Genomic DNA, 53,282 nt, shown 5'->3' on the forward strand with positions numbered 1-53,282 from the left:
AACCTGACTAACACACCCATAGCCCACTTCTTTCCGCACAGGGCAGGGGGAAACGCCAGGAAGGCCAGACTTTCTTTCGGTTATTTTCCTAAAGACAGTAAACCTGCTGGGTGTGGCGGCACACTGTAGGAATCCTGGCTCCTCCTGGGTAGCAGTAGGAGGACAGGGGAAGAGTTCGAGGTCCTCTCCACCACATAGGAAGTTCAGTGCGAGCCTAAATCTCAGCGACCCTGTCTCAACAGAAGAGGGGGAGACTCCAACACACTGTTGAAGTTCTCTGAAATTCGTCAATAAATATCACGTGAAGAAATCGTTAGATGCATAATAAATTTGAGCTAGAAGGGACGTGGCCTTTCTTCATAAAAAGCTCTCCATCCAGAATAATGACCTGCTGTCCTGTTGTCATTTTGCCTGCCAGCTCCAAAGAAAACAGAACTTGACCCGCAGTTGTGGGAGGTTATGCTAATGCCGAGTAACTGATATTAAACCAAAATGCCCTCAAAAGGAAATGAAAAATAAACAAGCTTTCTAAACTGAAATATCCTGCCACTGGGTTGGTATTTTGAGCAGTCTGCAAACAGGAAAATAAATCATGCACTGTCAGTAAAAGATGCCTCATGCGCTCTTCTCTCCCCTTCCCCCTCTTTGAAAAAGGGTCTCTCTGTCTAGCCCCGGCTGTCCTGAAACTCACTCCATAGACCAGGCTGGACCTGAACTCACAGAAATCTGTCTATCTCTGCTCCCTGCATGCGGGGATAAAAGGCATGCGACACCACATCCAGTTGCTCGTTTGTTTCTCAAAACATGGGGCTTGGTTTAAGGAGTTCTGCTGTTGCTAGTAACCTGTTTTATACTGTTTCCCTGGGAGATGGCTCAGGGGTTAAGAGCCCTTGTACCAGGCTTTTTCTGTTGTCACCAACCTGCTCCCAAATCAGGATACAGAGACTTTAGTTATGAACGCTTCAGCCTTAGCTTATGCTCGTTTCTAGTTAGGTTTTTTTTCCTTTAATTGAAATTAATCTGTTTCTCTTCATCTATATTTTGCCTTGGGGCTTTTAAGCTTCTTTCTGTACGCTCTGCTTTCCTGCTTCCTCCAGTGTTTGTCAGGCTGGCTGCTGTCTGACTTCTGGCCCCAGGCCTGTCCCTCTCTTTCTCCCTCATTCTCTTCTCTCTCCTTCTCTTCTCTTCTGCCCGTCAGCCCTGCCTATCCCTCTCCTGCCTAGCTATTGGCCATTCAGCTTTTTATCAGACCAATCAGATGCCTTAGGCAGGCAAGGTGAAACAAATACAAGACATGTTTAAATAATCAAAAGCATTCTTACATCCTTAAACAGATACAACATAAATAAAAGTAACACATCTTTACATCATTAACAAAGGCAGAAGAAACTAATGTAACACCTCTTTCTCCAGTTAAAATAATATTGCAAAGCAAGCCCTGACTCCTCTTCCAGAGAACCCCGGTTTGACACCCTGCACCCACATGGTGTCTCACAACTGTCCCTGTAACTCCAGTTTCAGAGGAGATGATAGTCTTTATGGGCACTGCATGGACATGGTCCACTCAAGCAAACCACCCATACTCATAAAATAGAAATAAATACTTCAAAACAAATTTCAAAAAAAGAACTAAGGAATTTTAAAGTATTATTTTAGGAATATGCATATTGTCACATTAAGTATTTTGAGGTTGTTTTTTGTTTTTCTTTGGGGGAGGGGATAAGAGGTGGAAGGATTAGGCTAGTAAAACAGATACTAAGCCTAACAACCTAAATTCAATCCCCAGAACGTACAGGGTGAAAAAAAACCTGAAGTTCTGACCTTCACATGAGTGCCAGGGCATCCTTGGGCCCAGTGCATATGTCTCTACAGAAACACATAAGGAAATAAATAAAGGTAATAAAATATTTAGTCATCCTGTTTTTGGTTTTTTCCCCCATACTCATTTTTTTTTCCATTTCTTCTGCTCTTGGGGCTTGGGTAGAACTCTGTTGTTTTGTTATATCAAGTAAACTTCTTCCATCAATTAGAAAAATAAACTATACCTAGTTAGAAAATTCTAAAATGCTCAGTATACATTCACTCTGAAAGCATTTCTCTAATCTAGTCATTTCTGTCCAATAAAAAACATAGTGGGGGCCAGGAAGTGATGGTGTACACCTTGAATCCCAGCACTCAGGAGGCAGAGGCAGGCGGATCTCTGTGAGTTCGAGGCCAACCTGGTCTACAAAGCAGATGCCAGGACCGGCAGGACTGTTACACAGAGAAACCATAGCTTGAAAACACACACACACACAAAACCATAATGACAAGGTGCAGCAGTGGTACCACACTTCTTTAATCTCAGCACTTGGAAGGCAGCGGCAGGGGGATGAATCTCTGAGTTCAAGGCCAACCTTGTCTAAAGAGGGAGTTCCAGGACAGCAGGGCTACACAGAGAAACCCTATATACAGGGGGGAAAAAATATAAAAAATCATATGAACCAGGAATAGGCACACAGCTGTAATCCCCACACTCAGGAGACTGGAGAAGAAGGTTCATGATTTCCAGGTTGGCCTTAGATACACTGTAAGGCCCTCATTCAAACAAACAAACAGATACAATAAATAGAAGAAACTTTTTGGCTGAGGATGTGGCTCACGTGTCAGACCCTTGCTAAGCACAGGCACAAAGCCTTGGGTTCGGTAACACAAGTCTGAAATCTTAACACTCAGGAGGGGGAGGCAGGAGGGTCCCAAGCTCAAGGCCCTCCTCAGCTACATAGATAATTCAAGGCCAGCTTGGGCTGTGTGGGACCCTGAGCTCTATGCATATAACTCTTTCCAATCCCTCTCCTACCAGCCCCCCCCCCAGTCCTCCCCACTCACTCCTTTCAGATAAACAAGCTCTTTCCTACCTCAGGACCTCTGCATGCGCTTTTTTTTTATTATTATTATTTTTTTGTGACACCTCCTTCTCATCTTTCAGATGTCAACTTGAAAATTCTCCCATCTGGGTAACCCTGTCCTTCTTAGCCTTCTTAGTAAAATTCCCCTTCCCCCTACACCCATTTCTGTCCCATAATTTATTTATATCATATTTAGTTATTTGCCTTTTTTATATGTGAAAAATTGTATTGAAACTTTGATGTGGATTACATTGAATCTGTTAGTTATTTGCCTTTTAAAGGCTGTCTCCTCCACTGGGTTGTAAACTCCAAGTTAACACGTACTCTCTAGTGAACTGGAGGGGCGACGCTGGAGAGTGAGCGCCTGTATCACACCCTGAGATGCTCAGGTGGAAAGGACCGCGCAGGTGTGGAACTAGGCGAGCTGACTCAAAAGAGCTTGTCCGGTTTTGCCTCTCAGAAGAGGATACAATTCCCAACACGTCCACAAGGTGGCAGAGGAGAGGTTAGGACCCCCGCAACTAACACTGCAGAAAAGCAACAAGGCCTCTAAAACTTTCCCATTTTGGAAGCAGCCAGGCTCCCAGGGAATCACTGGTCATAGAAAGGGGTGGTGCTCCGGTGCCCAAGGTTATTTCTCTACTACTAAGTTAATGTGCTACTCGAAGTCTTTTTTATTTTTTATTTTCCTTCATTTCTGGGGCCAAATCCAAGGCCTTGAGTGTGGAAGAGACATGCTCCACCCCTGAGCCCCACCTCAGCCCCTCACTTGAAGGCCTTCATCAGACTCCGAGGGCCAGGAGAAGTCAATTATCCATCTGACAACAGCTACGAACACAAAAAGGTGCCACCCAAGCTTGGAGGAACACACTTGTAATCCCAACACTCATAAGGCTAAGCAGAAGGATTGAGAATTACAGAGCAGCTGAAAGCAAGTCCCTGTCTCTAAAAAAAATAACTAGATGGATGGAAGACAGACAGACAGACAGATAACTACCACCTGCCACCCATAATCTTATGGCATTCAGATAACTAATGTTGTCATTCCGTGTTTCCCTTTTTCTTTTGGAAGTGGTTCTAAGTGAACATAGATAGTTAAGGACCTTTGACAAGCCAACGCTATGGAGTGCTCTGCCTCCTCCTACTACATGGTGTTTTAACAGCAATGGAGACCTAAATTCCAAGAACTAAAAACATTTCTGAGACACAGAAAATCTATTTGGGTTTTTGTTTCTGTTTGTTTTAGTACAAAAAGATCCTGAATCTATCCCAACCAAGAGACTTAATTGTCCACTTTGTATAGGCCCAGAGTCAGCCTCGTAAATCCTTTTTTGTTGTTTTTGGTTTTGTCTTTTGTTGCTGCTGTTGTTGTTCTTTTCTCTTCTCTTCTCTTTTCTTTTATGTAACAGCTCTGGCTGCCGCTAGAACTCGCTCTGTAGACCAGGCTGGCCTCGAACTCACAGAGAGCCACCTGCCTCAGCCTCCCAAGTGCTGGGATTAAAGACGTGTACCATCACTGCCGGGTGCACATTATGCTTTTTAATTGGACAGAAGCTACTAGATTACAGAAAATGCTTTCAGAATGGATGTCTACTGAACATTTCAGAAATGTCTAGCTAGGTATAAATTCTTTTTTTCCAATTGATGGGTGAAGTTTGATAAAATAAAACATCGGTGATGCACCCCACCACAAAGAGCAGCGTTCCTTGGTGTCACAAGCCATGGTGGCAGGATGGCGGGATGCATGCTCGTATTTAAAACCAGGTTTGCAGTGAAGCCCGTGGAAGCACAGACAGAAAGGCTTTGAATGAATTCCACGTTTGGTTCTGAATTTGGGGATTGGTTGTCGTGCATTCAGGAACCTTCTGCTCTCACCGAATCTTCCGCCACCCAACATTCGGCTAACACCACAGCTCCCACTAGAAGAGCTAAGGTCTGGACCAGCTGACTCCCTTTGAGCAGGGGGACCATAGCAGATGTGACACAAACAGGGCCTGCGCTGTCTTTGTGAAGGTGGCCATTGGAGGCGACCTACCCAGGTCCGTCAACCTGCCCAAACCCGCCAAGCCTGGCAGTGGATCTAAGTTATTAATAAGGCCTTGTCAGAATGGCCATTCAAAAACAAATGAACGCCTCTGTGTAGGCAGGGAGGTCTAATGGCTGCAACTGTGGCCTTTGGACCTCATCCTCAAACCTGCGATAGTTAGGTGTGGTGTCTGCCTATAATTCCAGCAATTAGGAAATAGAATTAGGCAGGAGAGTCACAAGCTTCAGGCCAGGTGGGGGTACACATGCTGTGACCTTATGTCTCTCTCGATCTCTCTCTCTCTCTCTCTCTCTCTCTCTCTCTCTCTCTCTCTCACACACACACACACACACACACACACACACACAGGGGTGGGGTATAACTGTCCTTCTTTTGTTTTTTTGTTTTTTAAACTTTTAATGATGTAAACAAAAATATACCTAAAAGCGAAGCTTCTGGAAAAACCATTTGTTCTTCCCTGTCTTGTATCATTCCTCAAATTTGACCTTGGCTTCCCACCTTGCCTTGCGTTTTAGGGCTGGGTCCCTAAAGACATCCTTGTTGACAACAGTTTTGTCCAGGGGGATGTCCACAGAGTACCTTGTGGGCATCAGGTGGTTGTAGTTATAAACCTTCACAAAGGACTTGATCTTGGATCTCTTAGCGACTTTCTTCTTGCCCATGGCAGCCGTCACTTTTCGGGGATAGCGGTCAATTCCAGCCACCAGGGCATGGCTGTAAGGGCGGTCTGAGGTGCCATCATCAATGTTCTTCACGATGACGGCTTTGCGTCTCGAGTAGCGTCCAGCCAGGATGAGTACCACTTTCCCGGGTTTCATGAACTTGCCCATTTCGACAGCAAGCAGCCGGTTCCCAGCAGAAAGGAAAGGCATAACTGTCCTCCTTATTCTCACATCCTGCTCTGTGTGAAGCCACTCTATATGTTTTTGCATACACGCCCATTCTCAGACCCAGGCCAGAAAGTCGCACCCCAAGCCAGGGGTGTCAGTGCAGGCTGTGTTTGTAATCCTAGCCCTTGGGAGGAGGAACCAGGAAGATCAAGAGGTCGAGGTCATCCTTGGCTACACAGGCAGTTTAGGAAGTTCAAAGTCATCATCGACAACACAACAGAGCCTGTCTATAAAAACAGAAGCGGGATAGAGGGGGAGAGCGGGGGGGTGGGGAGACCCAAGTCTGTGAAACAGTTTTCAAAGGACCAAAGATGCTGAGGTTAGTCACGAGTATCAGGATGCAGACCTTTCCACGCTGTTTCTGAGGAGAGACTGCGGCCCCTTTTTAATGAGATTGCTTGCCCCACTCACGCATCCTTCTGGGCTTCCCTTCCCTTCCCTTCCCTCAGGGTTTTGCACAAGTTCACCCTTCCCTTCCTGTGTGGAGCTGCAGAACAATGGTGAGATTTTTGGCCTTGGACAGAGGCCTCCTGAGTGCTTCCACAAATGGACTTTAATTTCTCTTCTGGGTCCAGGGACGCTGGCCTCAATTTGTGTCTGCCTAGCAGGTGAGGAGGATAGCCAAGGTCAGCAACGGTTATGGTGGCCAGAGGCAGCCTACTGTCCAACCTAAACAGGAAGGAGAGGCACGCGGGCAGAGGGGCGGGAATGTACGATGTTGACAGGAGGGGACAAGGAGGTGCACTGTGAGGGCTAAGGTCCTATTCAGGATCAGCGCCCGGCCTGGGACTGGAAGACACAGCATTCACTCTGGGAAACATAACAGTCTTATGTCCATCAGGTTGACAAAACGTCCACCATCAGGGACCCCCAGCAGCGCTTCCCCAGCCTCTGAGGAGTTCTGATGCAGCAGAGAAAAAGAAAAGAGGAAGATTAAAGCACACCTGGGTCAGGCATGCTGACAGAGCTGTCATCTCAGCAGTCGAGAAACTGAGACACATTGGGCTGTGGTGGCAAGTGCCGTTAATCCCAGAGGCAGGCGGATCTCTGTGAGTTCAAGGCCAGCCTAGTCTACAAGAGCTAGTTCTAGGGCAGGCTCCAAAGATACAGAGAAACCCTTTCTCAAAAAAAAAAAAAAAAAAAGCTGAGATGGTAGGATTGAGAGAGTTCAAGGTTAACCTGAGCTTCATAGCAATAACTTGTTTAAATTAATTAGTGAATCAACAAATCCTTAGGGGTAATCAGCAACTGTAAAAAGACAAAAAAATGGATAAATTATAAGTATCTTCTGAGAGGTAAGAGAACATTTTTACTCAAAATCAAGAGGAACAAAATGCTGGGAAAAAGAAAAATTTGATAAAAAAAAAAAAAATTCCAAGCAAGGTGTGATAGTCCATGCCATAGTCCCAGCTGCCTCAGCAGCTGAGGCAGGAGGATTGCTTGAGACCAACCTGAGCAACATGGTGAGAGACCCTATCTCAAAAACTGGGAGAGAGGGGGAAAAAAAGAAAGGAAAGAAAATTCAGGAAATTAAAGAAGCGGGCTGGTGAAATGGCTTAGCAGGCAAGAGCCTCGGGCTTGACTTCAGCCTCCAGACCTATGTGGGAAGAGCCAAGTCCGAAAGCATAGCCCATGTCCTATCGGCAGTGGCTGCAGCATGCATGGACACACACACAAAAAAAACAATAACAACAGCGATAATAATAATAAACTAAAGGTTTTTTAATACACAGTCAGAAAAATAACTTAATTAAAAAGATTTAAGGGAAAAACTGAAGACGTATCTTTAAAACAAATCAAGAATGACAGGGAGGCTTAAGAAAACAAGAAAAAAATGTTTAAAAGAGGAAGCGTTTGCCCAAATGAGTTGCAAACCGTGCCCACATGAAAAGCTCCACAGGGAAGTTCATAGAGGTTTTATTCATCATGGCCCAAACCTGGCAGCCATCACGATGCCCTTCCAAAGACAACAGGACAGATAATCCGGAGAGAACAAAACAAAGAAAGAACAGGGAATTTTAAGAGTAAGTGGAAGAAAGTGGGTTGAAGCCAGGGGACCTGGTATGTGGGGTGCCACCATCCACTTGGACACCCAGAGCTGTGGCAGTCCCTGCTCCCCACCACCCACCCTGTCACCTGGATGCGTGCTCCTTACCCCACAGCATTCTCCCTCTAAGAGCATATTTTTGCCAGATGTTCAAACTATAGCCCAGCCTGGAAATTTCCTACCGGTGATGAGCTGTCTCCAGAGAACCCGCCCACTTCTTCTCAGGGAAACTGAATCCATGCTCTGTCCCTGAGACACTCAGCTTAAATCCCCCTGGTAACCTTCACATAGAAGGAAATAGGTTTTCTGCCACCCCTGCACCCTTCCCCCGCTTCCCCCACCCCCATAATAAGTTTCTCCACTGATGTAGTAAGCCAGATCGAGCCAAACTGAAAAAGTATAACAAGTATATTGAGCAAAGCAACTCTCTGGTGGGTTCACTGGTCTCAGGGAATGAGGCCAGAGAAGTAACACACAGGGGCTAAAGCAGTAACGTTTTATAGATTGTAGGCGAGGGGCAATGATGTGCCTGCCACAAGCAGGGTTTGTGCCCAAGTGTGGTCAATAACTGAGAGTTTAGGCAGGGACGGCTTTAACTTTAACATAGTAAAATTACATATAACAAAACAGGTATCAAGTAAGAATTATAGTTACAATATTTAGATCTACTTTATCTTTTATCATAACTAAGGAAAACTATAACTATAAATTTTTCAACTCCATCAAAGATTCCAGAAGGATATAATATGACCAAAGTAAACAGGAAATGCATTGTAAGCAACTTCCAAAACTCTAGAATTGACAGAGACATCTCGCTGCCTGGACAGTCACCCAAAGTTTTCTGTACCATTGGGGCATCCATCTTCAGCCTACAGGCCCATAGTATCTAGCAGACTTTTTCATGAAGCAGGAAATTTTAAAAATAGGTCTGCCTATATTGGCAGTTTGCCAGTCTCCCCCCCCCCTTTTTTTTTTTTTTGTATCCTGTAGAATGTCTCGCAGACTCTTTTATGAAGCAGGAACCCCGAAGGATCATCTCACCTTTTGGCAAGTTTAGCAGTCATTTTTTTTTTTATGGATCCTGTATGTCCAGTTTATCTAACAAACTCCATAAGGAGCCTCTTTGATGCCCATCCTTTTCTTGAAGTAGATTGGTGCTGCCAGGAGCAGATGTGTCTCACTGTCATGAGACACAAATTAAGTGTTTTTAAAACATGTAAATGCCATATTCTGAAGGTCTCTGGAAGATTTGAAAAATACCTATCTAACTGAAATATATCTCTTATATCTAGAAAACCTAACTAACATGACTACAATCTTGACTATTATAGATGACTATCTATTAACCTATATTTCTTAATTATATATTGCATCTTTAAATGAACTGCACAAACACAATACCTTAGACAAGACCAGAAATATACATATAACAAGATTGACCTTAAATTTGTATCAATAAGCCAAGATCTATACCAATGCAAATTATTCATTAATGGTAATCACAGCACATAGAGGGGACTCTCACATCATATATATACATAGAAATGTATAAATACAATCTGCTGAGACAATCTAGTGTCACTACTCTGCAGGTGTTTTGGGGGCTGACCACTTGACACTGGATAGTCAAGGCTTATCCCTGGGCGTGACAGGATCTCCCTCTCTCAGTAGTCACTGATTGTAGCTTTTCACCTAGGGGTGCAGTCTCATGAGACACACTGGTATGTCAACTGGTGTCATTGTTCAGGTCTTGTTCAGGCTATAAGTATGACTTTTAAAAATATGTAAAAGACATTTTGTTGCCAAGCGTTGTGATGCACACCTGTAGCCTCAGCACTGGGGAGAATGAGGCAGGACCATCACCATGTTTCAGAGGCTTACTTGAGTTATGTAGTGTGACCCTCACACACACACACACACACACACACACACACACATTATCTTGAAATCTAAATTTGGAACACAGCGATAAAGAATGTGCTTATTACTTGCCCCTAACTATGTATAGAAAAAAGTATGCCACTGTTTCCAAAAACAACAACCAAAGAGGGCTGGAGGGCATGCCCACTGTGCAGCCCTGGGTTCCATTCCCAACACCAAGTAAACCAGGCTTGATGCCAACTGCCTTTATTTCCAGCACTTGCGAGGTGGAGGCAGGACAGTCAGAAGCTCAAGGTCATCCGCAGCTACACAGTGAGTTCCAGACCATCTTGGGATAAATGAGAGCCTTTTTCCAACGGAAATAAAGAAGACAACAGAAGGAAAACAGGTCAAAATGTTTAAACACCAGTTGTCCCTGGTAGGACTTTTGAATGATGCTTTTTTTTTTCTTCCCTTTACTATTGTGCATTTTCCAAGTATTCAACAATAGAAACATGGAGAGAAACTGTCATTTTTTAAATAGTATGTTCTTTCGTTGCCTCTTCAAAAATGTAAGGGTTGAACCCAAAGAAAAACATATAGGCATCCTCCTGAATATTAACCTTCATCAGGCGATGAAAGGAGACAGAGACAGAGACCCACATTGGAGCACCGGACTGAAATCTCAAGGTCCAAATCAGGAGCAGGTGGAGAGAGAGCTCGAGCAAGGAACTCAGGACCTCGAGGGGTGCACCCACACACTGAGACAATGGGGATGTTCTATCGGGAACTCACCAAGGCCAGCTGGCCCGGGTCTGAAAAAGCCTGGGATAAAACCGGACTCGCTGAACATAGCGGACAATGAGGACTACTGAGAACTTAAGAACAATGGCAATGGGTTTTTGATCCTACTGCATGTACTGGCTTTGTGGGAGCCTAGGCAGTTTGGATGCTCACCTTACTAGACCTGGATGGAGGTGGATTGCTCTTTGGGCTGACGAGGGAGGGAGACTTGATCGGGGGAGGGAGAGGGAAATGGGAGGCGGTGGCGGGGAGGAGGCAGAAACCTTAAATAAATAAATAAATAAATAAATAAATAAATAAATAAAGGTTCTGTACCCAGAAGGATTTAGAAAAAATGGTGACTAGAACACACCATGCCAGTGGACAGAGCAGCAGGATCGCTGCAGAGACCCTCCCACACTCACTCATGTTACAGATAAGGATGTAGGACCTGGGGTGAAACATGAGCCTAGGCGGCAGGAATCCCATGTGTGAGGGGCAGGGCTCTCCTCCCAGCACTCCCCAGCCCATCTGATCATCTTCCCATTTAACCAACAGCATCTTCATCTTCCAATTCCAGACTGCTAGGTATGCCAGACTCACAGACTCACAGGGTGATGCTAGGCTAGCTCACCATCTGATAGCTATTGTAAATGCAGACTCCCACCGCCAGACAAGCGGTCCTTGCCTGTATTCCCAGCGCTTGAGAGTCAGAGGCAAGAGGACTTGTTTCTCCGTCAGCTTCCCAGTTAGACCGGAAGCTGCTGCTGTTTTAACTACCATGTGTGACCCTGCAGGCCCGCAGTCAGCGCCCTTCTGCTGCCGATGGAGTTTTTAACTAATTCTCTTTTGTTCTATCTACCAATAAAACTCGAAGTCAGATATCGAGGTGAAAACCTGCTGGCTCAGAGAGGCTCAGAAGCAACCAGCTGACCAAGGCAAAACTCTTAAGTCCTTCCCTACCCCTTCCTGTGTTTCCTGTGTGTCTTTATAGTCATCTTCCTGTCCTCTGTCTCTCTACGACCAATTCCTGTCAACTATTTGCTGGCTTCACCTCCTGATCCAAGGTTGATTTTATTAGCACAGTCTCAGGTTTCACAGTGCAATCAAATAGCCCACAACAATGACTGACACAAATTTGAGGCCAGCCTGACTTATATAGTGAAACTGTCTCAAAGGGATAAGCATCTCAGGACTCTTTCCCCGAGAAAAGGGGAATCAGAGCCTACATTTTAGAACCCCAGGGCAAGATTCCCACGGGAGCAAAAACAAATACAGAAACTCTTTCCTGGCTTAGTCTGAAGCTGACCTGGATGGCCAAAGAAATGCTTTTTTTTTTTTCAAATTTTATTTATTTATGTTGGGGGGGGAATCCTCAAATGGCACAGAGAATATTTGGAGGTCACGGGACAACGTCTTAGGGTTTCTCTCGCTGTGAAGAACACCATGCCAACAGCAACTCTTATAAAGGAGAACATTTAATTGGGGTGGTGTGCTTACCATTTCAGAGGTTTAGTTCCTTTCCTGTCAGGTCGGGAAGCAAAGCAGCATGCAGGTAGACCTGGTGCTAGGGAAGGAGCTGAGAGTTCTTACACCTTGACTACAGACAATAGGAGGTAGTCTATCTCACTGGGTGTGGCTTGAACATATGAGACCTCAAAGCCCACCCCCCATAGTGACACACTTCCTCCAACAAGGCCACACTTCCTAATAGTGCCACTCCCTTTGGGGGGGGGGCATGTTTTATCCAAATTACCACAGACAACTTGCAGGAGTCACTTCTCTTCTTCCAACTGCTGGAATTAAAGGCATGCATCACCACCCCCCAGCCCCCTTAATAATTCTTGCTAGACAGGTTTCTACAGGCCTGATGTCCTCTGAGCGTTGGGACTTCCCACCTAGTAATTGTTACCTAGCAATCATTCAGTATGTGTGTAATAATACCAGTAAGTAGTCTAGGGGTAGCTCAGTGTAGTGTTGTCTAGCATGTGATACCTCTGAGTTCAATCCTCAGCACCAATATATAAATAAGTAAATACAGAGAGAGAGCAAGGGCACTGGTGACTTTTCGCCATCTTTTACTTGTGCCTTTCAGAATGTTACACTTCCAAAAGAGACAGTTTTCTCCACTCCAACATCCATAACCATGTCAATTCCACCTCCAACGGCGAGGAAGTGGGTGAGGCTGAAGGTCAAATACTGTAAATTGTTTATGGCAGGACTTCCTGTGGTTTCAAAAGTTTGCGAAATCTCATTCCACACAATCAATGTGTGCTTTCGGGGTCTTCGCTTTCAGGGTGCTCATCCTTTTCAATGCCGTCATTCAACATTCCTGCCCACCTCCAGTCTCCGCCTCGCCCCCAGATCTGGCTCCGCCCACATACCTGACCCCTCCCACTCAAGGGGGAGCGCCGCCGCGGGCCCCGCCCTACATCCCGTCCTGCCTATAAATGTGCTTTATCTACACAGGCCCCACCTTTCTCTAACTCCGTCCACCAGCGGAATGCGCCGCCATAGGCCTTATCCTATCCGACTCCGCCCACTCCCTGGGAGCGTCAGGCCCCGCCCATCCCTTACCGCAGAGGGCCGGCGTGCGAACTGCGCAGGTGCGCGCCAGAGGCGCGGCCTTCTCACCCCCACGCAGGTCTCTCTGCGTGAGGGTGGGAAGGCGATCGCGGGCTTGACTGCAGGTAGAACCCGGGGCCGCGCTAGCTGGCGGAGGTCTCAGAGACCTCGCGAGAGGGGCGCGGGCGAGGCCCCGCGGGACGGCCGTTGCGAGCGCGGTGGCGGCGGGCCTGGCCTGTGTTGGACTGAGCCCGCGAGTGTGGGCCCGGGGAGGGGGGGGCCGAGGCCGCGCGCTGCGAAGGCGAGCCAGCCGCAACCCCCATGGTGTGAGTCCTAAAGGCGAGCCCTCTGGACCTGGCCGCTCCCTAGGCCACGCCCCAGCCTGGGAAGATGGAGGGGGACCGGCGGAGCAGTCCGCCCAGCCAGAGCCTGCTTCCCGATGGCCACTTGGTCCTATGGACGCTGTTCTCCGTGCTGCTGCCGGTGTTCATCACCTTCTGGTGTAGCCTTCAGCGGTCGCGCCGGCAACTGCATCGCAGGGACATCTTCCGCAAGAGCAAGCACTGCTGGCGTGACACCGACCTGTTCAGCCACCCCACCTACTGCTGCGTGTGCGGGCAGCACATCCTTCAGGGAGCCTTCTGCGACTGCTGCGGGCTCCGCGTGGACGAGGGCTGCCTCAAGAAGGCGGACAAGCGCTTCCCGTGCAAGGAGATCATGCTCAAGAACGACGGCCGGGCCACAGATGCCATGCCTCACCACTGGATCCGCGGCAACGTGCCCCTGTGCTCTTACTGTGTCGTCTGCAAGCAGCAGTGCGGCAGCCAGCCTAAGCTCTGCGATTACAGGTATGGCCTTTGTGTATGGAAGGGGCGGGGGCGGGCAGGATTGCAAACACTCGCTCGAGAGACCTAAATTCATCGCAGCAAATGGCCTAAACCGCTCGCTCGCAAGCATCCCTGGCGTTCACGGCAGACCCCCTTTAGATGCTTTGTTTTCGCGTTTTGGAGATGGGGGCCTCCTATAGCCCAGGCTGGCCTCAAACTTTCTGGATAAGAGAGGATGACCTTGATCTTTTGATCCTTCTGCCTTCACCCCCCACCCCCCGTGCTGAGATGACAGCCCAGTTCAAGAGGTGCTGGGGATCTAACGCAAAGCTCCTGAACACGTTTCTCAAGTACTCTGCCAACCGAACCCGCCATCACCTTCCCACCCCTGCCAGGGCTCTTAATTTTCATCCAAGGCCTCTTAATTGCCGCCTGCCTTGTGGCTACTCTGTAGCACCCCATTTTATATAAGGAAAACTGAAGGGCACACACAGTAACTTTATTCTAGTTACAAACCAGCCGGCTGTTGGTTTAGAACTATGAAAACAAGGGTTATCCCAAAGCAGAGCTCCAAGTTTCTTTTGCAAAAACTGCTCTTGGTGTCATAGTGAAGTGTTTGACATACAAGACAAAAACGGATTATTTATTTTATGTTTGCCATTTGTTTATTTGTGGGGGGGGGTGCACATTTGTAATGAATTGTATATGTGGGGATCAGAAGACAGAACTTTGTGGAGTGCGTTCCCTTCCACCGCAGGAGTCCTGCCACTCTAGCAAGTAATCAGGCGAGTGGGCCTCACCAGCCCTGAAAGGAGTATTTCGTCGTCAGATCTTTCAGGTGAGTCACCTGAGTTAAACTGAGCATGTTTTTATGGCTTCCGCACGTACACTGAAGAGTGCGTTTTGCGTGCCGAATGGCGTCTGAACGAGGCTTCTGCGTAGGAGGTCGGTGGATGGCAGCGCTGCTCTCGCGTGTTCAACGGTAGAGAAGATTGAAGATAAAGCAGGGCAGGATCCTGAGATTTCTGACACCTAGCCTTGTCTGGATCTCACTGTGTAATGGGTCTTATTTCCAACAAATAGAAAGTCCCACACACGCTCCCAAGAGCTGAAGCAGAAGGTGGTACCAGCTGCTGTGTGTCTCGGTGTGACTCTGGGTGGGGGTATGTACACATGAGCACCCAGAGGCCACAAGAGGGTGACACTCAGACACATACACCCAAGCCCAAGTTGTAGGTGGTTGTAAGCCTCCCAGCATGGGTGCTGGGAACCAAACTCAGGTTCTTTTCAAGAGCAGGACGCATTCTTTAGCTGTTGATCCATCTGTCCATCCTCTCTTTAAAAGGTTTTTCAAGACAGGGTTTCTCTGTGTAGCCCTGGCTGCCCTGGACCTCGCTCTATAGACCAGGCTGGACTCATACTCACAGAGATCTGCCTGCCTCTGCCTCCCAGTTCTGGGGTTAAAGGAGTGTACCACTGCTGCCTGATTGAAAAGGTTTTAACAGGAAAAAAAAAAGATTGAATAAGTTATGAAATAGTACATATAATGCAATATTATATGTTTCTTTCTAAACCATGATTTTTTTAAAAAAAATAGCTTAGGAAAATATGTGTGATACCAACTTGGAAGAAATGCAGAGTCCAATACACAAAGATCACGCTCCTACCTGAAAAGCATCTTGTACTATAAAATTGGGAATATGTCTCCAGAAGAATTGTCGATGGTGTTATTTATACCTTTCAAAGATTCCTAAATTCTCAAGCATAAAGAAATTCATTAAAGAAATTCATCGGGCTGGAGAGATGGCTCTGTGGTTAAGAGCACGGACTACTCCTCCAGAGAACCCAGGTTCAGTTCCCAGCACCCACACGGCAGCTCACACTTGTCTGTAACTACAGTTTCTGGGAATGTAACACCCTCATGCAGAAATGAATGCAAACAAGACACCAATGCACATACAATAAAATTAAATCTAAAAAAATCATGAATATATTCTAGTTTTTAGAAACTAAAGCAACACACACAGAGGGTTAGACATTCATGTCCTCCCCATCTGTAGTATTGCTTCTCTTCCCAGGGGAAGTTATTAGGAAATACTGCAGTGGTTATCCTGCAGGTTATGTTCAATAATAATATACAATAAGGCCACCATCATGTGTTAGCCTGTGCCATGAGGCCTAACCTAGACTCTGCCCTGGTTTGGGGTTCTTCTTCAGGAGGCTAGATTTATTTTATATGTGGGTGCTCTTCCTGCATGTATGTCTCAGTACTGCTTGTGTGTCTGGTACCCCCAAGTGGAAGAGGATAATCAGAAGCCCTGGAACTAGAGTTGCAGATAATTTGTGAGCTACCAGGTAGTTGCTGGGAATCTAACCCTGGTCCTCTGCAAGAGTAACAGTGCTCTTAATTGCTGAGCCATCTCCCCAGCCCCTGCCCTTGTTTTTTCAACATAACAGTTTTTGGTTTGGGGTTGGTTTTTTTGTTTTGTGTGTTGGGGGGCGGGTGTTTGTTTGTTGTTTTGGTTTCTTTCTCTTTTTTTGACACAAGAACAATACTTCCAAATGGGAAATTATTTGTCCCTTATGCTTGTCTCTGTGGTGGTGACAGTTTGTTTATATACCACATCTGATTAGCTGTGCAGGTGTGAAACCAGGAAGTTAAGTAGATCAGTGTCTCATAGTTGTTGAAATAGGAACGGCGGAGAAAGACGACCCTCCTCCATCACATAGTCTTATTTAGCTTAAAAATTGGTGGTAAAATTTGACCCTTTTCCCCGCAAATAAATGTGATATGGGGAAAAATAAATACAATATAGTAGGTTAGAGTTAGCTGATCTGTAGATGTAGGTAGGTAGGTAATAAGAATATTTGACTATCATATACAAATCCTAGGTTCCATCCCCAGCACTGGAGGAAAATTACTCAAACTTGGTGGCACTTGCCTATAGCCCCAGCAGTCTGGAACCTGAGGCATTAGGATTGAGAGTTCAAGGCCAGAGAGAATCAAATAGCAGCATCTTTGCTCAGAAACAGTGATAACATATTCAGGAGTTATTAGCTGTAAGCAGCCAGTAGATGGGTGTATTCACATCTTCTGTGTAACCTTCTATTACAGTTTCTGACGTTAGAAGCCAGTCTTTATAAATGGCATGAGCAAGTTGTGTTATAATTGTCTCATTGTGCAGGTATCTATTTTTAGCCATCAGTAGAACTCTTGAGTAAACAATAATTACTTGACAAATCTCAACATCCAAAAGGAGAAAAAAAAAAACACCTTTAAAATAGAAGACCAGGAGATAACATCTGGCAGAGAAGTGTTTGTTCCCTCCTTAGATTAGTTAATTCTGTCCTGCTCTGGTGGCCTGCTTTTGCTCAGTCAGATCTGACTTATCTGTGAGGGGATTAAATAGCTTAGCAGATTAATAATAGAAAGCCTAAGTCTTGCCAACACTGTTCCCTGCCTGTCACTGGCACTGGTACCCAATACAGAGACAAATCTGAATACGCACGCTCTGTCTTTGTTTTAGAAGCAGACATGGAACTGTTTATCTGCTCCTAAAAGAAATGGGATGTTCGCCGGGCGGTGGTGGCGCACGCCTTTAATCCCAGCACTCGGGAGGCAGAGGCAGGTGGATCTCTGTGAGTTCGAGACCAGCCTGGTCTACAAGAGCTAGTTCCAGGACAGGCTCCAAAACCACAGAGAAACCCTGTCTCGAAAAACCAAAAAAAAAATGAAATAAAAAGAAATGGAATGCTTTCCTCTCTATGTGCAAGTTGACAGTTTTCTAAACCAGACCTGAGGAACTGCAGGTGTCAGACAGGTTTAAACGAAAGCCTACACATTGCTAATTACGGCTGTTGTTCTAGGTTGACCTTATTAGGAGGTTGTACCTACAGGTGTCTATCATGATACAAAATCACCCTGAGAAATTGTGCATTTTTAAAAGTATGATCAGGGGCTGGAGAGATGGCTCAGAAGTTAAGAGCACTGACTGCTCTTCCAGAGGTCCAGAGTTCAATTCCCAGCAACCGCATGGTGGCTCACAGCCATCTGTAATGAGATCTGGTGCCCTCTTCTGGCCAGCAAGCATACAGACAGATAGAACACTGTATACATAAATAAAGAAATCTTTAAAAAAAAAATAAATGAAAGTATGATCATAGGTAGTATATTTTTGTGCAGTTTTTAAAATTACATTTATTTTTGTGTGGATACACTGTTTTACCTTTTGACAGAAATGTGGTTTGTGGATTAGGAACACCGGTTTACAATGAACCGATGGTTGTTTCTTCTTTCCTCAGGTGCATTTGGTGCCAGAAAACAGTCCATGACGAGTGCATGAAGAGCAGCGTAAAGAATGAAAAGTGTGACTTTGGAGAATTCAAAAATCTCATCATCCCACCAGGTTATTTGGCATCCATTAACCAGATGCGTAAAGACAAAAGGACTGATTATGAAGCGGTAATTAGCTTATTTATTTTATAGATTTATTCATTTAAAGTTAGTATATAAGATAGTTAATTCTGAGAAAAAAAAATGAGAATGAAGTAAATAAGAGATTAAAGGGTTTAAAATGTCATTATGGGAAGCCATAAAACTGTACCCACAGCCAATCATGATAGCAAATGACTTTAATAACAGCACTCAGGAGGTAAAGGCAGTAGGACCAAAAGTTTAAGGTCATTATAGCAAGTTCTAGAATACGTAGCTAAAACTAAGAACCAGGAGGTGGAGAGATGGCTCAGCAGTTAAGAGCACTGGCTGTTTTTTCAGAGGACCAGGATTCGAGTCTCAACATCCACATGGAGACTCAGAACCAGCTATAACTGCAGTACCAAGGGATCCAACATCCTCTCTGGCCTCTGGACATTGCTTTCATATGGTACACAGACATACATGCAGGCAAAACACCCATACATAAAAAATAATAAAAGAGCCTTTAATCACAGTACTTAATAGGCAGAGGCAGGAGGCAGATAGATCTCTGTAAGGCTTTTCCTCAAAAAAACAAAGAAAAAAACTAGGGATCACAGACAAAAAAAAAAAAAAGAAAGAAAGAAAAAAAAAAAAACCTGGCCAGCTAGTATATTCTCAAATACATCCAGAAATGAAAAACAAGGTCAGAGGAGATCAGACTTCACTCTGTCGATGGATAAAAGCACATGGACTGTATTAACTGGTGACAGACTCAAATACTAAGGTTGAACATCCCTAACCCAACATTGAAGATCCAGAATTTAAGGTACCATCATGGTACCACAAGTAGAAAATCCTCCTCCTAATCACAGGACAGGTTGTGGTCAAAATGTAGGAACACTAAAATGTCCTTTACAACTGACCTTGTGCTGTTTGAAGGTACATACATATGAAACATAATTTCATATTAAATTTGGATCCTGTCTCTAAAGTAACCCTATTATGTATGTGCAAACACTCCAAAATGAGAAACACTTCTGCTGGGCGGGCGGTGTTGATGTGAGTTCAAGGCCAGCCTGGTCTACACAGCGAGTTCCAGGACATCCAAGGCTGTACAGAAACTCTGTCTCAGAAAAAAAAAAAAAAAAAAAGAGGGAGAGACATAGTTCTGTTTAAGCATTTCAGATAATAGATACTCCAACTATGTACTGTTCCAAATTTTGAACATAGCATGTGTAATGACTGTTTTGGAAGCAAAATGAGAAAAAGCACTCGCCATGCAAGCATGAGGACCTAAACTCAGTCCTCAGCATCTGTGTTCAAGGCTGAGCATGGTGCATCCATTTGTAATCCCTGCCTTAGGAAGGCAGTACTCCTGGGGCTTGCTGGTTAGCCAACCTACCATAACTGACAAGCTGCATGAGCCGTCAGGAGACCATATTTCAAGAAAGAAGATAGTCTCTTGGTGAGTAGGTGGCCAACACCTTCCATCTAGCACTTGGGAGACAGGCAGGTTGATTGATTTCTATGAGCCCCAGGCCAACCAAGGCTATATAGTGAGATTCTGTCTGAAAACAGGAAAGGAAAGAGGGGGCTTCTGGAGAAAATATCCGAGGGGGTTGTCTCCTCTTGCCATGGAGACTTGTGCACACAGCAAGTCTACATTGAGTAAAAGGTCAAGCTGTAAAATCCTCTGCCATTCTCGGGCTTGTTTGTCATTATTGTGTTGATAGTACAGGTTTATTTCTTTCAGCAAATTATAGCACCATTGCTACTAAGGAAAGTTTTGTATTTGCCATCTCTCAGACGCTACTAACCCTGTTTCGTCCATGTTCATTTTTTAGCTGGCTTCTAAGTTTGGAAAGCAGTGGACCCCATTAATAATCCTGGCCAACTCTCGCAGTGGAACTAACATGGGAGAAGGACTGTTGGGAGAGTTTAGGATCCTGTTAAATCCAGTCCAGGTAACTAAAGAGAAAGCCTTGCTTTCTAAGTCTCATTTTTAGCTTTTGTTTTCCCTAAAATGCAATGGTTATTGATGCTTTAAATCGCTACCTAGTCATAGGAAAGAATAATACTTGTTTAAAAAAAAACCTCAAGCCTTTCAAATATGTAGTAAAACAAAAGTCACATCACCCAGCAATCTCATTTCAAGGGAAAGGAAGCCTTATGTCCCACAGAGATTGGGGTACAAATGTCCGATGGCAGTATTAGCCATAATCGCCTAAAAATGGAAGAGCTCGACTCTCTGTCAGCTGGTGAATGAATAAACGTGCTGTGTCTTCATAAAATGGGTACTTTTCAGTGACTGACAGAAACAAACTATATGATAGTAAGTGAACCTAAAAAGCACCGCTAAATCAATCAGGGCTGAAGGTATCAATCAGACTGTGTAATTGCTTTCATGTGTCCTGTCCAGAAAGGGCAAATCAATAGAGCCAGAGAGTGTAATTAATTCTTGATTGCCTGGGACTGGAAATGGGAAGTGGCTGTAAAGGGACCTTGAGACATCTTATTAAAAAAAACAAAACAAAGAAAACAAAAAACAAAAGGGTTATGTACTAGATTTTGATAGTAGTTGCACAAACTAAAATCAACTATGTGTTCCTTTTTAGAGAGGAATTTTTTGATAAAGTAAATTATACCTTGATTTTTTTAGGAGGGGTTCGAGATAAGGTTTTGAGCCTGTCCTGGAACTCACTTTGTAGACCAGGCTGGCCACAAGCTCATGGAGATCTACCTGTCTCTGTCTCCCAAGTGCTGGGATCAAAAGCATGTGTCACCACTGCCCGGCTTATTCCTTGATTTTTAAAATGGGGGGAGGCACGCCATTAAAACTGAATGTACATAATCCAAGTGTGATGGCACACCCCTATACTCCCAGTACAAGGAGACAGAAGCAGGTTGATCTCTAAATTCAAGGCCAGTTTTTAAAGCATGAAGTACAGAATACTAGCTAAGGGCGAGATTAGCATGTTGTAAGGGGAGCAGCGGGCTGCGTCCCACCACTGGACTAGTTTATACCTGAAATAACCACACCAAATTGTATTGATTAAATTACTGCTTGGCCCATTATTTCTAGCCTCTTATTGGCTAACTCTCATGTCTTGATTCAACCCATTTCTAATAATCCGTATGTTACCACAAGCTCATGGATTACCGGGAAAGATTCAGCATGTCTGATCTGGCAGCTTCATGGTGGGTGGCTCTCTGACTCTGCCTTCTTCCTCCCAGAATTCTGTTCTGCCTTCCCTGCCTACCTGAGTTTGCCCTATCAACTAGGCCAACTTCACCAATGAAAGTAACACATAGGCAGAAGACCCTCCTACACCATTAGCGCACTAGAGTTTGATGTGAACAGAAAGGAATCAAATGGTACTGTAGCCTTAGGCTCTCAGTTTGTGTTGTGTTTCCACATCTGCAGAATCACACAACTGATTTAGCCTCCTGGGCCCCGTGTCCTAGTCGGTAGAATGAGGTCTGTCCCTGCTTTGTAGGTCAGTGTACTGGATGAGCCACAGTAATAGATTGGGCCCTGGGAACTGTCAGGAAAATACATAGAGGGCAGTCATCCGCAGGTGAAGGACAGTGTAGGCTGAACAGAGTCTCCTTGTTCTTTTATTTTTAGGTGTTCGATGTAACTAAAACGCCCCCGATCAAGGCCCTGCAGCTGTGCACTCTTCTTCCTTATCACTCAGTTCGCGTCCTTGTTTGTGGAGGGGACGGAACTGTGGGCTGGGTCCTCGATGCAGTTGATGAAATGAAGATTAAGGTATCTGTCTTTAAGAATCACTGTAAAGTCGGCAGTGGTGGCACACGCCTTTAATCCCAGCACTCGGAGGCAGAGGCATACAGATCTCTGAGTTCGAGGCCAGCCTGGTCTACAAGTGCTAGTTGCAGGCTCCAAAGCTACACAGAGAAACCCTGACTCAAAAAACCAAAACCAAACAAACAAAAAGAACCACTCTAATGGGTGCTGATGATATGGCTCAGTAGCAGAGCACCCAAAAAGAGTGAAAGTAACAGGTGACCACTAGATGAAGCCGATTTGGATAGTTAGGAATGAAACACTGTGATTAAGAAATTAGTGTAACCTACAGTTGTCACTTTTGTCTTTGTTGCTTTAGTCTTTAAATTTTACAAAATACTATAATGCTACAAATAATCTAAAGAGAAAATCTGCAGTACATCTTCTGTATTCTAGGGACAAGAAAAGTACATTCCACAGGTTGCGGTCTTACCTCTGGGAACAGGCAACGATCTGTCCCATACCCTGGGTTGGGGTACAGGCTATGCTGGAGAAATCCCGGTCGCACAGGTCTTAAGAAATGTAATGGAAGCAGATGGAATCAAGCTAGACCGGTAAGTTACTACTGCTAACTAGTAACTAGTACTAACAAGTCTGTTGCTTGAGTTTGGAGTTTGTTTATTTGTGTAAATAAACAGTGAAGTTGGTCAGGCATGGCAACTCATCCCTGTAATCCCAGCATTTGGGAGATTAAAGCAGAAGAGAAATTCCATGAATTTGAGGCCAACCTGGGCCATGGAGTTAAGAATTTGTCTCAAGAAACCAAAAACAAGCTAAATGTAATTTAAGTGAAAAGAACTATTATATTAGTTGCACTTATAACAGATTCTGGTGTCTTGTTTTTAATATTGTAAATAGTTCAGTTATAAATTATGCTAAAATTTGCACACTTACTTAGATGTGGGTACATCCTTAGATGCTTTAAAATAGCATCGAGAGCCGGGCGGTGGTGGCACACGCCTTTAATCCCAGCACTCAAGAGACAGGGACAGTCAGATCTCTGTGAGTTCGAGGCCAGCCTGGTCTACAGAGCAAGTTCTAGTATGGCCAAGGCTATGCTGAATAACCCTGTCTTGAAAAACCAAAAAAATTAAAAATAAATGAAACATAAAATAGCGTTGAAATTGTCATCTGTCAACTTAGCTAGAATACATATTTTTTTTGGTAAAATATACTTTTTTAACTTCTGTTTTTTAGATGGAAAGTGCAAGTAACAAATAAAGGATACTACAATTTAAGAAAACCCAAGGTACGTTTTTAGCACTTCAGTTGTACGCAATTTAGCAAGTGCACACAGAGTGTCTGTGGTCCGTTATTCCCGTCAGGCAGCGTGGAGAGATCTGGCATCAAAAGGGAGCTGGGTACAAAGCAGATCACCATGTGCCTGCCTTACTCACTAAACTGTTGGGTTTGGTTGTTTGAGGTTTTCCTTGTTTTGTTTCTGTTAACTTGTATTTGGGGAGGTGCTAAGTGAATATTTTGACCACATCCCCAGCCCCCAAGCTGGGCTCTAAAATGAACAGGTGCACTTAGTTCTGCCCTGGCAGATCAGGTTAGTTTGGATCAGCCAAGGACCATAGGTGAGGTATGTCAGCAAATAGTTGACATTGCAGAGATAGTAGAGAACATTTGTTTACTGAGGATCAAAGTCAGGATCTCACACACGCTGCCCGAGTATTCTGCCACTGAGGTACCCCCCAATCTGTATTTTAAGAAAATTTTCTGAGATAGTATGACCATGGCTTACAGACACAAGGAGAGCCTTAAGGATAATTTAGAGAGTTTATTTTCAGTTTAAAGATGTTTTAAAGTTAAACTGATAAGACTTGATTAATGATGGCCACAAAAGGAAGAGAGAAATACATAGCTACTAGAGCTTAATGTTTATGATTAGATATATGGAAATGATATTAATCAAGAAAATAAAAATAAGGAAGTTGGGGCTTGGTGTGAAATGAAATGTGTTACTTGGCATAGTGTCTCAAACAACTGTGGGTATTTAATCAGAGGCTGAAGGTTTGTGTTTTTTGCTCACAAGATAGGAGCTAGACATGTAGACTGAAGAATTTAGGCTGAATAGGAAAATACAAACTAAGGGAATAAAGAGTTAAGACCAACAGAATCTGAAAGTTACAAAGAAGGTACAGAACAAATACCATGAGAACACAGAAGTGAAAAATCCTGCCTAGAAAATCAGAGCCTTGGTGGTGGCGCACACCTTTAATCCCAGCTGGAGGCAGAGGCAGGAGGATCGCTGTGAGTTTAAAACCAGCCTGCTCTACAGAGTGAGTTCCAGGATAGCCAGGACTGTTATACAGAGAAACTGGAGAGAGAGAGGGAGAGAGAGAGAGAGAGAGAGAGAGAGAGAATGTAGAGCCATTCCAGATGGGATGAGATGTGGCATGCTGAGTAGAAGTGGGAGTCGTGTCTGTAGTTACTAGCCCACAACTTCACTGGCAGTTTCTGATAGTCTGTGAAAAGTAAATTTCAGAAAATATTCCATTTGCAAGAAGAATGCGGACTGGGATTGACCAGTGGGTGGCACTGCTGCTGGAGTCACCGTCACTTCCTCTCTCACAGGAGTTCACAATGAACAACTACTTCTCTGTTGGACCTGATGCCCTCATGGCTCTCAATTTTCACGCTCATCGTGAGAAGGCACCGTCTCTGTTTTCCAGCAGAATTCTTAACAAGGTGTGTGGGATAAAATAACATTTCCTTCTTATCACTGAAGGCACAGTAAAAATCAATAGTTCAATTATATTCAGCACTCTTAGATTCCGATCAGACTGACTTATGGCAACATTTACATGCTCTGCTTTGTGTAGGGTTTCAAATTAGGATCCACAAATTTATTTTGTTGACTATAACAAGAGTTTTAAAATTAGAAAGTTGAGATATTTTATTTAGATGGAAGTTAATTGGAGTATGTTAACGTCTGTCTTAAATAGCTGAAAGGGTTTTTTTGTTTTGGTTTGGTTTTTTTTTTTGTTTTTTTGGTTTTTTTTTTTTTTTTTTCTAGACAGGGTTTCCCTGTAACTTTGGAGCCTGTCCAGTAACTTGCTCTGTAGACCAGGCTGGCCTCAAACTCACAGAGATCCGCCTGTCTCTGCCTCCTGAGTGCTAGGATTAAAGGCGTGCGCCACCACCACCCAGATGGAAGATTTTGGTTAAGTTACTAATAGAGAACTATATTCTGTTGGCTTAGGAAAGCCCCACAAGGCAAATGAGGTAAGGAAAGGGGCATTTGTTCCCATGACTCTTATACTTTTAACAAAAGTCATCACTCCAATTCCTAGCATGGCTGATCCCTACTCCTTATTTGGTTTGGTTTGGTTTTTTGAGAGACAGGGTTTCTCTGTATAACAGCTCTGACTGTCCTGGGACTCATTTGTAGACCAGGCTGGTCTCAAACTCACAGAGATCCACCTGTCTCTGCCTCCTAAGTGCTGGGATTATAGGCATTCACTACCCCCACTTGGCTTGTTTGTATTTGATTTGTTGTTGCTTCTGGAATTTTTTTTTTTTTTTGAGACAGGGTCTCTCTGTGTAGTTCTGGAACTCACTACGTGGACTGGGCTGGCCTTGAATTTGCAGGGCTCCACCTGCCTTTGCTGGGATTAAAGGTGTGCTCCACCATCCCTAAGTCTGCTTAGCATGTTTTTTCCAAGTGACTTGGCTGTGAAAGATAAATACACATTAGTTTATCCTTATTTATGTTTTACAAATAGTTGAAATTTTATACTATTTGTGTATGAAATATACACATTTCATGGGGCATGTCCTTGCATCCTTCATGGACAGCAGAGATGAACTTCAGGAGGCAAGAAGGCAGTTCTGCTCAGCACAACTCAGTACCATGTGTTGGTTCAGACTTCAGCAGTCTGACCCCAAGTGGTTTATTGTAGGCATCTTAAGCACAGCACAGTTTGGTGGAAACTGTTCTGGGGATAACTAACTCAGTCCCTCATAAACAACAAAGCATGCATACGTCTTCTTGGGAACAAAGTAAGCTAAATACACACCAGATGTGACTCCATCAAAGCTCTTTGTAAAGCCCATAAAGATGGGTTCTATAGACTGACTCAGAAAAGCAAACTTAGGGGAAGGGTCTGGGGGAAGATCTGGTGCCAGAAAATCTCTGGCCACACAGGTAGTGCAAAGGTCACCAGATTAGCAAGCAAGCTTCAGCCTCTGGGCAGAGAACAGGTTTGCGTTCCTTCCCCTGTGTGCACGCCTGTGAGCATAGAGACCTCCATGGCCCCAATATTCCTCTCTTTTTAGATTTTAAAGAGAATAAACTGTGGCTGTAATAGAGCCCAAGGCTGAGTGCAGTACCTACCTACAATGCTACTCTAGCTATTATAGGCAAGCATAAGAGAACTGCACGAATAGCAGGGGGCCAAGGAAAGGAGAAAGCTATCTTAACCATGATAGTCATTCAGAGGTCACTTGGGAGGGAGATTTTTGTCATCGTTGTCATCATCCCCTCCCGTGTGTGTGTATATATGTTTGTGTGTGTTTGTGTGCGTTTTGTTTGTTTTGTTTTGAGTTTTTTTTTTTTGGTGGGTTTTTTTGTTGTTGGGTTTTTTGGTTTGCTTGGTTTTTGTTTGTTTTTTCAAGACAAGGTTTCTTTGTGTAGTGTTGTCTGTCCTGGAACTCACTCTGTAGACCAGGCTGGCTGGCCCAAATTCAGAGGGATCTATCCACGTCTGCCTCCCGAGTGCTGGGATTAAAGGCATGCGCCACCACCACCCACCATCATTTATGCAGATTATCAATTTGACGACTGATAGATAATATGAGAGAAATCTGACATACTAAAGCAGCACGTACCAGGAAATTGCTGGCACCAAGATTATGCTTGAGCAAAAATTCTCTATAGTAGCTATGTTTTCTAAAACGGTGGTTCTCAATTTGCCCATCACTTGATTAACTTCTGCTAATATTGTTGCTATTGTGTTAGTACTTTTATTAATCATACAGATCATCTTTTAAATATCTCTTTGTCTTCCAGTGATCACTGCTGAGACTGGTAATAAAAAAAGGCATCGTAACAGCAACTATTACAGGATCTAGTAGATGCAAAAATAATCACAATTTTCAGGGAGAGCTCTTTCACAGACATTAGTTCCCTTTTCTTAATAAAATAATAAGACAGGAGGGGACAGCAGAGACAACTTAGTGGTTGAGGTCACTGGATGCTCTTGCAGAGGACCAGGGTTTGATCCCCAACACCCACATGACAGCTCACGACCCTCTGACTCCAATTCCAGGGAATCAGATGCTCTGTTTGATCTCTATAGGTACTAAACACACTTCAGGCAAAGCACTCACACACATAGAATAAAATCTTTTTTAAAATAGTGTTGCTAAGACAATAAAGACTGCTATTTATACAGTTGGCAACTTCAGTTTTTCTGTCAACCCTTTTATATTCCAAAGTGTTTAGACAACGTATGCTAGATTTATATGCATTTTCCTTAATAATTTGGAGTACTGGGGAAAAAATAGAATTTTCTTATTTCAACATAGTCTTATAAAATAGACTTTTCGAATAAGTCAAGAGACAGTATTATTTGAACACAAACCCTCCCAACCATATCCCACATTCCCTCTGAAAAACAGAGTAGTTAAACCAAAAAATGATGGGTTTTTATTGTCACCTTTAAAGAGAGTGATGATTCTGTAATTGTAACAGAATGGGAGACCTGAGGCAGGAGAATCACCACAAAGTCAAGGCAGTTGACTACATAGTAAGACTCTATCCGAGGAGAGGGTTCAGAAATGCTGCTCAGCCGCCAGTGCCTCAGTTGCATGTAGCCCTGGGTTTAACCCCAGCACCTCATAAAGCCAGGTGGGGTGACAACCAACCAACTGCAATCTCAGTACCCAAGAGGCAGAGGCAGGAGGATTAGGAGTTCAACCTAAGTATCAAATTTTAGGCCAGCCTGGGCTACATGAGACCCTATCTCCAAAGAGAGAGAGGGTTAGCATTTCATGTGTCCTGGCCACAGTTCACTTAGACTCCTCCTACCACAGTTGATGATGAAATGAAATGCCGGACGGGTATTAGAAGGGTGTGAACCTGGGTCGCATGCCAGAGGCTTCCCCGTTTCTCTGTCCCTCAGTGTCCAGGCCACATGGGAAACAGTGGCTTACAGCATAGCAGGAGCCTTGCTGTAGTATCTTCTTCATGCTTTAATTTCTATTTTCACAGGCTGTCTATTTATTCTATGGAACTAAAGATTGTTTAGTGCAAGAGTGTAAAGATTTGAATAAAAAAATTGAGGTAAGCTACTAATACCTTTTCTAAAGATTTCGGTATTGTCTGAATTCTGAAGTTCTTTAACAAATGCTGAGTAGTTTTCTGTAAACATACTTTGTTCATGGATGTCAAGTGTCCATTCGTATGCCAGACACTTGCTTAAGTTGCTTGTTTTTTAAAAAGTATTTATTTATTCATTTATTTATTTATTTTGTATACAATATTCTGTCTGTGTGTATGTCTGCAGGCCAGAAGAGGGCATTAGACCTCATTACAGACGGTTGTGAGCCACCATGTGGTTGCTGGGAATTGAACTCAGAACCTTTGGAAAAGCAGGCAATGCTCCTAACCACTGAGCCATCTCTCCAGCCCAAAGTTGCTTGTTTTTATGTATATGAGTGTTCCACCTGCATATATGTAAGTGTAACACTTGTGTGCCTCAGTGGCCCAAAGAGGGGAACAGATCCCTTGAACTAGAGTTCAGTACAGTTGTAAGCTGCCTTGTGGGTGCCTAGGAACTAAACCTGGGTTTTCTGTAAGACTAACAGGTGTTTTAACCAAGGAGCCATCTCTTGATGGCCTCCACTCGAGTGAATTCTTTATAGTCCTTATTCCTCTAAAGTGTCAATGCAAACATATATGTCAGGCATTACTAGATTCCCAGAGACAGCAAAACTATTTTAAATTAAGTTATTTTCCTAAGTCACATGGCTCAAGGTCACAGGAACTAGTATTCACAACTTGGACCCTGGTTTGTTTCCAGAATCTGCTTAACTGGTAAGAAGATAACAGCTTTACGTTTCCTGACACAGTGCAGACTCATCTGAATGCTCATGAAAGTTTAAAAGATTAATTCATGTTTTGTATATATCTCTTACCATATTAAAGCAAGTAAAAATATATAAACAGTAAAAATAAGGCATTGTTGACTGTGTGTTGTTGTTGCAGACCCCCTGATATCACATATAGCAGTTGTGTATCTTCCTTGCTTCTAGAAAGAGTCTGTAATAGTTAACACAACAGAAACATTAACTAGACAACCCCAGAACTAGTGTAAAATAAGAAGGGGTGGGAATGATAAACATCTTGAGAAAGAACGGACAGCATGGGCATGCAGTAAGGAGCCTGATGCGCCAGCCCAGAAAGCTGTTGCTATCCAGCAGACCCTTAGCAGAAAGCCTTCCAGAAGCCACCCAAAAGGGAGGGAATTGCAAGAGTCTCCATCAAAGTTTTATTGACTGTGGTGCTAGGAATCAAACCCAGAGCCTACGGAGCCCAGATACGTATAAGAGAGAGAGCTTCACTGCAGAACATGGCTTGCAGGGAGGAGAGGGCGAGAGCCAAGTCTAAGACATCCAGACAGAGGCACCAGCCCATGGCCTATCATAGCAGACTGTTTGGAACTTGAATTCTGCCTCTGGTGCCGGGGTAAGCCAGTAAAGGCTGTAATGAGGGAGTGACGTGTTGGTTGTCCCAGCTGATGTGTTAGGGTGCATGAGAGGAGAATGAGGCAGGAGTACATGGCCTGTTAGAAACATTTGCGGGGGAAGGGAGGGTGGGTTCCACAAAACACTGTCAGGAGTGCAAGACAGGCAGTGTCATCTGGTTTCCTACTGATTGACAGTGGGGAATCCAGCGCAGATGGTGCCAGGCTCCCAGTTTGGGAATGTAAGTGCCATGCTGCTTTCTCTATTTTGTACAGAGCAAGGAGCCCAAGTAACTAGTTCTAGGGGATCTGAAGCCCTCTTCTGGCATATATGAAGATAGCATTCAAACACATAAAATACTTGGATAAACATCTTTTGTAAAAGAATTGATTCCATTGTATGAAGAAAAGGAACAGCCAGGTTGCCTTGTATGCGCGGAGTTGTCTTCCCCTTGGGCATGTCTCACATCTGAATATGCGTGTTAAAATTTAAGTTCCGGGTAGATAGGTGTGGAAACAGGGTGCCCTGTAGTGACTACCTACATTTCTTTAAAGCTAGAACTGGATGGTGAGCGAGTAGAACTGCCTAATTTGGAAGGTATTATCGTTCTGAACATTGGCTACTGGGGCGGCGGCTGCAGACTGTGGGAAGGAATGGGAGACGAGACTTACCCTCTAGCCAGGTATGGATGTTCGGTGTAGTGGTTGGATTTGACAGTGCTTGGTGTGGGTACATGGTCTCACTGTGAAAACCACGTTCATCTTGAACTCAGTTTCACACTGCGGCATCCCTAGAGCTGGATTACAGTTGTTAGTCACCACAGCCAGCTGCAGTCTGGGGTTGTCACTTTGCTTTAAAGTGCTCTGGGTTTTTTGTTTTGTTTTGTTTTAGTAAGTTTTCCCTTCTTCTATATATGTTAACATATGAACATTAATAAGTTGATGGAATAGGGTGTGGTGGCACTGGGTGCCTTTAATCACATGGATGGGTGGATGGATAGATGGATGGGTGGGTGGATGGGTAGGTGAATGGATAAATGGATGGATGGGAGGATGGATGGATGGATGGATGGATGGATGGATGGATGGGAGGATGGATGGATGGATGGATGGATGGATGGATGGATGGATGGATGGATGGGAGGATGGATGGATGGATGGGTGGGTGGGTGGGTGGGTGGATGGGTGGATGGGTAGATTGTGGGGGATGAATGAATGGGTGAGTGTTGTAAGACGCCATTTGTTTGTTTTCCCAGCCACCCAGACTCCTGAAATAATCACACAGAAACTATATTATTTAAATCACTGCTTGGCCCATTAGCTCTAGCTTCTTATTGGCTAACTGTTACATCTTAATTTAACCCATCTCCATTAATCTGCCTGTCAGCAAAGTTTCAGCATGTCTGTCTCTGGCAATGTCTCTATGGCTTCTCCCTTTACTCCACCCTCTTCCTCCCCGCATTCAGTTTAGTTTTCTTTTTTTTTCTTTTTTTTTAATATTTATTTATTTATTTATTTAGTATACAATGTTCTGTCTGTATGCCTACAGGCCAGAAGAGGGCGCCAAACCTCATTACAGATGGTTGTGAGCCACCATGTGGTTGCTGGGAATTGAACTCGGGACCTTTGGAAGAGCAGGCAATGCTCTTAACCACTGAGCCATCTCTCCAGCCCTCGGTTTAGTTTTCCCTACTTAGCTCTACTCTACCCTATCACAGGCCTAAGACAGTTTATTAACCAGTGGTGTTCACAGCATACAGAGGGGAATCCCACATCAGGTGGGCAGATGGATGAGTAGGTGAATAAGTAAATAAATAAACTGATAGCCCATCTTATCAAAAGAGAAACTGCTATCTGTGGATAATTTGATTTCATTGTGTTCTGTAATCCATATTTTTTATTCTAATGTTAGGCATGATGATGGTTTACTGGAAGTCGTTGGAGTGTATGGGTCTTTCCACTGTGCTCAAATCCAAGTGAAACTGGCAAATCCTTTTCGAATAGGACAAGCACACACAGTGCGGGTAGGTAGCTGGCTGTTTCCAAGCTGTGGGTGTGGGAAGACAGCACGCATCTGTCACTTCCTCTATCTCCATAGACTATAGCAGGGCCTTGCAGGAAGCTGCCAACTAAAGAAATAAAATACCCACTAGAAAAGAATCCCTAAACAGTCTCTCTGTATATTCAGATGAATTTTTGTTTAATGTCAAAGGTTAAGAACCTGTAGGAGTTAATGAGAGATAGAAATACCTGCCCGTAATTTCTAGAACTGACATTTTTCTAATTATTTCCTGATTTCAGCTGATTTTGAAGTGCTCGATGATGCCAATGCAGGTGGATGGGGAGCCTTGGGCCCAGGGACCCTGTACTGTCACCATAACACACAAGACACATGCTTTGATGCTCTGCTTCTCTGGGGAGCAGTCGGATGACGACATCTCAAGTGCCTCGGATCAAGAGGACGTAAAGAAAGCTGAGTAGGATGAGCTGAAGCAGCAGCTGTCCAAACCATAGACACGTGGTCGCCCACAGGAAGTGCTGTTAGCTCTTGTCTTCATTTCATTCCTAGTGTAATGGGTGTGAGCTTATGTAAACAGCATTTCCACAGCTAGACTTCAGTGTCATAAACACCTTCTCTTAGCAAGACTCTCATCATTTATTACTAACTTTGGAAAAACACTCAAAGTTGCACGGAGATAAACTGTTTTTCCCGACTGGGTGTTTTGAGACTGGCGCCCACTGCAGCATGCACTGTCTTGAGTGACAGCTGATAGACAGAGTGAGGATGAGAAGATCATTTCCCTCTTAGTTTTTGATACGGTGACAACGTAACACGTTAAAAATTAACTTGCTTTTTGAACTGCCGTGGTTAACGCTGGGCTTTCTCCTGCAGTGTGGTTCCTAAGATTTCCCCAGCCAGATGGACCTACATCCTGATTTCTGGGAGCCCCTGAGGAGAAAAGAGAAAGAGCAAAGACACTTTAAGCTTTCACAGCGTGTATTTTCTATCATGGCTTTTAGGCCTCTGGGTGTTTATTTAATGACCATATTGAGCTGAAATGCAAAATTCTTTTTTTTTTAAGTTGTTTTTGTTTGGGCAGTACTAGGGTTTGAACCTAGGTCCTCTGGAAGGAAGTGTAGACAGATGCTCTACTACTGAACTGCACTCCCAGTCCCGTGTGTGTGTGTGTGTGTGTGTGTGTGTGTGTGTGTGTGTGTGTGTTGGGTGGATGGGTCTAAAGTAAGATTAAGAGCACTTTGGGTTGGGAGCTCTATAATTCACCAGCTTCTCTGTTGATTAAAAGATAGTGTTGACAGTGGGGAAAAATACACATAAGGGAAGCTTCTGAGTTAGATTAATTATTCACAAAACAATTCTAGGCTGACTGCCTTCGCATCAAGTGAGCAGTCTTGTGTTGTGAAACACTGCAGGACTTCCACAGCATCAGCCTTGGAGAAGGAAGCTCTGCTGAGATGTTTATATCATATTTATTTCAAAATTAGAAAGATATATATTTTTAACTTAATTTATTATTATCCTTGTAGTATGATCCTTGTGGTTAGCATTTACACTGTATCGTACAGCTTCAGCTAGTGAAGTGGTCACGTAAGTCTGCTGGTCACAGTCACAGAGAGCTCTCTTTTGGTTTCCATGGCATCATACTCACTATGCTCATTTCTCAGACTTGAAAAGGGAGGGCACATGATGAAGACCTTGGGGTAACAAGCTTGGTTTCATCGCACCTCCACCCTCTGTTGCCAAGGACTTACTGAAAGGCAGTTCCACAGCTCTCCATTAGAGGGTGCTCTTCTGTTGTCAGTGGCCTACCTCTGTGGTTGGTCACACCCATTGGGCATCTAACCCTGTGTATTTCTGACAAATGGCATGTTTGCACTTGGTGGTCTTGCATGAATTAATTTCTGAAAGACTAGAATCTATTCCCAGAACCACCATTTATCTCCCGTGTAAATGGTTTGTTATGAATCTATAGTCAGTGAATTGCCATAAACTTCAGTCTAGGCCATGTGTTTGGAAGGCCAATTTAGTAATGTCTGTTAATGCATACATCATCTAAAGTGAATTTTCACTGCGAAATTAACCTCTTCCAGCTGATGCCAAATTCTCCCATTGAAAGATGCTCCACAGTCTATCCCAGCTCCCTCATGCACCTTCCCTGGATAACGATAGCCGAGGGCATGCAAGAGTTTGCAGCAGTCCCTTGTGAACGGATCCTGTTTGGAGTGCGATGAACTTCATCCTTAGATTCATGGTCAGGATTGCTAAGATGTCACCCTCTGAGGCACACTCTTACTTTTAGCTGTAATTCATACCGCTCATCTGTAGTGGAAACAAATCATTAATTTGGAGCTACCAATCAGAATCCTTCAGGTAACTCCAGAGATGCCCTAGTTAGAGCAGGCGTGTGTCCCCTTCCCACAACACACTATACTGATTTCTGAGGCCTTGCTCACCCGATCTCATCTGCACCTTTCACAACACCGCACCACTAAATGGACAGTATTGTTCTGCAGCTCACACTTTCAGCCGCTTGTTCACCCCAGCATTCCAGATAAATGTATAGGCATGTGCCTTGTTTGAATACAATTTGTAAGACTTGGTGTTTGCAAATTATATATTAGGTAGTGGTAGCTTACATTCCTGGGGTCTCTACTTCACACACTGGGTCACCACGAGATCCTCTGTTCCATTTAAAGTTGTCTCGATAGCAACATAACTTACATGTTCTCAGGAAAAATTAGAAACCATCTATCTTCACATCTCTTGTCTTTTTCTCCCCTGACACATTCCTAATGCCCATACACTTAATGGCTTAAACACCAAATACCTGGCAGCTCCTCTCGGTCCTTAGATAGATAGTTTCTAATGCTTTATTATATTATATTGTATTATATATATATATATTAAGTCAGAGGCACTTCTGTCTCGAACAGAAGTTGCCCAACAGTGAGGTCACTAAATATAAATGTTCTGAATTTTCTGTAACTCTTCGCTGTGAACGTGTAATGTAGCTGATATTTATAAACATTTTATAGTGAAACTATTTATTTTATTTTTTTAGAGTATGAAATCTGTAGTAGTTGCCTTTTGAACATTTGTGTACCTGGTTGTAACATAGACTGACTCAGAAAAGTTCTTATCTGTGCTGTAAACTGGGTGCTTCTACCAGCATGTCAAAAAGAGGCATTTTCATCTGTAATATAAAGTCAAATATTTCTAATGTACACTGTGGGTTTTTTAATTTGCCCTAGTTAGAAAACTTGAAAGATTATATTAATTTACACATCGATGTGAACCTAAATACATAATCTGACCAGAAAAGTCTATAGAAGATGATTTTGTGACACTTTTGTTCAAAATGGTAATTCTGAAGCAAGAAGCTTTATATTCAGAAATGCTCTGGTAGGTTCTCTGTGTGTGTGTGGGGGGGGGGGTAATTTGATTTTTGTGACTTTTTTATAAACTTCTGTACAGTGTAGGACAGGAAATATTAAATAGACTTGTTATTATTTAGAAAATGTTTTCTTGTTTGGGTTTCTTGTTTTGCTTTGTTTTTTGTTTGTTTTTTTAGTCTAGAAACTTTAAAAAGAAAATTGTTTTGTTGCTTCCTCCCAGTCCTCAGGAAGGCCCGTGCTCAGCTACAGCACAGGCTCTTGCTTCAGCTCACCTTTGCAAAGCATGCTCTGTGTTTCTAGAAGCCTCAGACCTAGCCGTTGCATCTCACATGTTCTCTCAGAGCCAGGAAGGCCAGAAGTGTGGTTGAGGGGTGACAGAGTCATGGTCTCACGGGACAGAGGAGCCTTTTTATTTACAGCACCCTTGTTTGTACTAGGTTGGCAATGTATACTGCTTTAATCTCAATGCAGAGTCCTGGCCAGCCTGGCTATATAGGAGGATCCTGTCAGCGGAAAAAAAAAAAAAAAATGCATTCTAACCCTGTCAGTGACCTAGCTATTAACATAAACATTGGTAGTTCCTGGTGTGAATGTAGTCTTTAGACTGTTGTGTGGGGTCTCGGAGGAGGAAGAGCTGGTGGAGCAGAGTGAGCAGGCCAGATGGCCCCTGCCTTCCTCCTTAGCACAACAACATATGAGACTACTAACCTCTGCTGAGTGAGTCATGGGACTTCAGTGTGTAAAGTATTTATGCTGTTTGCAAAACAATTCTGTCTCTCTCTCTCTCTCTCTCTCTCTCTCTCTCTCTCTCTCAGTTTTACGAGACAAAGTTTCTCTGTGTAGCCTTGGCTGTCCTGGATCTCACTGTGTAAACCAGGCTGGCCTCAAACTCAGATCCACCTGACTCTGCCTCCCAAGTACTGGGATTAAAGGCACACACCACCACCGCTCTCAGTTGGGCGTGGTAGCAATGTCTGTCATCTCAAAGAGAGAGACAGAAAGATCTCTGAGTTCAAGGCCAGCCTGCCAGCCAAGGCCACAGAAACCCTGCCTCAAAAAACAAGGTTTTTGTTTTTTTTAAAAAAAATTGTTTTTATGTATATGTATGTTTTGTTTGCATGTATGTCTATGCCATGACGATGCCCAGGGAGGTCAGAAGACGGTGTGGGGTGAGCTACAGTGTGAGTACTGGGAGTTGAACTCAAGTCCTTTTAAGAACAGCCAGTGCTCTTTCCTGCGGAGCCAACTCTGTAGCTCAATTTTTTTTTCCCCCCTTTTTCGAGACAGGGTTTCTCTGTGGCTTTGGAGCCTGTCCTGGAACTAGCTCTGTAGACCAGGCTGGTCTCGAACTCACAGAGATCCGGCTGCCTCTGCCTGCCAAGTGCTGGGATTAAAGGCATGCGCCACCACCGCCCGGCCTTTCAAATTTTTTTCTAAGGATTTGGAAAATGCTTTCTTTGAACACTTTGTCATATGGTTGGTTTTCTAATGTTTTTTTATGCACTCAAACCCTCATTTTTTCTGAAAATACTGTTTTGGGGGACTCCATTGCCACTTGGAACATAGTCACTAGGCTATGTCACAGCTTTCAGTGGCATTTTGTTGTTTAGTAAAGTTCCAGAATTGGCCTCTGTTGTGTTGTAATCATGGGGTGCAAACTGTCTGTGTATTCAGGTACTTTACATAAAGACACACATGTGTGTTTTCTCTGATGCCCCTGGCTATTTAGTGAATATGAGGCTTACTGGCCTCAAAAGGGTATATCCCAAGATTATTAAAAAGTTAAGCTTTAATACCAACATTGACAAGGTTATCGCTCTGCAATAGGATCTATAGAATTTACCCAGAAAGTGTGTAGTCATGATACTGATACTAGACCAAGGGCCTTTCCTCAGTCTCTGTAAGGATAACCTGGATATTAAGGCTACTCACATTAAAGAAGATCCAACACACAGAATGCACTGAATAAGAAAGGAGCCCAGCTCTCTGGTGACTGACACAGACTGTTCAAACGGGAAGAGTCAGGACATTAGATTGTTTTCCTCGTTTTTTTCTGGCATTGTCCAAGCAAGATAGCACCCTGATTGGATGGACAGATTTGACAGGCTGGGAAAAATGCAGGGCTAGGCAGGGCACCACCTTCTCTTGGATGGTTACTGCCCCAAACATCTTTTCTAAATTCAGAGTCCTGCTAGTAGTCCTTACAACGTGATCCGCTTGAATGATCCCTTGGCCCTCTGCTCTGTGAATGTTCTGTGCCAGTTTAGAGCGCCTACCTGGGTCTTCGGTGCTCCCCCAAGAGAACTCATCCTTTGAACCCTCAGCACTGAAGATGCAGCGACACCACAGGAGCAACCGGCCAGCTTCTTGCACCTTGTCCCCACTCTGACCACAGATCTAACACCCACCTGTTTCTGTTAACTGCTCCCGTGGAGTTGGGTCCTGTGTTCGGTACCTACAAACAAATATAAAGGAAAGCATATGATATGTTGAAACTATGTTTGCTTGTTTTAAAATAAAATTTAAAGTTTAGCACTTAAGAAGTCAATCTTGTGGTGGGTGTATGATTGTCAAAACTGTGACGCAAAGCTGTGAGTCATGCCAGGCGGGGCGTGGCGCACACCTTTAACCCCAGCGCTGGGGAGGCAGAGGCAGGTGGATCTCTGTGAGTTCGAGGCCAGCCTGGTCTACAAGAGCTAGTTCCAGGACAGCCAGGGCTGTTACACAGAGAAACCCTGTCCTGAAAAAGAAAAAGAGAGAGAGAAAGCTTTGAGTCTCTAGCAAAATAGTCATTGGTCTTCAGCAGGGCAAACATACTTTGTAGCAAGTTCTAAGCAATGATTTTGAAAGCAAAGAAACATGGAAAATTTAGAATGCCTGTGGTTCTGGTGACACTCACCTTGCGTTGTCTTGAATGAGAGTGGTCTCCAGAGACTTATGTTTTAGTACTTGGTCCCAGTTGGTGGAGGTGTGGCCTTGGAGGGGGGTGGGTGTGTCACAGAGGTGGGCTCTGAGCTTTCAAAAGCCTCCCTGCATCCCGTGAGCTCTCTGCCTCCTGCTTAGAGTTTGAGATGTGAGCGCCCAGTTGTTCCTGCTGCCGTGGCTTCGCCCCCTTCCATTAGAATTGTAATTAAATGGCATTGAAGTGAGGGCTCTCCAGAGCACTCACACAACCATGAGAAGCTGAGTTCGAATCCTAGCACCCACATAACAGCCTGGTGTGATCTCCCAAATTCCTGTAATCTCAGCCTTCAGGAGATGGAGACAGAAAGATCTTGGAGTTGACTGACTGCCAACCTAGGGAAGGTTATGTGGTATTATTGCACACCTGTAATCCCAGCATTTAGGAAACAAACAGGGGCCTCTATGAGTTCCAGGCCAGCCTGATCTACAGAATGAATTCCAGGCCAGCCAAAGCTATGAACTGACACCCTATCTCAAAGAAATATATATCTATTATACCCAGATAAGTAGGGTACTATGTGAACTAGAGCGTATAAAACACACCATCTATCCCAGTCAAGTGGCACGCTAGCCTCCATCGAGCATCTCATCCATAAAGCAATCTCAGTCAAGTATTTTTTTGTCCCTTCCAAAATATCCAATGGAATCAACAGAACAGATCTAACTCCTGTTTCCCAAACCATGACACTCAGAAGGGTTAAATGGCATACTGAGTTGTCCTGACTCCACTTTTGAGTCTGTGTACACACTTGCCAGCCCTCTACTCCCCAACCCCTGACAGCCAGGTCTGCCTTGGCAACACATTTTGGGATTTCCATGACCCTGACCGTGGTCCAGACGCATTAACCAAAATAAGTAATGATTATGTGAACAAATGTAAACTAACATAACAGAAAAAGGTATAAATCAAAATTAATTGTCATGCTGTGTCTGAAATAATTAGGTTCTCTCAAAACAAATGCCGCAGGGTTACTCTGACCCTCATCCAAGATTGATATAATTGTGCTTTTTGCTTGTAAAAACCCTGCCCTGGAGCTTCCACGCCAAGAGACACTGGGGTATTGGCCCCACTCTTGGCCACAGGTCAAAAAAATTAAAGGACTCAATCTTGAGATTCTTGGCTTCATTGGAGTAGTGGTCCGTATCTTTCTCATGTGAATTTATTTCGGTGACAGTGTTGCATAGATTGTAATCCCTGACCCACACAGTCTTTTGACTCTGAAATCCAGTGGGTTTGGGCCTCTCTTTTTCCCCAACTAAGTTACACCATCTTCTGGCCGGTGAGGGGTTTCTAGCTTTCACAGTTGACTATTGTAACTGTGAGGGTTTCTTTCTGTTTGTTGTAACCAGAAGCAAGGACAGCATTTATTTCTGCTTACAGGATGGAATTCATTGGTAGAGTTCAGGGCAAGAACTTAAGCAAGGGGCTGGAGAGATGGCTCAGCAGTTAAGAGCACTGGCTGATCTTCCAGAGGACCTGGGTTCAACTCCCAGCACCCACCTATAATTCCAGTTCCTGGGCATCCAACACCCTCACAGGACATGCATGCTGGCAAAACACCCAAAGCACATAAAATGAAAACAAAATCATTTTTTAAAAGAGAGAACTTAAGCAAGAACTTGGAGGTAGGCCTGCTTGCTCTTCCACATAGCATCACCTCCAGTCAAAAGACTCACTTCAGCCAGGCGGTGGTGGCGCACGCCTTTAATCCCAGCACTCGGGAGGCAGAGGCAGGTGGATCTCTGTGAGTTCGAGGCCAGCCTGGTCTACAAGAGCTAATTCCAGGACAGGAATGAAAAACTACGGAGAAACCCTGTCTCGAAAAATCAAAAAAAAAAAAAAAAAAAAAGACTCACTTCACAACCAAACAAGTACAGCAGAGATCATGGAAGGGGAAGAGGAGCTTGCTAGCTTGCTCACAGGCCATGTTATACTCAGATAGCTTTCTTACACAGTTCAGGATCACCTGTCGGGGGCTGATACTTGGGTCCTCCAACATCAATTAATAAGATAGCCCCCAGACATGCTCACAGGCCAATCCCACCTGGAAAGCCCCTCGGGTGAGACACCCTGCTCAGATGCCTCCAGGTTGTCAAGTTGACAGGTGAAACAAACTAAGACAGGGCTGGAGAGATGACTCTGCAGCTAAGAGCAGGTAATTGCAGAGGACCAGAGTTTAGTTTCCAGCACTCAGATTGGGTAGTGTAACTCAGATTGGGCCTGCTTGTTGGGGTTTCTGTCCTGCCCAGTTCCCACAGCCCGTAAGTTCCAAAGAAACCAGATAGAATTCTACATTAATCATAAACTGATTGGCCCATTAGCTCAGGCTTCTTATTAACTCTTATAACTTATATTAACCCATTATTCTTATCTGTGGTAGCCACATGGCTCAGTACCTTTTTCAGCGGGGTAGATCACACCCCCTGCTTCTTAGGTGTCTGAGAGGACTGGAGAAAAATGGGCTTCCTCCTTCCCAGAATTCTCCTCATTGCCCCACCTCTACTTCCTGTCTGGTTGTTCCATCTATACTTCCTGCCTGGCTACTGGCCAATCAGCATTTATTTAAAATATAATTGACAGACTACAGAATTGTCCCCCACCAGGGTAGTGCAAAATTGCCTGTAATTTTTAGCTCCAGGGGTTCTAATGCCTCTTGTGACCTCCACAGGCTCTGCACTCATGTGTACAAACCCATGCACAAACATACACACACATACAATTTTTTTTTAAAAGTTAACTAAGACTCCTTTTTCCTCTCGCCACTGTCTCACAGATATACCACAAAGCAGGAATTGGTATTTGTATGTATGTTGCACGTTCATATGTGTGCATGTACATCTAACATGCAGGTGCAGATGTGTGTGAAGGCCAAAGGGTAACCTCAGTCCTAGGTATCCTTCCTTAGGCACAGTCCCCTTGTCTTTTGAGACAGGGTCTCTCACTAACCAGGGAGTTGGCGGGGGGTGGGGGGGGGGACTCACCAGATTGGCTAGACTGGGTAGCCAGCATGCCTGAGGGATCTGTTGTCTCCACTTCCCCAATGCCGGGTTATAACTATGCCAACCACACCCAGCTTTTGGGAGTATGGGATGGAACAGACTCTTCACTTCAGGTTCATGTGGCAAGCACTTTACCAACTGGGAGAACCCCAGATCTCCCCAGACCAGAAAGCAAAATTCTGTGGGGACTTCACTGGAACTGGCCTGGCAAAATGACTCAGCAGGTGAAAAACGCTCGATGCCAAGCCTGATGGCCTGGGTTTGATCCCTAAGGCCCACAAGACGGAAGCAGAAGAAAGTGGCCTCCATAAGTTGTCCTCTGTTCCCACCTGTGTGCTGTGGTTCACACACATACACACACACACACACATACACACACACACACATACACACACACACACACACACACACACACACACACCATGCACTAGATAAATGTAAAAAATACAGATTTTCATTGCCTGGCATGATATTCACATGTTTGGGGTTTTTTGTTGTTGTTATTGTTGTTGTTGTTGTTGTTGTTGTTTTAATTTGGTTTGGTTGGTTGGTTTTTTTATTTGGTTTTGGTGTTTTGGAGTTTTTTGTTTGTTTGTTTTGCTTTTTTCAAGACAGGGTTTTTCTGTAACAGTTCTGACTGTCCTGGAACTCCCTTGGTAGACCAGGCTGGCCTCGAACTCACTGAGATCTGCTTGCCTCTGCCTCCCAAGTGCTGAGTTTAAAGTCTTGAGTCACCACTGCCTGGCTAGTGCACACATTTAATCCCACCTCACCCAGAGGCAGGTGAATCTCTGTGAGCTTGAGGCCAGGCAACAGGGCTACATAGTAAGACCCTGTCTCAAACACAAGGAAAGAAAATCCCAGCGGCTCTAGCCAGGGGTGCCGCACAGGGTCAATACGTGCTGGCGGTGCAGTGAACTTGCTCTGACCGGTCAGCTTCTGCTGCCTCCAGTCATTTTCTGCGCTGACTCATCGACAGACCCACAGAGAAACAGCGAGTGAACCTCTGGGTTCAGAAGAGCAGGAAAAGGAAAGTGATACCTAGCCCGAGCCTAGAAGGAGATGACAACCTAATAAATTCAAATCCGAAGATTTGTCATTTGTTAGCTACTGGACAAGACAGCAGGAAGAGCAGGGTACTAGCAGAGGCTCAACAGGCCATGAATTTGGGGAGGTAGCAGATAACCAGGGAGGAGAATGTTTTGACATCTGTGCTGCTGTAAAGTCCAGCTCGCAGCAGGTCGAAAATGGAAGGGGAGACGCGGAGTCTGCGGACTAATCACTCAATTGACTTTCTTATCTGAGGGAATAAAACGTAATTCTCTGGGGCCAACAAAAAGGGTAAACACACACACCCATGCACACACCCACACACACACACACCTTCAGGGTCTATCATTTTCTATCTTTACTTTTTCTCCCTTACAGCTTTTATACCGCATCAGAATCTTTCAAGCAGTATAAAAAGTACGATGTGGTTACATTCTGTTTTTCAATTGAATGATTATAATGAATACAAGTAAAAAACAAAACAAAACATGTTTCTCATTTCCCTTACATGATTAAACATTTTCTATATTTTACAGGTGAAAAAATAAATTATTCCCAAGGACCCACATACATTCATGTCTAGCCAACTTGTTATAGATTAACAAAGTGTACAAACACACAAGATATTTTTCTCAGTCGGTTCTGTTACTGGCAGACTGCATTTTACAGTTACAAAGAAAGGATCAATCATTTTATTTATCCCAAAAGGTAATCTTATAAAAAATTTTTTAAAAGAATCACAAATCTAAACTCTTATATATAAAAAACAGTCATCTCTACTTTAAATCCTCAGGGTGCATACCGTCTCATCCACAGTTCTTTATTACAGGAAGTTGAGGGTAAAAATGGGAACAAGGAATTAATCATCGCCTTTGGCACGTGGTCAGCTAGTAATACCTGGGCCACCTTTGTTCTTGTTCCTTGACCTCAATGAGTCCCTCGCTCAACTAACAAACGTCTGCCTTTCTAAATGTTAAATCGTCCCCTAAGATTTTCTACATCAAAGTCATTAATAAATACACCTTAGCCTAACCTTACTAACAATCTACATGTCCAAATTTTTTTCTAAGGCTGGTGATGGAGTCACTAATCTGTCCCAGCAGCAATGCTTAGAAAAAGTCACTATTATTGTAAGTACCAGTAACACTGCCCAGGGAGGGGCTAGAGACCCCTGAGAGTTTTCATACAACTCATAGATTGTGAGGGACGTGGTGACCTCAAGGGTAAGAAGCAGAATTATAGTCAATAACAGCATGAGGTCCTCAGGACACATAGTCTTCGGGGCTCTGCCTCTCCAAGGCTCCCTTGACAAAGCTTTGCTGTCCACCAGACCATGTCATGAGTTCCAATGCCGCTTGTTGGTCCCCTGGCATGGCCCATGACACCTTCATTCATTCATCATTCATTCGTTTATTCATTGCAATCTCGGCACTGGGGAGAGAGAGGCAAGAAGGTCAGAAGTTCAATTTCATCCTCACCTACACAGTAACTTTGAAGGCAGCTTTGGTTTGACATGAGACCTTGTCTCCAAGGGGAAGCTTTGGCGGGGGAGCTTGAGCCTTGGAAGAATGGATCTGTTCAATAACTCTTGTGCACACGCATATGTGATAGAAACAGAAGCACAGAATGTCAGATCACACAAACACAGCCAAGGCCAAGGCCTGGATGATTGAATCAGTAAATTTACAAAAAGCCACTCTGAATTTTATTTACTTTTTATTGATTTTATTGAGCTCTACATTTTTCTCTGCTCCCCTCCCTCTCTCCTCCCCTTCAACCCTTTCCCATTGTCCCCATGCTCCCAATTTCCTCAGGAGATCTTGTCTTTTTCTACTTCCCATGTAGATTAGATCCATGAATGTCTCTCTTAGGGTCCTCATTGTTGTCTAGGTTCTCTGGGATTGTAAATTTCTTTGCTTTATGTCTAAAAGCCACTTATGAGTGAGTATATATGATATTTGTCTTTCTGGCTCTGGGTTACCTCACTCAATATGATATTTTCTAAATCCATCCATTTGCCTGCATATTTCAAGCTGTCATTATTTTTTTTTCTGCTCTGTAGCACTCCATTGTGCATATGTACCACGTTTTTCTTATCCATTCTTCAGTTGAGGGGCATTTAGGTTGTTTCCGGGTTCTGGCTATGACAAACAATGTTGCTATGAATATAGTTGAACACATGTCCTTGTGACACAATTGAACATCCTTTGGGTATATACCCAAAAGTGGTATTGCTGGGTCTTTTTTTTTTTAAATCATCTGCAACTTTCTTTTTCTTTTTTTTTTAAGATTTATTTATTTATTTATTATGTATAAAACATTCTGCCTCCATGTATGCCCACACACTAGAAGAGGGCTCCAGATCTTGTTACAGATGGTTGTAAGCCACCATGTGATTGCTGGGAATTGAACTCAGGACCTCTGGAAGAGCAGCCAGTGCTCTTAACCACTGAGCCATCTCTCCAGCCTGTATTGCTGGGTCTTGAGGAATGTTGTTTCCTAAATTTCTGAGAAATCGCCATACTGATGGCCACTCTGAATTTTAAACTATCACTTATGGGCTAGTGACATAGCTCAGCAAGTAAAAGTGCTTGCCACCAAGTTTAATAACCTGAATTCAATCCCAAGGACCCACATAAAGTAACAGAATAAGACTCTATTACAAAGTTAAGAATTAAGCTGGCATATGATGGCGCACACCTTTAATCCCAGCACTTGGGAGACAGAGGCAAGTAGATCTCTGAGTTTGAGGCCAGCCTGGTCTACAGAGAGAGTTTCAGGATGACCAGGGCTACACAGAGAAACCCTGCCTCTAAAAACAAAACCTAATAAACAAAGGCAAGAAGCAGCTCCTAAAAGTTGTCCTCTGACTTCCACATGAATGCATAGGCCAGGCCCATACATATACAATAAATCAGCGCAATAAGAAAGTAACGATAAAAATACACTATTGCTTCTATAGATAGCAAAAAGAATAATCCAAGGCTGGGGGTGTAGCTTAGCAGATGTGCATGGCAGATGCGGCAGTTTACATAAGCAGTAAAAGCTGGAGGCAGGAGAATCAGAAGTTCAAGGTGATCCTAAGCTAACCTACCAAGTTTGAGGCCATATTGGGCTTCGTGAGAGACCCTGCCTACACAAAACTAAACCAAAGAGTCCAGATTTCCTTGAATTTTGTCTTACACACCAGAAGAGGCCGGAAGTTCAAGGGGTCTGAAGACCACAATCGTGGTTGAGCAGTGGGTTAAGAAGCTGCTTCTGGTATTAGAAAGCTCTGCTGTGAGGAGCCTGGACAGGAAGCTCCCCCACTTCCTCCCACCTCCCAGAAGCCCTGAGAAATGAGAACCTGTCTGATAGCTTCTCCAGACAGCTATGAGAGCTAACAGAAGGACTCTTGAAAGTTCCTTGAAGGTACCCAGCCTCCCACATCCAGGAAGATCACAGGAAGTGCTGCCAAGACTCGATAAACTGCCTTTGAAATTCACCTGAGTACGTGCAAGGTCACCATGACTCTGTGGTGAAGCCCTCCCCCACACATGGGGGCTGGGCTTCCAGAAACTGCAGATAAACTTGGCTTTAACTAGAGGGACTGTCCAGATAATGGGGACATCTATGGGCAAGTGCCTGTGGCTGGGCAGAACTCTGTGCCCTGTGCACATTTGGTGGTGAGGACTGGCCGTTTGAAAGTCATCTCTAGTCCTGAGGTCTTGCCTCCACAACACCTGTCGTGGTTTCCATCTGAGATGTCCCCCAAAGGCTCGCGTGCTGGTGTGCTTGTTCTCCAGCTGATGTCGCTATTTTGGGAAGCTGTGAAACCATTAGGACAGGGGACCTAACTAACTGGTTAAAGGGAATCACTAGAGGCAAGCCTTTGAAGGCCGGCTCACTCTGCCTCCTTCTCCGCCATGACGTGAGGCGCCTCCACCAGTGAAATGGTGAATTCCGCTATGCCTTCCTGGCCCCTCTGAAACTGTGAGCGGAAGCAAATCCTCCTGTAAGGTGTTAACAACAGGCTTTCTGTCACAGTGATACCAAAGTAACAGATACAACAGCTGTGTTATTAATTACCTGAAAACTTAGTAGTTATGGGGTTTTTTTTGGTAGGGGGATGGCAAGGTGCTTTTGGGGTGATACTTTCCCCCCAGCTCCACCCAAAGACTGAGGTTCAGGCAGGTGATACTGGCTGATTCCAAAACAACCTCCTCTGACCTCTATGAGAGGCTGCCTTGCTATGGAATAATCCTCTTGTACACTGTAAAGATTTGTCACTCAAATTGGTTTGATAAAACACTGATTGGCTAGTAGTTAGGTAGGAAGAATAGGTGGGGTGACCAACCTAATGATAAGAAGAAGGGCAGAGTCAGGCGTCAACAGCAAACCCCAAGGGAGCAGGAGATGAACGTGCCATGCTATTAAAGAGACCACCATGTGGCAGGGCATAAATGAGGAATATGGGCAAGCATAAAATGTAAGAGTTAGCTAGTAATAAGCCTGAGCTAGCAACTGAGTGTTTATAATGAATCTAAGTCTCTGAGTGGTTATTTGAGAACTAACGGCAGGGAAAATGTCCTACTACACTGCCTTAGCTTCCTCACAGCGTGGGATCCCAATTCCAAGGAAACCACTTGGAGAAGCAAGCTATGGAGGGAAATCCTGTCTTCTCAGGTGACAGCCTCAGAAGTTACAGTGGCATTTCCACAAAAGGCCCACCCAGACTCCCCAAGGAGGAGGTAGCCTTTGCCTCTTCATGGAGACGTGGAAAGGTGAGAAGCTCGTGGGACCAGAGAGAGGCACTGGCCATTTTTGAAAAATGCATATGCAATATTATTAACATTATCTGCCATTCTTTTTGTTGTTGCTGTTGTGGCAAAATATGTGTAAAGAAACACATCAATTTAGTGATAATCTTGACAGGCTGTATTTACATTTAGTTAGCTCCTGCATGTGTGTGCCTGCATGTGCGTGCCTGCATGTGTGGAGATGGGAAGACAACACGCAGGAGTCAGTTCTCTCCTTCCACCTTGTAGGTTCCAGGGATCGAACCCAGGTCATCAGGGTTGGCGGCAATCACCTTTACCTCTCCCTGGCCCTGTTTTAATTATTTCAAAAAATATAAAACAATTGCTTGCAATAAGCCCACAAAGTTGGGAAAATATCACTGTCACCCCTTTCCAGAACTTCCCCAAAAACCCAATCAGGACTCTGTACCCATCAAACAATGGCTCCCCACTCACACTCCTCCCTGAGTCCACCATTCTACTTTCCGGCTGTATGAAGTTGCAGGAACCTCATCTAAAGGGGACTGTCACGGTTTGAATGTGAAATGTCTCCCCCTAGGCTCATGTGTTGAACATGGCTCCAGCTTCTTCTGGCTGTTCCTGGAAATTATGGTACCTTTGGGGAAGATGGACTAGCTGGTGGCTATGAGTCACTGTGGGTAGGGACTTTGAGCATTGCCTGCTTCGCACCTGAGCTCCCAGAATTCTGTCTACCAAGGTCTGAAGAGCTACAGTGATACTCTTCTGCTATGCTGGAGTGGTCGCCAAGCCTCATCACCATGATGAAGTAAACCTCTGGAACCGTGTGCCTGAATAAGCCCTTTTTCTTGGAAGTTTCGTCTCTCTACTGTTTTGTAACAGCAATTAGAAAATTAATGAACACGGGGACCATCCCGTATCTGTCCTTTCACACCCGGCACAATGTTTCCTAGGTTCAAGAAAGACCTCTTGAGCCTGTTTCTTATCTCCAAAGTGGGGTAACAGAACCTACCCCATACGGTGTTGACACAACTCCCATCAAAAGTGAATCAAATTCTCCTCTCTATGAATATATACACCGACCTTTCTTTCTTTCTTGACAGAGTCTCACACAGCCCAAGCTGACTTCAAACTAGCTACGTAGCAGGATGACCTTGAACTTCTGACCCCCCTGCTTCTACCTCCAGATCATTAGTATTGCAAGTTTTACCACTTTGCCCATCTTACGCTGTGCTGGGGATGGAGCCCAGGACTTCACACTTGTCAAACAAACTGACTGAGTACACTACCAGCCCTACTTGGCTACCTCTAATGAGGAGATTGCAGCCAGCATGGCACAGAGTCTCCTGAGGTGCCGTTGTAAAAGGTGGTCCAGCTTCTGCCTGGTTCTGCTGCGACAGCTGCCCTTGGATTCCAGTCCTTTCTTCAGTCTCTCACGGACAAAAGCTACCTGCTGCAAGGAGAGCGAACAGATGTATGGGCAGGTCCCAGTTCACACGTTAGTGGGTAGTGCGGGGGTGGGGGTGGGGGGTAGGGGAGCAGGTTAAGAACTGCTCTAGCCTCCAGCCTTCAAGCTACCCCAGCGATGTCAAACTGCACACATCGAAGATTCAGGAGCAGAATACACCTGTTTTCTTCTCCATGTTTGTTCTGTTTGTTACGTAGAGTTGACACATGCTGAATCAACCCAGAACCGCCCTGCCTTGAGACTGAGAGTTCTTAAGACGAAACCGTTCCTTATTTTTAAAAGCTGGGTTTTCCACCAGGGCATGGTAGCTCATGGTTATAATCCCGGCACTCAGGAGGCTAAGGCAGGAGGGTTGTCTTAAATTACAGTTCAGCTAGGACTACTGGGTAAAACAGAGTCTCGAGGGAGGTGGTGGCACACACCTTTAATCCCAGCACTGGAAGGCAGAGGCAGGCAGATCTCTGAGTTTGAGGCCAACCTGGTCTTCAGAGTGAATTTCAGGACAGCCAGGGCTACACAGAGAAACCCTGTCTTGAAAAACAAACAAACAATGAAAACAGGCTGACAAAACTGGCCCAATGAGTAAGGGCATGTAATACTAAGCCTGATAACCTGAGTTTGAGTCCGACAACCAGTCAGGTGGAAGGAGAGAACTGCTTCTCATAGCTGTCCTCTGACCACATATGTGCCCTGGCATCATGCCCCTCCAACACAAATTAATGTAATTTTACAAAAATATGATGAGGGGGCTGGAGAGATGGCTCAGAGGTTAAGAGCATTGCCTGCTCTTCCAAAGGTCCTGAGTTCAATTCCCAGCAACCACATGGTGGCTGACAACCATCTGTAATGAGATCTGGCACCCTCTTCTGGCGTGCGGGCATACATGGAAGCAGAATGTTGTATACTTAATAAATAAATAAATCTTAAAAAAAAATATGATGAGTTGTCCTATGGCTTTTACACATGCTCAATGCCACATATGCAAAATGCACACACCACACAAAAGAAATGTCAAAACCTTTTTTTAAAAAAAAAAATTTTAGGAGGGGCAGGCTGGAGAGTTGCCATGGCAGCCAAAAGCAATGGCTGCTCTTGCAGAGGACCTGGGTTTGACCCCCCAGCACCTACACAGTGGCTCCCAACCATCCGTAACTTCAATTTCAGGGGATCCAAAACCTTCGATCGCTGCAGGCAACAGAAGTGCATGTGGTACACATACATGCAGCTAAAACAGGGATACACATAACATAATAACTAAAAAAGAAAGATGGGCGCACTGCCGTGAGCAGTATCCTGGCACCATGTGTATGGAGAGTGCTGGGTGGTGACTGAGAACACAAAACAGCAGAAAGAGGAAATGCGTTACCAGGTACACTATTAATCTAGGGGGGGGGATCACAGCGGTACAGTAAGAACAGCAGTGGAGAAGACTCCCCCTCAGTGGTGGAGGTGACAGCTCAGGTTATTAATGATGACCAATAAAAGAAAGCAAAATTCGGTTGGGTACGCACCAAGGAGTCGCGAACATCAACCAGCAAGGAGCCATGGTCAGGACAAAGGCTCTTCCCTCACCTCAAAGAGACCTCAGAGGAGCCATATGTGACACTTACAAAATCTGATAAGTGCAGTTCTCAGACGCTGTGACACCAGTGGGTAATGTGGGTGGAGAGGGTGTCACTGCTGTAGCCCCCAGAATCTCTGAAGCTCTAAACAGTGGGGATTTGCTCCCAGGGGCTCTGAGAGGCCTTGGGAAAGGCCTTGACGGTGTGGAGGGCTGTAAATCCTCAGCAAGAACGATCCCTATGGGTAAAGCAGACACCTAGAGAGGGACGATTTTTCTCCAGGAGAAACTGAAGGCAGTGCTCTCCCCAACAGTAGATGGGCTGGCTACGCCGGGGAGGACCTTAACTTCTCTTCTCTCTTAGGACTCTGGGTAGAGTCATACTTAGCGTGAGGGTATTGGTAGTGTTTAAAACAGGATCTCACCATGAACTCAGGCTGGCCTTGACTCAGGACCCCCATGTCAGCCGGAGGAGTGCTGCGATTTCGATTATGAACCGCCATCCTCAGCACAAGTGTTAAAGGTGACGATGACGATGATTTTATGTTTGCACAGGAGTGGATGGGTGTGAGGGAGTATGTCGTATGAGCACAGTCATCCCTGAAGGCCACAAGAGAGTACCGGGTGGATCCCCTGGAGCTGGAGTCACAGGCACTTGTGTGCTGCAGGGTGTGGGCACTGGGAACTAAATGTCCCATCCTCTACAAGAACAGGAAGTACTCTTTTTTTTTTTTTTTTTAGGAAGTACTCTTAACAGATGAACCATCTCTCCAGTCCACAGCTCAGGATTTAAACACACCACACACACACACACACACACACACACACACATACACACCTCACTTCCAAACCCTCATGTTCTCCCACAGCTTTGCCTTCTGGGGACTCAAGAACTCACCCCAGCAAAGGGGTCGTCCACAGGGCCTTAGCTAGAGCAGCACACGTCTATTTATTATGCTACGGTCTGGCCTGTTTTCTTTACAGCCACCTTTCCCTACACCTCCCTGTAGGATACAGAACCCCACCCTACCCCCAGACACGGACCTGGGCTGCTTTTTCACTAGCATGGTTATAATGCCTGGCACATGGCAGTCCTCCAGACAAACTTACTGGATGAGAAAGTCACCCTTCTGATGCTGTGAGGCAGCAGTGGCATTGTATGAGGGGAGGCAAAGGCAGAATTCACAGCAGGGACCCACAAAGGCTGGGCCTGGCAGGCAGGACATGGAGAAGCAGCTGTTCTAAAGAGAGCAGCTGACAGTGAGCTGTGAGAGCCGGGATTTCCTCTGAGTGATGTTGCTTTAAGAAGGAATAGAGGATCATTGTCTTAGTCCCTGTTCTCTGGCTGTGAAGAGACACCATGACCATGGCACCCTTTATGAAAGAAAGCATTTAATTGGGGGCTTGCTTACAGTTTCACGGGGTCAGTCCATTATCATCGTGACAGGAAGCACGGAAGCAAACATGGCGCCAAGCATGGCATTGGAACAGAAGCTGAGAGCTGAATCCTGATCTGCGAACAGAGGAGGGGGAGGGAAAGAAGAAGGGAGGGAGGGAGGGAGGGAGAGAGGGAGGGAGGGAGGGAGGATGGGAGGGAGGGAGAGAGGGAGGGAGGGAGGGAGGGAGGGAGGGAGGGGGAGAAGGAAAGAGAGAAAGGGGGTGGAGCCTAATAGTAGCAGTGTGGGCTCTTTTGAAATCTCAAAGCCCACCCCCAGTGACACACCTCCTCCAGCCAGGACACAGTTCCTAACCTTTCTAACCCTTTCAAACCACTCCCGGATAATTAAGCATTCAAATATATGAGCCTATGGGGTCCGTTCTTACCCAACACACCACAGCCATCATTAGCAGTAGAGAGAAGGGGTTACCTGATGGGAAGGGAGAAATCCAAAATATAAAACGAAGAATCAGGTCCAGTGACATAGGCCTGTCGTGCCTGCTGTTCTGGAAGCTGAGGGAGGAAGTTCACAAGTCCAAGGCCTGCCTGGGCTACGGACTGAGTTTAAGGCCTGCCTAAAAAAAATCAGTGAGACTCTGCTTCAAAAATAAAACAGACCTGGGGATGTCATTCACTAGTTGGAGTATGCTAGCCTAACATGTTCAAGGCCCTAGTTCCAAACACCAATATAGCCAGGGTGAGGGTGGGGGGTGATGCAGTGGGGAACGACAGGGGACAGGACAGTAGCAAAATGGACCCTAGCCATGACTTCTGACCCACTTTTAGTCTCCAGAAACTGGGAGCTCTCACTTCTAAAATTCCCCCTTTTCCCCCCAGGATAGACTGCTGGCTCCTAACAGTGCCATCCAGACCTACTGATTGGCTGGCTGCCTTCCAGACAAGGGACAGATGAGGCCTCACCACCCTGCACGGCTAGAGTGTGCCTTTAAGAAATCAGTCTCAAAGCCTAGTAAGCAGTCAGACTCCGTCTGAGTCACTCAAAACGGGAAAGAAATTGGGAACTAGAAACTGGCCCACCCAGCAGGTGCTGCTGGGATCAGAGGACAAAGTTCAAAGTTACTCAGCAGTCACAGCCATCCGAGACCAGCCCAACCTTTCTGTTTACGTTTCCTGGAGTGTTACTCCCTGCAAGACCGCACAGCTGGCACATTCTACTTCTTTAGTAAATTTAGGAGTGTGTTTGTTCCTCAAGAGAAAACCACAACAGAAATTGCTGTCAACCTTTTATTTAAAAAAAAAAAAAATTAGTGTTGGAGAAATGGCTCAGTGGTTAAGAGCACTGACTGCTCTTCCAGAAGGCCCCGAGTTCAATTCCCAACACCCGTGTGGCAACTCATAATTGTTTGTAACTCTAAGATTTGACACCCTCACACAGACATACATGTAGGCAAAACGTTGATGTACATAAAATAAATAAATTATTTTTAGAAAAACAAACCTGGGTGGTGGTGGCGTGCGCCTTTTATCCCAACACTCAGGAGGCAGAGGCAGGCGGATCTCTGTGAGTTCTAGGCCAGCCTGGTCTACAAGAGCTAGTTCCAGGACAGGCTCCAAAGCTACAAAGAAACTAGAGGGATTTTTAATTTATGTGCATATGCTCATACATCTGTGTCTATACAGCTGTGTGTAGGTCCATGCAGGTACCCTGAGAAGCCAGACAAGGGCTTCAGATTCTTTCGAACTGGGGTTACAGGCTTTTATGAGCTGCCCAAAGAGATTGGTCTTTGTTCTGATAAAGAATCATTGATTAATTTTTGTATCTTATGAACTTAGTTCCTGTGC

The 53,282-nt window shown here is 44.7% G+C and overlaps 2 protein-coding genes across 2 annotated transcripts; one reads left to right on the forward strand and one right to left on the reverse strand.

Annotated features, from left to right (window-relative positions):
* Window positions 1-5,387: 5,387 nt before the first annotated feature.
* Window positions 5,388-5,765, reverse strand: LOC121456899 (60S ribosomal protein L27-like). The gene has a single exon (XM_041665426.1). It carries the CDS (start codon window positions 5,763-5,765, stop codon window positions 5,403-5,405), a length of 363 nt encoding a protein of 120 aa, XP_041521360.1. The 3' UTR covers window positions 5,388-5,402.
* Window positions 5,766-13,108: 7,343 nt separating this feature from the next.
* Dgke (diacylglycerol kinase epsilon) lies at window positions 13,109-37,775 on the forward strand. Its single transcript, XM_041664339.1, has 11 exons — window positions 13,109-13,928; window positions 18,210-18,369; window positions 20,169-20,288; window positions 21,953-22,096; window positions 22,529-22,686; window positions 23,330-23,381; window positions 24,713-24,826; window positions 28,353-28,424; window positions 30,382-30,509; window positions 31,739-31,850; window positions 32,128-37,775. Exons 1-11 carry the CDS (start codon window positions 13,471-13,473, stop codon window positions 32,305-32,307), a joined length of 1,698 nt encoding a protein of 565 aa, XP_041520273.1. The 5' UTR covers window positions 13,109-13,470; the 3' UTR covers window positions 32,308-37,775.
* The last annotated feature ends 15,507 nt before the right edge of the window (window positions 37,776-53,282 follow it).

This window comes from Microtus oregoni, unplaced genomic scaffold (genome assembly GCF_018167655.1).
Source record: "Microtus oregoni isolate MIOR12 unplaced genomic scaffold, Mior012 000015F_ref0000493, whole genome shotgun sequence".
Classification (NCBI taxonomy): Eukaryota; Metazoa; Chordata; class Mammalia; order Rodentia; family Cricetidae; genus Microtus; species Microtus oregoni.

Excerpts from the sequence above, each read along its gene's own strand:
- Dgke (XM_041664339.1), top strand. The coding sequence starts at position 13,471 with ATGGAGGGGGACCGGCGGAGCAGTCCGCCCAGCCAGAGCCTGCTTCCC. Across the intron at positions 28,425-30,381 it reads ATTTGAATAAAAAAATTGAG|CTAGAACTGGATGGTGAGCG; the intron begins GTAAGCTACTAA and ends ATTTCTTTAAAG. Across the intron at positions 31,851-32,127 it reads GACAAGCACACACAGTGCGG|CTGATTTTGAAGTGCTCGAT; the intron begins GTAGGTAGCTGG and ends TCCTGATTTCAG.
- LOC121456899 (XM_041665426.1), bottom strand. The coding sequence starts at position 5,765 with ATGGGCAAGTTCATGAAACCCGGGAAAGTGGTACTCATCCTGGCTGGA.